Source organism: Zingiber officinale, chromosome 4B, assembly GCF_018446385.1.
Source record: "Zingiber officinale cultivar Zhangliang chromosome 4B, Zo_v1.1, whole genome shotgun sequence".
NCBI lineage: Eukaryota > Viridiplantae > Streptophyta > Magnoliopsida > Zingiberales > Zingiberaceae > Zingiber > Zingiber officinale.
The window spans coordinates 73,479,686-73,551,774 of NC_055993.1; the positions used below are offsets into that span (position 1 = coordinate 73,479,686).

Here is a 72,089-nt window from a genome sequence, read left to right on the forward strand (position 1 = left end):
TCTTGACTTCCTTGGAATTAATGCATGATTATGTTCTAGTTGAATACTAGTAATGACACATAATTCATCATTTTGAACTGTAATATTAATCTTTGCTTTGCAATCTATTTTGCTACAAGCTCTAGGATAAAAGGAATTTTTCACTCTAGGAACGGTCTTACCATTTTTAGAGCATCCGAATGAAAAATACTTTATCTGGCCATCATCTTCTTTTTTGGAACCCAACTTTAAAATACCAAAACCAAGACCTTGGGCATATGATTTGTAAAAATCACGGACTTCTTCTTCAGATGAAAAATACATCCCAACTTGTGGAGTATCAAGTGTATTTGAGCTTGACGAATCACCCAACACTTGCACATCACCCTCAATTAATAGTTCTTGCTCCATAACAATTTTACAACCTAAATTCAAATAAAATAGTTATTGGCAAACATAAATAAATAATAGCACAAAGAAATGTTTAAGAACATTATTAGGAAAAAAAAATTGAAATGAGAACTATGAGTCGGAATTGTAAAGAAATAACAAAGCATCAATCAAGGTACCCCTTTAAGCAGGATAATGAATCATGAAATTTAACTAAAACACAAGAGAAGATACAATGAGTGAATCCACTTCCTATACATTGGAAACTCTTTGCATAGGAAGAAATATTAAAGGTAATAGATTCTGCTATGTCTATTCATCCATGTTTGTTCATTAAAAATAGACAAGAAAGTTCATGAATTATTCAATCATCACCATTGTCGAGCATCATTGTTAAAGGTCAGGGAAGAGCTATAGTAGCTTTAAAAGAACTGTGGAAAATTAATAACTTCGAAAACAATATAAGGGAAGCAGATTTGCTTATGCAACCTACCTTACCTTCCCTCCGAAGGAACTACAAGGAAGAAAATAACCCTTACCTTCCCTCCGAACGAGATCCTCTCCACATCGACCAAGTTAGTGTGGCGTTAGTGTTGGATCGAGATGCGCTAGAGGGGGGCTGAATAACGCTCGCGGCTATTTTGTTCCATTATCAGAATCGTAAAACAATCGTCGAGTAATTAAAGCAGCGGAATAAAAATAAGCAAACACACAAGAACACAGTCGTTTACTTCGTTCGGAGCCTAGATCGACTCCTACTCGAAGGCCCGCGATCCTTGATCGCTTTCCGTGGGCAACAACAAAATTATCATGAATAAGTACAAGGAAATAAGTACAATTGAAATTAAAATAATACTGACAACATAATAATAATAAATGAAGCTTCGGGTCGTCAGCGACTGCAACAACACTTTAGAATCGACTCTTGAGCAACACACAGCAGAAGGAAAGCTTGTAAATTGTTGATTTGAAGTGCTGCTCAAACCCTGCTTTTAAACAGTGTTCAAGGCGCCCTAAACAAGCTCCAAGGCACCTTGAAGCTAAGTTCTATCCCGATCAGTTCGCTGCGATAAGTCTTTGATTGCTGCGACCTGAAGGCGCCTTCAACGCCCTTCAAGGCGCCTTCAGGCTTCTGTCCAAGGCGCCTTGGGTTCCTCCAAGGCGCCTCCAAGCTAGTTTCGTAGCCAGATCAGATTTTGCACCCGAGGCGCCTCCAAGCTCCATGGAGGCGCCTTGGACACTATTCATCTGAGGGTAATTGTGCACTTTGGTCCCTGTAAGATATGTTAATCACAAAAACACCCTGCAGCACAAAGTTAGCAAAAAACAACAGTATGAATATGATAAAGAATATTATGACAGTCTCCGGATTGTCTGGGTCTGACTTCGGATTTCCATCCGAAAATCCTAGGTCGACCCGACGCCTACTGTTCCCTCTACGGGGAACGCGTCCTCACCTACTCCACTCAGGAGATTTACCTGTTGCCAATGCGATCCTCCAGATCGACTGGACTTATGCTCCTCACTCGACGCTTCCGGACTTTCTGCTGGACATCCGTTTCCCGGCTAGTCCAGTCTTTCACCTAGTTCGCGACACCAGGACTTTCCACCTAGGGTTATCACCCCCTAGGACTTTTGCCTGAAGCCATCGACCTGCCAAGACTTTCCGCATAGGGTTACCACCCCCTATGACCTAGGGTTACCACCCCCTAGGGTTTTCCCCTTGCCTAACCGCAGCTAGGACTTTCCTGAAATACTCAAGCAGACTTGTCAGATCACAAAACACCTTAACTTTGAATCCTTTGTCATTATCAAAACACGAGTTCGATCGTCGGATGCTTCCCGCGCCAACAATCTCCCACTTTTTGATTATGGCAACTCAAATTCAAAGTTAAGTAAACAGATATCAAATAACAAATAGATGAAAACATTTAAAGCAAGCTTAGCAATTTTGCTAAAGTAATTTCTATGAATTTAAAGTATAGCACCAAGTTTAGGCTCCCCCTTAACTATTACTCCCCCTTTAATATTCATTATTTTAAATTTAAATTTTCTACTCTCATTTTTGAATTTGAATTTTACAATTATTTGAGTATTTGAATTTGCAATTTGCTGCAATTTGCTACTCTCCCCCTTTGCCATATATCAAAAAATAATCAAAAATAGTCATATGATTTTTAAAGAGGGACAACACTTAACATTATATAATTTTCATTTCTTACCTTTAGCTAAGTGAGAGGATGATGTTAGCTCTTTGGAAACCTAGTTAAAATTAGAAAACCACTAGAAGGTGGAACCTTTTGACAGTCTTTAACTAAGTTGAAAAAGGCTAGTAAAACTATATGTAGAGAAGCACTTGTTTAGAATTTGAAAACTTGTTAGTGAAATATTTGGAGCCAAGTGATTTTTAAGAACACATTTTTGTGGGCTAAGTTTTAAAATTTTGAAAATAAAGATTGGGCCTTAGCTAAGCTCTTTGCAAGTATTGTGTTTTGAAAACTATAGCTTAGGTTAAAAAGAACTTAGCTTAATTTTAAACAATATTAAATTTTAGGACAAGGAGGGAGTGAAGTAGCTAAAAATTTGGTTTAGGTTATTTATTCAAAGTCAGTTGGTCCTTAAGTCCAAGCATGAGTCAAGTTCAATAGGTTTCAAATTATCCAGTTTTACTGTAAGAGGTATCAGAGCCCTAAAGATCACACATGCTTAATCTAAAAATTGAGTATCCTTTTACCAATTGTCTAACCTTTAGCTACTTGTTGATTGCCTAGAGGGCAACAACTTTCTCTTGGTTAGTCAAGTTAAGTCAATTTGGTCCAAATAGATTTGACTAGAGCTGGAAAACTTGACTTGATTGATGTATATTACGTGTTTAACACCCAGACTCATATTGATGCACAGATATAAGCATTCTTGAGTCCAGGCTGTACCCTATGCATCTCACACCGTTCTATATCTTTCAAACACAATCAAGGTAGACCTAGGTTTTTGTGAGATGTTCTGGCTTGCATCTAAGGGGAGCATGATTTCTAGGGGGAAAACTTAGGCTAAGTTCAATTTTTGAAACTTCTAAGAAAAAGGGAATTTTGAAAACAATTTTTCCTAGAACTTTTAAAATAATATGTAAAAGCAAGATGATTAAGTAAAAACAAACACCTATTCTACCCAACACATTCCTATTTGACTTCTAAGTGCACTGAACTCAAGTTCAGGTAAGGGTTTTGTAAAAATGTCAGCTAGGTTTGATTTGGACTCAACATGGTTGAGTGCAATTTCACCCTTAGTGACGTGATCCCTTACAAAATGGTGTTTTACCTCTATGTGTTTAGTCCTAGAATGGTGAATAGGATTTTTGATCAGATTAATTGAGCTGATATTATCAATAAAGATTTTTGTATTTTTATATTCTAGTTGATAGTCTTTTAATGTATGCATCATCCACAACAGTTGAGATGCACACTCTCCTAGGGCTATGTATTCAGCTTCTGTAGTAGATAAAACAACACAATGTTACTTTCTGCTTGACCAACTTACTAGGCATTGACCTAGAATTTGGCAGCTACCACTTGTACTTTTTCTGTCTAATTTACACCCGGCATAGTCCGAATCAGAATAGCCAAAGAGGTCAAAGGTGCAAGTTCTAGGGTACCAAAGTCCTACATTTAAAGTGTCTTTAATGTACCTAAGTATTCTTTTAACGTATGTTAGGTGTGACTCTTTTGCACAGGATTGGTATCTTGCGCACATACCTACTGCAAATAATATATCAGGTCGACTTGCAGTTAGGTAAAGTAAGCTACCTATGATACTCCTATAGTACTTTGGAGCTACTGGTTTTCCTTCTGGGTTAGAGTTAATGTTGATGTTGGTTGCCATTGGAGTATTTATTATTTTTGAATTTTCCATGCAAAATTTTTTAATTAACTCATTAGCATATTTAGTTTGATAAATGTAGATTCCATCTTTGGTTTGTTTTATTTGTAAGCCTAAGAAAAAGTTGAGTTCCCCAACCATACTCATTTCAAATTCATTTTCCATTAATCTAACAAATTCTTTTACAAACTTCGAGTTAGTTGAGCCAAAAATTATATCGTCAACATAGATTTGGGCTAAAGATGTCTTTTTCTATAGTTTTTACAAATAGGGTTGGATCTATTTGTCCTTGGTTAAAGCATTTGGATATTAAATAATTAGATAATCTTTCATATCATGCCCTAGGGGCTTGTTTTAGTCCATATAAAGCCTTTTTTAGTTTAAATACATGGTTTGGGTAGTCTAAGTCTTCAAATCCTGGGGGTTGGCTTACATAGACCTCTTCTTTAATAAATCCATTTAAGAAGGCTGACTTGACATCCATTTGATATAATTTAAATCCTTTATGGGCTGCATAGGCTAGCAACATCCTAATGGATTCGAGTCTAGCTACTGGTGCATATGTTTCATCATAGTCCAAACCTTCAACTTGGCTAAATCCTTTGGCCACTAGTCTGACCTTATTTCTAACTATCTCACCCTGATCATCTAATTTGTTCCTAAAAACCCATTGGGTGTCAATTATGGACTTATCTATGGGTTTAGGTACAAGTTCCCAGACTTGGTTTCTTTTGAATTGTGCTAGCTCTTCCTGCATAGCAATGATCCAATCTGGGTCTGGTAGGGCTTCTTCTATGGTCTTAGGCTCAATCTTTGAAATAAGGGCAATCTGACTAAGATTTCTATAGGAGGATCTAGTTCTGACTCCTAGGTTTGGGTCACCCAAAATTTGGTCAGGTGGGTGAGAAGTATTTACTTTAGATGGTCTTATGTATGGGTCAGAAACTGGTTCTTCTGGTTTATTAAGGTTAGGTTGGATTTCATCATCTTCTATAGTTCTTGGATTAATGTCAATATGTTCATTTATATTAGGTAGGTTGTTTTCTTCATCAAAGATTACATTAGTTGTTTCTTCCACTTTTAAGGTATTTTGATTATATACTCTAAAGGCTTTACTGGTTGAGGAGTATCCTAAAAATATTCCTTGGTTAGACTTGGGTGTAAATTTTCCTAAGTAATTTTTAGTATTTAAAATGTGAACTTTACAACCAAATACTTTCAAATAGTTTAGGTTGTGAATTTTATGGTAGTAAAGTTCATAAGGTGTTTTATTGTGAGGTTTGTTAATTAAAATTCTGTTTTGAATATAATTTGTAGTATTTATTGCTTCAGTCCAAAATTGATGATTTAAATTATATTCGTTTAACATAGTTCTAGTGGCTTCTTGTAGTGTTCTATTTTTACGTTCTACTAGACCATTTTGTTGGGGGGGGGGGTTCTAGGATATGAAAATTCATGTTGGTATCCATTTATTTTACAAAATTGGGTAAACCTATGATTTTCAAATCCCCGTGATCACTTCTTATTCTTTTAATTTTAGTATCTTTTTCATTTTCCATTAATTTGCAAAAATTACTAAATATTTCATAGGTTTCATCTTTTGTTTTTAGGAATTTTACCCATGTGTGCCTAGAGTAGTCATCAATTATCACTAAGCAATATTGGTTCTTGCTTAGTGATTTGGCTCCATGTGAATCAAATAGGTCAAGGTGAAGGAGCTCAAGTAAGGAGTTAGTTCTTTCTAGGTTGGTTGACTTGTGGGTTGACTTGGTTTGTTTTCTTTAATGACATGCATCACAAATTGAGTTTTCAATAAATTTTAATTTGGGCAAACCTCTAACTAGACCATTTTGACTCATTTTTGAAATGAGTCTAGTGTGAGTGTAACCCAGTCTTCTGTGCCACAGTTGGGTTTCCTCTTGTTGTGTCAAGAGACACTTTATTGAGGATATTGATAGATCAATTGTGTAGATGTTATTATTCTTAAGTCCCTTAAGTCTAATTTTAGGGTTTTCGATGTTTTTAACTAGACACCCAGATTTATCAAAATTGACTAGATATCAACTGTCACACAATTGACTTATACTTAGTAAATTAAAGTTAAAATTTTCAACCAATAAAACATTTCGAATAATGAAATCGGAACTAAGTTCAATATTACCTTTTCCGATTACTTTAAGTTTACCGTCGTTGCCGAATGCAACCGATCCTAAATTCTTGTACTTGAGTTTAGTAAACTTCAACTTATCTCCAGTCATGTGTCTGGAGCATCCACTATCCAACATCCATTGATCCAATTCCTACACATGAAGTAGTTGAATTGGTTTCTTTTTAATGGATTTAAAGATAGCTTAATTGAAGTAGATTCCTTAGTTTTTCTATCTCACTCAATCTAAGTTAGCAAGCAATTAATCCTATGGTCATTTTGAAATTAAGTTTTAAAATAATTTTGAAATTAAGTTTTAAAATAATTTTGAAATTAAGTTTTAGAATCATTTTGAAATTTAGTTTTAAAATTATTTTGAAATTAAGTTTTAAAATCATTTTGAAATTAGGTTTTAAAATCATTTTGAAGTTTGAAATTAAGTTTTAGAATAATTTTGAAATTTAGTTTTAAAATAATTTTGAAATTAAGTTTTAGAATAATTTTGAAATTAAGTTTTAGAATAATTTTGAAATTAAGTTTTAAAATCATTTTGAAATTAAGTTTTAAAATAATTTTTAATCATTTTGAAATTAAGTTTTAAAATCATTTTGAAATTAAGTTTTAGAATCATTTTGAAATTTAGTTTTAAAATCATTTTGAAATTAAGTTTTAAAATAATTTTGAAATTAAGTTTTAAAATCATTTTGAAATTAAGTTTTAAAATAATTTTGAAATTAAGTTTTAAAATAATTTTAAGATAATTAATTTTGAAAATAATTTGAAGTTAATTAATTTTGAAATTAATTTTAAGTTAATTAATTTTGATTGGTTTAATTTAGTTGAATTAACTTGATTTAAGTTTAAGTCAATTTTAGTTTTAATTTCTTAGTTATCTCACCCGATCTAAATTTTCAATCAGGGAACCCTATAATTGTTGTGAGATGAATTGAGGTTCAATTTAAGGGTTTTGTTTAACTTTGTGTTAGATTCAGGTTTAGCTTTGGGTTCAACAAGTAAGCATTCTTTGGATAAACTTCTGGGCTATGGTGAGTCACAAGGAACTCATTAAAGTAACCATGCCTTCGAGGTTTCCAAATAGTCCTACCCATTGAACTTAATATTAAACCTTGTTCTAACTAGTTATGATCCATTTAAGGGTAGCTTCGGTCAGTTCCACTTGGCCAAATGCACCAGGTCGAAACCATATCTTCATAGACATGCGATGCCCAAGCTTCCCTAACGTACTATCATCCAAAAAACTTCACCAATACTGTGGGTCAAGTTAAACCTAGCCCATTTTAATCTAACCTTAATTACCCTGCCGGGTAATCTACTCTTGTTTTACCTATTTCGGGTAGATTAAGTTCGGTTACCCAGTCGGGTAGTTTAGTTAGAGGTGCCAGCTATTCTGGATCCTCCTTCTAAATTTTTATTTGATTTTGAATTTTGAATTTAATTTGAATTTTGAATTTTAAATTTAATTTGATTTTGAATTTTGAATTTTGAGTTTATAATTTTAATTTTGAATTTGATTTTGAATTTTGAATTTTGAATTTATAATTTAATTTCGAATTTGATTTTGAATTTTGAATTTATAATTTTAATTTCGTTTAATTTTAATGGTTTTTCTGTTAACTCCCCCTGGATCATAGCCTCGATATGACCTATCGAGGTAGTGTATTTGATCTTTCGGGACCCATTATTGACCAAGTCCAATTTGATTGACCAATTTGCACTTGGGGACCCATGCTTGGATTACCTTTCTATTTGGTTTGTTTATTAAGGATAAATAAGATTTATATTTGTTTTTAGTTTTATATCCTAGCCCAGTTCTATTGTAAACGGCTCTTTGTGTCCCAAGAATTAGGTTAAGATTCTTGGAACCTAAAGAAAACCGTTCTAAGGTATTTTTTAAATCCTTGACCTGATTTTTCAAACTTGAATTTTCTCCCTCAAGTTTTTGAACATGAGTAGAATTTTCAGTCTGAACTTGATCAGGTAAGGATTTAGAGTTAGTCACTTCTTTAAGGACAGCTACTTCCTTTAGAAGTGACTTAATCTTAAGGTTCGACTTAGCTAACTTGCATAATAAATAATTGACTAAATTATTAAGTGTAGGAATACTTACAGCGGAGTCTGGCCCTTCGGAAACGGATGCGGATCCGTGGCTTCGCTTGGACTCGGCCTCTGACTCGCTCTCGCTCTTGGATTCGACGATCTGGTCCCGGGCCATCAACGCGAGTAAACTCGTATGATCGAGTTCGTCATCGTCGTCCTCCGAAGAAGATTCATCTCACGTCGCCTTCAGGGCCTTCTTCCTTCTTTGCTTTTTCGCTTTCTTTTGGTTGGGGCAGTTGGCCTTGATGTGCCCTTTCTGGTTGCACCCGTAGCAGGTAACTTCAAATTTTACCTTAGAACTCGGTTGGGCCTCCTTGGATTGTACTGCCTTCTTCAGGTCTTTCTTGTTGAAGCCCTTCTTCTTCTTGTAGAGCTTCTTAACAAGGTTCACGAGTTCGCTGGTCAGTTCGTCTTCTTCATCTTTTGAGTTGGGTTTGTCTTCTGATTTCGGTTCAATTTTTCGTCGTAATCTTAGTTCCCGTGTTCGACTGGTACCTGCAACCAAAGCAACCCCCTTCTCGGTTGGCTGTGCATTAGTTTGCTCATGGAGTTCAAACTCAAAAATAATTCATCCAATTTTAAGCAAGACAAGTCCTTGGAGACTTTGTAGGCATCTACCATTGATGCACACAATGTACTCCTCAGAAATGAGTTTAGAGCATACCTTATGACGTCCCGATTCTCGACTTTCTGCCCGATCGCATGAAGAGAGTTGAGGATGTCTTGAATCCGAGCGTGGAGCGAACTCGCCGTCTCTCCTTCCTGCATTTTTAGATTATACAGTTTATTAAATAACAAGTCACGCTTACTTACCTTGGTTTTCGAGGTGCCCTCGTGGAGTTCGATCAGCTTTTCCCAAAGCTCCTTTGCTGATGAGAATGGACCAGCTCTGTTGAGCTCCTCCTTGGTCAGCCCACACTGGAGTATGCAGGTTGCTTTGACATCAGCTTCCACCTTCTTGATTGTGGTAGATTCTATAACGACCCGCCTTCTACTGACTAAGCTGTAAGGCCAGGGGTTACATTATGCTAATTATTCTTGTGCGAAAATCAACTGAATTAATTAAACTCTATGCTGTGTGCTATAAAATTCGATCTTTGTGTTCGGGATACATTACTGAAGTTATACATATGCTAAGGAAGGGATCTTAACTTTCTATTTGGTTGTAAATTGAAGTTAGGCACTTCTGGCTGAAATCAGACACTTTAATCGATCGGCTGATCGATTGGAGCTGGCTGATCGATCCACTGATCGACTCCACTCGCTACTGTGCGAGGAGTCAAGTCTGGATCGATCGGCTGATCGATCCAGCCTGGCCAATCGATCCGATGATCCATTCAGAGGCTCTTTGTTTGCAGGAATTAAATTCTCGATCGATCGACTGATCGATCCATGGCTGATCGATCAGCTGATCGACTCATCAGCTCCCTGTATGTGGTAGATCGCATCCCAATCGATCGGCTAATCGATCGAGGGCTACTCAATCGATCAGCTGATCGATTCCATAGTGTTCTGTATGCGGGGGCTTCATCCAATCGATTGGCTGATCGATCGAGGACTGCTCAATCGATCAACTGATCGATTGGGTTTCTGATTTCTGCAGAAATCTCACCCGAACTCATACAGGACCTTTCAGAAATAAACTAAGAGCATAATATCCCTACTAGGCATATCATTACACATGGTTAGGTATCTGAGATCATGAAAACCAACAATCTAAACATAACCTAGTGCATACCTTCATAATTCAAGACACTAACATTCTAGATGCAGAAAAGTAACAACATAAAGAAAATGCTAAGTTTTAGGATAGGCTAGTTCCCAAAAATCTTCATTCCAAGCTCCTCTTTCACACACATCTTGACGCATTGCCCTCCAGCCTCCGCTAATCCATCTTTCCTTTGCCTTTATCTGCAGTATAAGGAAAAATGAAACTATAAACTTGAGAGCTTAGTAAGAAACCGTCTACCTCACAAAAACATGCATTCGAAGAAATCATGTTTTCTTTTAAAAGATGCTATGCTAATATAAATGATGAGAATCATACCAGAATACTAAAACATGGTATATGAACATGTAAGTCATACTAACCAATACTAAACAAAAAGCTATCCATTGTATCAACAAGCTAACTAAATCGATACATAAGCTAAGCTAATTGTTATAACAATGAGAAAACTATACTGAAGCTAAGCTGTATTCACATATCTGGTTGTGAAGTTTGAAAACTATTTTCATAAGTAGATAAAAATACTAATCATGCTGCTGATGGGCTTGACAACTGTACTTGCTATGCGCGCATCCCTAACTAGACTCGGGGTTGCAAATCCCGATTCTAGTAGGGTTACTAGGTTATCTAAACCTAGGGAAGACTATGGGAGCCTAACCCAAGGACAACTGAAGTCCAGTACAGTGTCACTGATAAAGTAAAATACTGATTCGTAGCTAATATATCTTAACTTGCTCTTACTAGGTTATCTGAACCTAGAACTAGGTTATCTGAACCTAGAGGCGACTGTGGAAGCTCACCCATTGGACCATAGTCCCATATTACTGAAGCAAGGCTATATTTGCTAATTAAAATGCATCTAGGGTATTTAACTGAGCTATTAAAATTCTTACTATAGCATTTACCTATTCTAGGCATTTTATCGAGCACTTGGTGTGCTCTAATTCTGCATATGACTAAACTGAGAACATAAATGCAAACTAAGGGTATAAAACATACAATTAGCTACTTATACTGTAGGTGAGGGGTTACTTACATCCTGCGCTAGTTTTCTTACGAATCTGATCGCTAGTTTTCCGGAGAAGAAGGTCTTCTCGACGATCCTCTTACGTCTATGCTTTCCTCTCGCCGAGGGAAGCGTCCTTGTGTCGGAGTCATCGTCGGAACGTGCTCCTACGACCCTAGGGATGGAACCTTATGTCTCCTTGGGCTTGGCGTGAAGAGAGGGTGCGGGAGAGAGAGGTTCGGCGGTGAGGGTTTGAGGGTGAGGAGAAGTTGTCGTTAAAAATAAAATCTCCCACTTAAATTCCATATTTATATTAAGTGATAATTACACCCCAACTAAACCTTAAATATAATTGCTCTCCTTTCCTTTCAGCACACCCTTGCTGGGGCCACCTGGTTGCTAAAGTCATCTATAAGGCGTAGAGTTCGCTAGGTCTCGGGTTCGATTCCCGCTTAAGCTGTTTTATGTTTTCATTTATTTTTGCTACTTCGGCTATTCTAAAAATTCCAGAAAAATATTCTAAAATTCCAGAAAAATAATAGAATACTTCTAAAATTACTTTGAGAATTTTCGGGCATTACAGATTCCCATTTTTCGCAGGGTGTCGCCTTGCCGTCTTCGTCGGATGGGAGTAGTAGACCGGTCTTGATTATCATCCATGTATCGAATTGCGTCTTTAGGAAGGTTTCCATTCGCCCCTTCCAATATCCAAAGTCTTCTCCGGAGAAAAGTGGGGGACGGACAGTGCTGAAACCCTCTTGATGGGCCATTGAGAGAATATGCAAGAAAAAGAAAAATATGTCCCAAGACTACGTCTTGGATTAGTAGTGCGGGAGTAAAGTATAAAAAAGAACTAACTCGAGTGGTGTTGCACCAACTTCGAGCGAGATCGATACGACCGAAAAGAAACTGGAATATAGTAAGAATACTAATTTCAGTTGATTCTGAAAAATTAAAAAAACACCGCGAAAAATTGTGTGATTGGTAGTTGCACCAGATCAACGCTACCCCGCTCTGATACCAATTGTTGGATCGAGATGCGCTAGAGGGGGGTGAATTGTAACGACCCGCCTCCTACTAGCTAGGCTGCGAAGCCGATCGCTACATTATGCTGTGCTGGACTATTAATGCGGAATGAAAATTGGCTAATTTAAAATTTTACTGAACTAAATGCTGTAAAGTTTAACTTAGTGTTCTGGGTGTACCTAGGAGTTGTACACATGCTAGGGGAGGTGTTTACAACTGATAATAAACTTCGGATCGATCCACAGACCGATCTACTGATACTGGCACGGTAAGAAACTCCGGATCGTTCAACCGACCGATCCATAAACTACTGCAATCACATGCGGCTGCTGGATCGGTGCTGGCCGATCGGTGATCTGATTGGTCGATGAGACCGTCGGTGGCTTCTTGATCGGTCTGGCGACCGTCGGTGAATAACCCACCGGCGACTCGGCTCACGATCGATCCACGGATCGATCGGGAGCAACAACGCGAAGTCACGATCGGTCTGCCGATCGAGACTCTGATCGATCTGGCGGTGATCGGGGTTTCGATTCGTGTCGAGCCCCGATATCGACGATGCGTGCCAAAGTCATTACACAACACCATAAAAGCTGAGAGAAACATTCTACTAGGTAATGGCTAACATACTAAACATGATTAAGGCATAGAATACTAATTCATGGCATGTAAACATATGGAAACCAAAACTAACAAGGTTTTAAACTGTTCTCTTGCTAACTAACAGGAACATAAGATAACGCTTGCTATAAGTACTAATGCATACTGAACACGTTCTAATGCATAATAAAATAAAACTAGATCCCTAGGATCTTTATTCCAGTTCCTTCCACACACATCTTGATCTGCATTGACCTCCAGCCTCCACTGCTAGTCCATTTTCCTTTTACCTGTATCTGCAGTATAAGGAAAATAGTATCTGTAAGCTAAAAAGCTTAGTAAAAAACCATCTACCTCACTAAAACATGCATACGATGCAAATATGATTTTAAATCATGCTGTTTGAAAGGATATGCTAAGTATACTGAATAAACTAAACATGGCATGGCATATAAGCATACAATTGTAACGACCCAATTTTCCCTATTTCAAATTCTAAAAGTCCATAAAAATATTTGGAAATACTTTTAAAATATTCTAGAGATTTTTAGGAATTTTTAGAGTATTTTTACGTAATTTTTGGAGGTCGTTTAGTATGTTTACAAAAAGAAAGAACTTTTGACAAAAATTATTGAAAGCGAGGTTCGACCCCACGACCTCAGGTCGGACTGACCCAAGCAAAACTGGCCCAACCAGCTGAGCAACACGGTTTTGTTAACCTTATATGGTGAGAACTAAGTTTATAGCATAGTTAATGATTAGGGAATAAATTGGGAAAAAGTGCGCGGCTGAGGGATTGAAGCCGAGACCTTTGACTTGGTTAAAACTCGGTTGACCAGCTGTGCCAGCGAGTTTTATTAATTAAGGAAAGAATGGATTATATTTAAGTTGTAATTGATGACAGAAATATTAGGTTATAAAAGAGATAAGTTAAGAAGAGAAGAGAATTATTCCCGTGACCTAATCTCGCAATTCCTTTCTCTCTCGCGGCGTCGACTTCCTCTCGGGCGAAAACGCAGCCGCCGCTCGGGCTTCACCTCCGGCGGTCGAACAAGGACACTTTCGTGAGATCTTCTCGGATCCAAGCTTCTCTTGTCGAAGGGAGCACGCGGACACAAAAGGAACGCCGAGATTTGAAGCTAGCCGAAACCCTAAATTTGCTTTCCTTCGGTTGTAAGTCCAAGAACAGCGATGTGAGTTGCTTCTCACCTGCAGTAGGAGTAGTTCCTAGCTTCGATTTGTTTTCCTTGTTTTCGGATTGTGTTTGTACAGAATTTAGTTGTTAGGGATTTAGCCCTCTTTTCTTGCTTGTTTCAGAACATGTAGATAATCTGATCAGTTTCAAGTTTGATTTAGTTCTTCCTTGTCTACGGATCATGTTGTACAGAATTGGAGTTGATTAGGGATTTAGTTTCTTTTCTTGTTTCCGGATCATGTTTTACAATTCCTCAGTCTAGCTTGATCTCAGATTAGTGCCAAATCCAGATTAGTTTTAGATCAGCGTTAATTTTGAGCATGAACAGTTTTAATTCAAGTGTGCAGTTCGGATACCTTTTGTATCTCCATAAGCAAGAAACAACCACAAATTTCATACTAGTTTTAGATCTTTTGCAGATTTAATATGAGCAGTTTCTGGTGGTAGTAGTACAGATTTATTAAGAGCAGCTAAGTTTTTGGTTCTATTGTTATATAAGTGTTGATCGGATTATGTAGCCTTGGGAATTTTAGTTTTGTTGTTTAGGCAGTGAACATGAAAGGAGACGGATTTGTTTATCACAGTTTTAGATTTTGTTCTTTCTTTCTCCTCGCTGCAATGAAAAAGAACAACTAGTTGGAATAGCTATGTATAGCATTTTGTTTCCCTTATATTGCTTTCTTGCCATGGAACTATAGACAGCTCCCACTAGTAGGCATGTGCATGAGCAGATTCATTCAAGTGAGCATTTATATTCATTCAGTTCCTTTGCTATTTGGATTTAATAAATAACATGAATATATGCAGATTTAGATTATTAGTATATCTTGAGCATGCAATGATTAGTTTCTTTGCTATTACATAAGCATGAGTTTCTGTCTTTAAGAACTATAAGCAAGAAAGACTAAGGTCTAGACTTGATTTCAATTCCAGAAGATTGAATATCAAAAGCGCACACAAGGTGTTTGCTTAAATGCCAAGTAAGGGCAAGTATAAAGAAGTTATAGTTAAAAAGAAAGTATTTTACTTTTAAAGGGCATGTACCGGACACAAGGTCCAAGGGATGGGCTCCAAGATGCCCCTAGGCACAAGGCCTAGAAGTATCTTAGTAGTTTCAGGATTAGCTACCTCGATTCTTATTAAGAATGCGCGCTAAGTGGTACAATGCCGGGCCCAAAAGAAGTTTATTATTATTTTGAAGTATTAAAGTATAAGATTTGAAACAAATGCAACAAGCTTCAAATATGTTTAGATTTAGAAAGTTTAGTTTCTTGTTATTTGAAGCATGCAGTAGTAGTTTTATTTGTTTCTTACTATTAGATTATTCAGCATGTTTAGCTTTATTTGCTTTCAGCATGCAGTTATAGTTTTATTCCTTTATTGGTTTATGAGCATGATTAGCTATACATGTTTAGTATTTCAATTAGTATGATTCCTTTGCTATTTATGAGCATGAGTAGTTTTATATGTTAGCATTCAGTTTTAGCATGTTTTTATTTATATACATGCATATCGAGTTTTTGTGAGTAGATAGCGCTCACTAAGCTTTATGCTTATAGACTTCCTACTGCAGATAAAGGAAAGGAAAAGATTTAGCAAGGAAGGCGACAAGGTGGTGGTGATGAAGGTGTGTGATGGCTGGACTATGGGGAGATCAAGAGTTTGCTAAGGAATTGTTAAGACTTTTCTGTTTAGAGTTCTTTAGTTTTCTTTAAATGCTATTATGAGTCAAAATTATAATTAAGTTTATTCCGCATTTGTAGTTGAGTTCTATTGATGGAGTGATATTGTTGTTTGCTATTATTAGGGTAGTTTCCTTCTTTTATTTGTGATATTATACTGCGTGGTAGTGAAGATATATGTTCCAGCCGCCTGTGGCTGAGTATAGTTTGTTTGTATTGATGATTTGGTCACCGGTACAGGGGAGACTCTGCCGAAATTTTTCGGTAGGGATTCCTCGTGATTTTTAATTATACCGGTTAAGTGGAGTTAGTAGTTAAGTAACGGTCACTCTTAGAGAGTAGTAGTAGTAGTAGTAAGAAGGGTGGTCGTTACAACAATCATGGCATATCTAAAGCTGAACATGATATCAATCACATGGTATCAATGAAGAACTAAGCTGATACTAAAAACTGAGCTAAGCTAATACTGAGCTACTGCTAGAACTGTACTGAATTCACGAACTAATTTGTGAAAGGTTGAAAACCATATACATATAGTAAGTGAAAATACTAAACATGCTGCTGATGGGCCCTGACAACTGTACTTATTGTGCGCGCATCCCTAACTAGACCAGGGATTGCAAGTTCCAAATCTAGTAGGGTTTACTAGGTTAGCTAAACCTAGGGACGACTATGGGAGTCCAACCCAATGGATATCTAATCCAGTACAGCGCCACTGAAAAGTAAAATACTGAAATAGCTAATACTATTTTGCTGAATCTAGGTTATCTGAACCTAGAACTAGGTTGTCTGAACCTAGAGGCGACTGTGGGAGCCCACCAAATTGGACATCTAGTCTGGTAAAAGCTGAAATAAAAACTGATCATGCTAATTAACATGTTCTATGGCATTTAACTAAATGCCCACTGTATCATAAGGCTGTGCTAGGCATTTTGTCGAGCATTTGGCGCTCTCTAACTCTCCTCGCGATCAGGGAGACCACCTCTAGGCACCCAGCAGCGTCTAAACCCCTATCTACAGAAGATACACGTGCTCGGCCCATCTAGAGATGCTCACTAATCCCTAAATCTGTGAGAAGAGTTAAAATACACACTATATGCTGACAAAATTCAATAAAACTAATCTAATGCATAAAAGAAAACACGCGAGAGATACTTATACTGCAGGTGAGGGGTTTCTTACCTGGTACGCTAATTTCCTTACAATTCTATTCGCTAGAATTTCGGTGGAGACGACTTCTCGACGATCTTATCGCGTCTAAGCGTTCCCCTCGCGAAGGAGAGCGTCCTCGTGCCGGAGTTATCACCGGAAGATGTCCTTGGGGCCCTAGGGAGAGAACCCTAGGTCTTCCTTGTGGTTGGCGCCGAGAGAGGGAGGAGAGGGAGAGGTGGCATCGGTGAGGTTAGGGTGAAGGAGAAGTTGCCGAACCAACACAAAAATAAACCAAACCAACTTATGTTTTCCTATTTATATTAAGTGGGTATTTTGGCCCAACTCAATTATAAATATATTTGATTCTCCTTTCTCTCAACACGGCCCTGCTGGGTTCACCGGTTACTAAGGCTAACTAAAGGTTTAGCGGACCCGAGAGGTCCCGGGTTCGATTCCCGCTTAAGCCATTTTACTTTTCTAATAATTTTTGCTACTTCCGCTACTCGGAAAATTCCGAAAAAATATCTAATAATTCCAGAAATATCATAGAATATTCCTAAAATAGTTTTGAGAATTTTATAATCCCCCATACCTTATAAAAGTTCGTCCTCGAACTTAGAATAATCTGGGTACTTCTAGCTTCTTCTCCCAAGTTGCCTCTTCTGTGAGTGTGCCAAATGACTTTGACTAATGGTACTTCCTTGTTCATGATTTCTTAACCGCTCGGTCTATTATCCGAATAGCCGACTATCATAGCCGAGGTCTTCGCGGATCTGTACGGGCTCAATCACCTGGGTGGCATCGGGGTATGCTTCAAGATAGAGACATGAAATACGTTGTGGACGGTTGACATTTCATGGGTAGCTCTAGCTCATATGCTACCTTGCCCACTCTTCTGATAAGGTATGGTTCCACATATCTGGACTAAGTTGCCCTTCTTCCCAAAACGCATCATTCCCTTCATGGGAGCTACTCGAGGAACACCGTATCCCATCTGAAAACTCTAAGGGTCTGTGTCGTGTATCAGCTGATCTGTCTCTATCCTCTGGCGGATCTGCTGTGGTATCTGCTACTAGATCTGTCTGAAGTTCTAGTTCTTTCTGCTCACCACTCTCATACCAGCAGATTGAGATCTACACCTCCGCCCATAGAGAGCCTCGTGGTGCCATGCCGATAGTAGCCTGATAGTTGTTGTATGTAAATTCTGCTAAACTCGGATATTTGCACCAACTTCCCTTGAAGTCTAGGGCACACGCCGAGCATATCTTGAGTACCGATTTACTCGCTCTCGACCATGCGAGGATGGAATCTTGTCTTGAACTTTAACTTAGTGCCGTACACACTCCCGGAAGTGTGATGTGAATTTGCTGTCTCTATCCGAAATGATGGTTCGTGGGACTCCATATAGTCCGACGATCTCCGGAGATACAACCGAGCTAGCTTCTCCATGGAGTAGGATATCTTGATAGCTAAGAAGTGGACTGATTTAGTCAACCTGTCGACTATTACCCAGATGGCGTCAAACCCATTCGTGGTTCCGGGCGGTCCACTATGAAATCCATAGAGATATCCTCCCACTTCCATTCTGGAATCTGTATAGGCTGCAGAACTCCTCCTGATCGCCGATGTTCCGCCTTGACCCCTGACAGGTGAGAGATGCTAACATATCTGGCGATGTCTCGCTCCATCCCGGCCACCAAAACCGGTTCTTCAGGTCTTGATATACATTTGGTGGAACCGGATGCATCGCGTAAGGAGTCTTGTGAGCCTCATCTAAAATCATCCTCAGTAGCTCCTCGATCCGGAACACAAAGTTTGTCACCAAAATACAACACCCGCCATCGGACACTCGAATTCTCTACTTTGATTACGCTAGCCCTTGCTTGATTTTCTGAATTTCGGCCTGAGCTGAGTGAATATCACCAAGCAAGGTAGACTCTAAGGTCATAGTAGAGAGTTGTCCAACGATGAGTTCGAGACCGAAATCTACGATCTCCTTCTGTAGGGGCGGTGACATGGCTGTAAGAGATAATAAGGTAGCACTGGATTTTCTGCTAAGTGCGTCGGCTACCTTATTGGCTTTCCCTGGATGGTAGAGGATGTCTATATCGTAGTCTTTGACCAGCTCAAGCCATCTGCGCTGTCGCATGTTCAGATCCTTCTGAGTGAAGAAGTACTTCAGACTCTGATGATCTGTATACACTCTGCACTGAGCTCCATATAAATAATGTCTTCAAATTTTGAGAGTGAACACTACTGCTGCAAGCTCAAGGTCATTAGTAGGGTAATTCTTCTCATAATCCTTGAGTTGTCTGGAGGCATAGGCGATCACCTTGCCGTTTTGCATCAGTACTGCTCCTAGTCCCAACTTAGAGGCATCACTATAGATGTCAAAGCTGCTGGTGTTGTCTGGTAGAGCCAAAATGGGAGCACTGGTCAATCTCCTTTTTAGCTCGCTGAAGCTGTTCTCACAGTCCTCTGTCCACTGAAATTTCGTGTTCTTTCCGGTAAGAGTCACAATGGGAGGCTATCCGAGAAGTCCTCTGAAACTTTCCGTAATATCCTGCTAATCCCGAGCTCCCGATTTGGCGTTCTTAGGTCTCTTCCGGTTACTCGCTTCTATCTTGCTGGGATTTACCATAATACCATCCTTTGAGATGATGTGACCTGGGAAGGACACCGATCTAGCTAAAATTCACATTTCGTGAACTTGGCGTATATCTGGTTCTGTCAAGGGTCTGCAATACTAATTTCAGGTGCTGAGTGTTCTTCCCGAGTTCCCGAGTATATAAGAATGTCATCGATAAACACAATAACCAACTTATCTAAATACTCCTGAATACTCTTCATGAGATCCATGAATGTAGTGGAGCATTGGTCACGCTAAAGGGCATGACTACGAACTCGTAGTGTCCGTATATGGTTCCGAATGTCGCTTAGGTATATCCCCTTCTTTAACCTTTACCCGATGATAACTGATCCGAGATCTATCTTAGAGAACACTGCTGCTCCTTCACCTGGTCGAGCAGGTCATCGATTCGGGAAGGGATACCTGTTCTTGATCGTGACTTGGTTCAGTGATCTGTAGTCTATGCACAGTCGCATGCTTCCATCCTTCTTCTTCACGAACAATACAGGCGCTCCCCATGGTGAATGACTCGGGCGTATGAAACCCTTGTCAAGCAGCTCCTGTAGTTGCTCCTGAAGTTCCTTCAGTTCTGCTGGAGCCATGCGATAAGGCGCTTTGGAGATAGGATTTGTACCGGGAATGAGCTCTATCTCAAAGTCAATCTCCCTGTCTGGTGCTAAGCCTGGTAACTCTTCAGGGAAGACTGCTGGGTAGTCACATACGACTCGAACCTCTGCTAGTTGTTGGTTCTTGTCCTGGCTGGCGTTGACTACGTGTGCTAGGAATCCTGTACATCCTGAATCCAGTAGCTTCTGTGCTTTCATAGCTGAGAGAAACTTCTTGGCCTTTCTCTTTGGTTCTCCGCTGTATTCAAATTGCACTGCCGCTTCAGGTTGGAAGATGACTTTCTGTTTACGGCACTCTATGGTAGCACCATATTTGATCAAAAAGTCCATTCCAAGGATAACGTCATAGTCGGTCATTTCTAGCACTATCAGATCACAAAAGAGCTCTCTGTCTGCTATAATGACCGGCACTGCTCTGAGCCAGTGCGTGGATGCCATGATCTCTCCTGAAGGTAGTGCCGTCAAAAACTGACCACTGAGTACCTCTGGGGGTATTTCTAATTTTTCGGAGAACATCCTGGCTATATATGAATGGGTTGCCCCAGTATCAAATAGAACAGTAGCACTATACTGTAAAATGCTAATCTGACCTGTGACAATTGTCGAGGCATTGGCTACGTCCTCTCTGGTGAGTGAGTAGATCCTCGCATTCGCCGTAGCTGGAGGGACTTCTAATCTGCCCTGGCTAATAAGTGGACCTTCTAGAGCGGCCTGCATCTGATATAACTGAGCTGGCTGGCCTGCATACTGAATCTGATGTGGCTGAGGAAGACCGGTCTTGTTCGGGCACTGCTTGGCCATGTGCCCTTCTTGTCCACATTCAAAGCATCCTCGTGTGCCCTTGCGACAAACCCCTGGGTGGAATTTCCCACATGTAGCACACTTTGGATAACTGGGTCGCTTGCTAGATGGTCCTCCTTTTGGGTCACTCTCTGATTTGCGCTTGCTGTTGGAGTTCCCTTTCCAGTTAGAGCTGTGGCCTTGCTGTTTTTGAGTGTGAGAGTTTCCTTGGCCTTTGGACTCTGAGGAGACTTGCTTCTGCTGCTTTATGCTGTTCTGGTAATGCTCTGTGGTCAAGGCACTGCTCACTAACTCCTCTGTGGTTTGTGGCCTATGTATGCCACCAGCCACGTTCACTGCTATCTCTGGCCTCAGCATCTTGAGCATCAACCGGATTCGTTCCTTCTCTGTGCTGACTAGGCATAGACGAGCCAACCTGTTGAATTTCTTCACGGCTTCCTCAACTGAAAGGTTGCCTTGACGAAACTCAGTGAACTCGTCGTAGTGGCGGTTTGTAACCCGTATGTGAAAGAACTCCTCGAAGAATTCCTTCTCGAAGTCAGCCCATGACATCTGGTTCACTGGGCGCTTCGTTCTGATTCTTTCCCACCACATGCGTGCGTCTCCTGTCAGGCAGAAGGAGGCACACTTCACCTTCTCGTGTTCTGGCCAGTCCAGAAGCTCCATCGTGCTCTCCAGTGTTTTGAACCAGGCTTGTGCATCCCATGGTTCACTAGTGCCTGAGAAGTTCTCTGGCTTGACTCGCTGCCACTGGATCAGATAGGCTTCCTTTCTTGGCTCAGCTGCTGGGACTGCTGGTGCTGGTACTGGTGCTGGTGGAACCTCTAAGACTTCTGGAGTCGTCGGGTTCGGTTCCGGGGTGACAGTGGGGGTACTCTGCTGATTAGCCTTTAAGGTGACTATTTCCTGTCGCTGTTCAGCTAGCTGTTGTTGTAACTGAGCCACTAATGCTGTAAGGTCGGGAGGAGGCACTGAACTGTCTGCCTCTTGCTGGGGCTTAGTAGCTAGTGCCCTTCTAGCTTGGCGTCCTCGTGCCATTTCTAAAGACATGGAGGATAGGACATGCATAACTAATACAATTATAATTGTATAACTATTGCTATCATGTTATATACTATCACATACTAACATGCATCAATTATTTATAAACATGAGCTATAACAAGAAAGCAAGAAACATAAATAAAGCAGAGGTATTCTTACTTGGAAGCTGTAGGTTCAATGCTGATGTGTGTGTAGGAAGTATGGAACACTGCTCTGATACCACTCTGTAACGACCCGTCTCTTACTAGCTAGGCTGCGAAGCCGATCGCTACATTATGCTGTGCTAACTAATGCATGACATATTAAATCTAATTAAATTTGTACCAATTAAAGTTTAACTTAGTGTTCTGGGTGTACCTAGGAGTTGTACACATGCTAGGGGAGGTGTTTACAACTGATAATAAACTTCGGATCGATCCATAGACCGATCTACTAATACTGGCACGGTAGGAAACTCCGGATCGTTCAACCGACCGATCCATAAACTACATTGCAATCCTGTACGCTGCTGGATCGGTCTATCGACCGATCCAGCTAGTCCCTGATCGGTCTGCTGACCGATCAGTGAGCCATTTTTTTTTTTCGCGACCCAGCTCCTGATCGATCCACGGATCGATCAGGGAACAAACAGAAAGCTTCTGTTCGCAGAAACCAGGTCCCTGATCGGTCTGCTGACCGATCAGGGGTTTCTGATTTCGTATCAGGCCCCTGATATCAGCACTGATGCGTGCCAAAGTCATTACACAACACCATAAAAGCTGAGAGAAACATTCTACTAGGTAATGGCTAACATATTAAACATGATTAAGACATAGAATACTAATTCATGGCATGTAAACATATGGAAACCAAAACTAACAAGGTTTTAAACTGTTCTCTTGCTAACTAACAGGAACATAAGATAACGCTTGCTATAAGTACTAATGCATACTGAACACGTTCTAATGCATAATAAAATAAAACTAGATCCCTAGGATCTTTATTCCAGTTCCTTCCACACACATCTTGATCTGCATTGACCTCCAGCCTCCACTGCTAGTCCATTTTCGTTTTACCTGTATCTGCAGTATAAGGAAAATAGTATCTGTAAGCTAAAAAGCTTAGTAAGAAACCATCTACCTCACTAAAACATGCATACGATGCAAATATGATTTTAAATCATGCTGTTTGAAAGGATATGCTAAGTATACTGAATAAACTAAACATGGCATGTCATATAAGCATACAATCATGGCATATCTAAAGCTGAACATGATATCAATCACATGGTATCAATGAAGAACTAAGCTAATATTAAAAACTGAGCTAAGCTAATACTGAGCTACTGCTAGGACTGTACTGAATTCACGAACTAATTTGTGAAAGGTTGAAAACCATATACATATAATAAGTGAAAATACTAAACATGCTGCTGATGGGCCCTGACAACTGTACTTGCTGTGCGCGCATAGACCCGGGATTGCAAGTTCCGAATCTAGTAGGGTTTACTAGGTTAGCTAAACCTAGGGACGACTATGGGAGTCCAACCCAATGGATATCTAATCCAGTACAGCGCCACTGAAAAGTAAAATACTGAAATAGCTAATACTATTTTGTTGAATCTAGGTTATCTGAACCTAGAACTAGGTTGTATGAATCTAGAGGCGACTGTGGGAGCCCACCAAATTGGACATCTAGTCTGGTAAAAGCTGAAATAAAAACTGATCTTGCTAATTAACATGTTCTATGGCATTTAACTAAATGCCCACTGTATCATAAGGCTGTGCTAGGCATTTTGTCGAGCATTTGGCGCTCTCTAACTCTCCTCGCGATCAGGGAGACCACCTCTAGGCACCCAGCAGCGTCTAAACCCCTATCTACAGAGGATACACGTGCTCGGCCCATCTAGAGATGCTCACTAATCCCTAAATCTGTGAGAAGAGTTAAAATACACACTATATGCTGACAAAATTCAATAAAACTAATCTAATGCATAAAAGAAAACACGCGAGAGCTACTTATACTGCAGGTGAGAGGTTTCTTACCTGGTACGCTAATTTCCTTACAATTCTATTCGCTAGAATTTCGGTGGAGACGACTTCTCGACGATCTTCTCGCGTCTAAGCGTTCCCCTCGCGAAGGAGAGCGTCCTCGTGCCAGAGTTATCGCCGGAAGATGTCCTTGGGGCCCTAGGGAGAGAACCCTAGGTCTTCCTTGTGGTTGGCGCCGAGAGAGGGAGGAGAGGGAGAGGTGGCGTCGGTGAGGTTAGGGTGAAGGAGAAGTTGTCGAACCAACACAAAAATAAATCAAACCAACTTATGTTTTCCTATTTATATTAAGTGGGTATTTTGTCCCAACTCAATTATAAATATATTTGATTCTCCTTTCTCTCAGCACGGCCCTGCTGGGTTCTCCGGTTACTAAGGCTAACTAAAGGTTTAGCGGACCCGAGAGGTCCCGGGTTCGATTCCCGCTTAAGCCATTTTACTTTTCTAATAATTTTTGCTACTTCCGCTACTCGAAAAATTCCGGAAAAATATCTAATAATTCCAGAAAAATCATAGAATATTTCTAAAATAGTTTTGAGAATTTTCGGGTGTTACATGAATAGCGCTCGCGGCTATTCCGTTCGATTATCGGAATCGTAAAATAATCGTCGAGTAATTAAAGCAGCGGAATAAAAATAAGTAAACACACAAGAACACAGTCGTTTACTTCGTTCGGAGACTAGATCGACTCATACTTGAAGGCCCGCGATCCTTGATCGTTTTCCGTGGGCAACAACTAAAATATCATGAATAAGTACAAGGAAATAAGTACAACTGAAATTGAAATAATACTGACAACAGAATAATAATAAATGAAGCTTCGGGTCGTCGACGACTGCAACAGCACTTTAGAATCGACTCTTGAGCAGTACACAGCAGAAGGAAAGCTTGTAAACTATTGATTTGAAGTGCTGCTCGAACCCTGCTTTTAAACAGTGTTCAAGGCGCCCTAAACAAGCTCCAAGGCGCCTTGAAGCTGAGTTATATCCCAATCAGTTTGCTGCGATAAGCCTTTGACTGCTGCGACCTGAAGGCACCTTCAACGCCCTTCAAGGCGCCTTCAGGCTTCTGTCCAAGGCGCCTTGGGTTCCTCCAAGGGGCCTCTAAGCTGGTTTCGCAGCCAAATCAGATTTTGCACCCGAGGCGCCTCTAAGCTCCATGGAGGCGCCTCGGACACTATTTATCCGAGGGTAATTGTGCACTTTGGTCCCTGCAAGATATGTTAATCACAAAAACACCCTGCAGCACAAAGTTAGCAAAAAACAACAGTATGAATATCATAAAGAATATTATGACAGTCTCCGGATTGTTCGGGTCTGACTTCGGATTTCCATCCGAAAATCCTAGGTCGACCCAACGCCTACTATTCCCTCTACGGGGAACGCGTCCTCACCTACTACACTCAGGAGATTTACCTGTTGCTAGTGCGATCCTCCAGATCGACTGGACTTATGCTCAACACTCGACGCTTCCGGACTTTCTGCTGGACATCCGTTTCCCGGCTAGTCCAGTCTTTCACCTGGTTCGCGACACCAGGACTTTCCACCTAGGGTTACCGCCCCCTAGGACTTTTGCCTGAAGCCATCGACCTGCCAAGACTTTCCGCATAGGGTTACCACCCCCTATGACCTAGGGTTACCACCCCCTAGGGTTTTCCCTTTGCCTAACCGCAGCTAGGACTTTCCTGAAATACTCAAGCAGACTTGTCAGATCACAAAACACCTTAACTTTGAATCCTTTGCCATTATCAAAACACGAGTTCGATCATCGGATGCTTCCCGCACCAACAGTTAGGGCGTGGAGGAGCGGTGACAGTGGAGGAGAAGGGAGAGGCAGCGATTCCCGCGGCCGTGGGGCGAAGCCGAGCCGCGTCGCATCGCAGGTGGAGGAGAAAGGAGAAGCGATAGTGGAGGAGAAGGGAGAGGCAGCGATTCCTGCGGCCGTGAGGCGAAGCCGAGCCGCGTCGCGTCGCAGGTGGAGGAGAAAGGAGAAGCGACAGTGGAGGAGAAGGGAGAGGCAGCGATTCCCGCGCCCGTGGGGCGAAGCCGAGCCGCGTCGCGTCGCAGGTGGAGGAGAAAGGAGAAGCGACAGTGGAGGAGAAGAGAGAGGCAGCGATTCCCGCGGTCGTGGGGCGAAGTCGAGACGCGTCGCGTTGCAGGTGGAGGAGAAAGGAGAAGCGACGACAGTGGAGGAAGCGGCGATAGTGGAGGAGAAGGGAGAAGCAACGACAGTGGAGGGGAAGGGAGAAGCAGCGATTTAGGGCTTGGATGTTGACTCCGTTTTTTTTATTGTCTTTTTTTTTTCCACGTAAGAAGTGCTGAGTCATTCGCTGAGCATTTCGTGATCTGTATTAGCTGAGTATATCATTTCTCAAAAAATAATGCTCCTAGAGTATAACATAAATGGTGGGCGCATGATATTTTCTGACGAAAGGGTCAGAGGTCGATTCTCAGAAACTAACGACATGAGATTTATCCCATCATGTGTCTGACGTCTGTGTACATATATGCACCTCCCTTCATATCCATGAAACTGATATTAGGGTAGGAATGATAATGGGGCGGGGCGGGGACGAGTTTGCCATTCTCATCCCCGCCCCCGAATTTCATCCCCGTCCCTATTTCCATTTTTTCGGGTTCAGGGAATCCCCAAATCTGAACCATCGGGGATCAAATCCCCATCCCCGCTTTCATCCTCAAATTAATTTAATAATATTATTATTATACTATTAATATTAATATTAATATCAGTATTAATAATAATTTTATTATTAATATTTTAAAATGGTTCAATATTAATATTTTAAAAAATAATATCATTATATTAATAATATTATTATTATTATTATTTTCAGGACGGGTTCGGGGATGGGGACAATATCCCCATACCTACCCCGAACCCATCTCATCCCCGAAAAAAATCTCCGAATCCGTCCTTATCCCTGAATAAATCAGAGATCCTTGTCCCTATGTCGGATTTTTCTCACGGAGCTCTGAACCTGTGAGAAAAATTATTATCCCTATATTAAAGACCGTTAATACATCAGATCTATATATATATATTTTTTAAATAATACACCGTTCAACTGGCGGTTCAACAATTATTTTTAAACTTGATCCGGCCCTCTGTAACCGTGTTACCTGGTTATGGGTCTGGGTGTAGTCCGATTCTGACCAGACATGGGTCGGGTCTAGTTTGGAGGAGTCTTGTTGTGGGAACCGAATGACCGATGCAAGGTCGCGAAAAGAAAATCGTGTTTGTACGAATTTTGATGCAGGTCGTAACGTAAATGGGCAGACAAGGGAAAGTAACGAGCAGTCTTCTCCCCGTTTAATCTTTTTTTCCCCCTCTCGTCTCAAAGCTCATCGATGCTCTTTCTCTCGACCTTTGCCTGCCGTCCCAACTTCCTCGCCGTCTCCGATCGCAAAACGCTCTCCCGTCGACGCCGGAGGTCCCTTCGATTCCGTAGAAGGTAACGCATCCTTCTCCTCCTCTCCTTTTCCTCTTCCCTCTCTCTGAAGGCCTTCTCCTTTTCTAATTTTTATCCTCGCACAACCGCCCGCTGCGTACGCCACTGTCTCACTTCAGGCCTATGCGCTGGTGACGATTGTGATGTTTGTTGATTTGTCGGAATTGCAGATTTGCTCGGTAATAACCTCCTCATTAACCGCGGGATGATGATAGGGTTCGGAATTATAGAAGCAATTTTGGACTGAAAGGCAAGTAATCTCGATGAGAATAATTGTGAACGCTTTTTGAAGCGCGATTCTTCTTAATTTAGGTGTTAGGTTGTATATATTACAGTAGACGGTTTTGAACAAGGTATTATTATCACGACCCTTTTTTTTTTTCCTTTGATCTGATAAACTTTTGACACTGCACGATGAAATTTTATGTTGGCAATTCCAAAATGCTGCGTACCTCCTGATTTGTAGATAATTAAACCATGATTTTTGCAAAGATGATGTCAATTTGGTACCAGTTATTTTCTATGTAAAGAAAATATTCGTTCTTGAAATTGTATCCTTTCATCTTTGTTTTCTATACATGCTATATAATTCTTATGGTCATCCAATTTAAGCTACTTTTTATATTAGTGTTATTCTTGAGGAAAAAATACATGTCTTGACAGCTTATTGCAGATTTGGGATTTGAAACACTGTCCTTGCGGTAATTCTTTTTCTATGTTACTCGAACTCATGTGTGAGTATCCCACATGGTTGCGGAGTAAGTGTTTTACATGATTCATCAATAATATATAAATGTAGAGAGGGGGTTACCTCAGACTTTTTGAAAGGAGAAGACTTAATTTTTTCCTCAACACTGCCTCCTCCCCTCATATCTCTGCACTAATCATTGATGCATTCACGCAAGCCCCATCCATGTTTGTTTCTCAACTTTTTCTTCATGCAAGGTTTTTTTCACTAGTAATGTGCATTCGCTTGTGCACATTCGTCCATGTGCCACTATTTGTGCCATCGCATCTTCACATTTGTTCATGTGCCTTTGTGCACCTCCATGCCTCTTTGCCTCTACCCACGCATAGGCGTCTTTGCCTCTACTTGGATGCATTTGTCCACCGATCATTTCATCCAGCACATCTCCAATAGTGACCTCATCATTCATAGGGGTGGGAAAAAATATCGAAATTTTGGTATATCACACATACCGTACACTGAATCATGTCGATTTAACGGTATACCGAAAATTTTGGTATGGTATAATACCGTACTGAAATTTTTTGTATTTGTATCGGTATAACATTTATATCAAAATTTTCAACATACTGTACCGATACCGAAAATTTATATTAAACGGTATGGAATTTACGGTATCGGTATGATTTTTATGTATATCGAATATTTTGGTACAAAATACGGTATATGAAAAAAAATTCGGTAATTTCGGTATACCACTCCTAATCATTCGCACAAGGTCTTTTATGCAAATCCCAAATGACTTCAAGACACACTTCATTTGTGTTGTCGCTTCATCCTTTGCATGAGGTCCTCTGCACAAGTCTCACATGACGTGATTTCACATTAGAGCTGCTGGTCCCTCCTCTTTGTTAACTTCACCAAAGTATTCTCGTATGATTCTCTACATCATGTGCAACACCCATCTATTTGCCCTGCGGGAAGCTCGCTGGAGTCCTCCATTAAGCTGCCTGACCCAATTTGTTCTTCTTTGGAGCCTTCCTCTTAGGCATTGAAGCACATGACAAGGCCATCCTCTTAGGTGTTGAAACACATGATGATGCTGAATTCATTTGCTAGACTAAGACACAACATTGATTTTGTTCATTAGAGCATCAATCATACAGTGGAACCTCCACCCATCATTCATCGCCAACTAAGCCCTTGCATGTGTTTTATTAGGCATATCATCATTGTTGGTTGTGCCTTTGCTCATGTGTTATTCCACACATCATCATTGTCAACTAAGTCCCCTGTGTGTCCGTTATCCCGCACATCATGTTACCAGCAGATTGTGTTGCGCCATCCATAGGCATCATCTGGTGGACTCTTTAAGCCATATCAATTCTCTCTTTGTCTGCACCATTCCGTACCATGTTCATTACTCTCTCCATGTACGTTATCTGCAGAAATCTTAAACCAGATTAGTGCTTTCTCCACATGTCTTTTTTGTGAGTGCATCATTCTATGAACATCTCATTCTAGATCAATTTCCTCTTTAGTATATATTTCTTTGATCAAGGTACAAAGGAACAAGTTTTGTGAAATAAATGGACTACTTTTGGAACTCTTAATAAGGGTTTCATTTAATTTGATATCACAAATTAGATTTAGACTAGACCAACAAAAATCTAAGTTCTTATTTTCATTTGCCACTGTATGTAATTTAAGAGTAGATATGATTTTATGGAAGATAGCTTATTAGGGCATAATGATGGTACGATTCTTCTAGCTTATTAGGGCATAATGATGGTATGTGTTTTAGACATTGCATAACACATGCTATATGTAGTTGCATATGCAAAGTACTAAGTTGTGTAAGTCGAAACTATTTGGGGTGGACTAAAGATTCCGAATTCCTTTATTGAACTTGTTGGGATCTATAGGGGGTGTATTTGATATTCCATACCATAATAATACTCTATATTCCTAAGGTACTTTTGGCATACCATCTCAATACTCTATATTAAGTAGTGTGGTCTACCTAAGGTACTTCTGGTTGAGAAATAATTTTCCCTAATATGGTATTAGAGCCACTATAGCCTCTCTTCACAATCTGTCTCACCATGTGTTTTTCCTATGACGCATCTCTTCTATTGGCATCCCTTGTTTCCTTAGCGTGTCATTAGTGCCATGCCCTTATTTCTTTTGTGCACGCATGACTGCACCTTCTCTCTAGTTGTGGCCTTCTCTCTTGCTTGTTGCGACTTTGATGCATCAATGCAAAGGCAACGTTTGTCACACCCTTCGTGATTCAATAGTTGATACAACAAATTCTTTCGTTGCGGATTTAGGCCGACATTGGAAACATTGGTAACCCAATGCAAACATACCCTTGTCACTCCCTTTTCCTTGCCCATGACACTCATGTGGTTTGCGCTAGACCCTATTTGGTTCTCTTCATCTCTAAAGGTTGTGTATTGGCAGCCCCTTATTCAACCCACTATTGCCAATGATATCCTCTTTTACATTATCTATGATTTTGGTTGTGGCCTTTTGTAACTTTTTTTTTTGGACACATGTCAATTATGATAGAGAAATTGAATTGGAAAAAAGTTATCCTTCATGGTTGCAACTATTCATGTTTGGTTCATGGGTTAAGGAAAATTGGATTACCTCACTACATGAGCATTCCACCCACTTTGGCTATATATGAGAGTATTTTCTAATGTTATTATTTCTTGTTTTATACATGCTCGAGCACTATATATGAGAATATCTCTTGAGCTTCTGACATGATTGGTAGTCTATTCTAGTTACACTAGGGTAACACCATGATGACCTCCCATGTATGTCGCTTTTCGACTATCTCGATTGATCTCTAAGTAAAATTACCACTCGGATGTTTGAGACATGTAATGCTCATACCTCTATGTGGACTTCATACCTCCTCTATTTGATGTATATACGGTGTTGTAAATGACCGTAGGTGGTGGCGATATGGTCAATGATCTCCTCGGCCGCTTAGGCAATGCTTAGGCGGTTGATTTTTTTTTTTTTTTATTATTTTTTATTCAACAACAACAACCAAGCCTTTTCCCACTAGGTGGGGTCGGCTGTATGAATTCTTTTACGCCATTGAGCTCTATCTCCTATTATATCATCATCTATATTTAAATAAATTTTATCTTGTTTTATTGTTGTTAACCAAGCCTTTTTTGGTCTTCCTCTTCCTCGTTTGATATGCATGTTTATCATAGTTTCACATCGCCTAACTAGAGCATTTATTGGTCGTCTTAGTACATGTCCGTACCATCTTAAACGTGTCTCTCGGAGTTTTTCCTCAATAGATGCAACTCTGACTTTCTCTCTAATGCTCTCATTTCTTATTTTGTCCATCTTCGTATGCCCACACATCCACCTTAACATCCTCATCTCTGCAACTCTCATCTTCTGCTCGTGTCTAAACATAATTCAACATTTAGCTCCATATAACATACAGTCTAACTACCGTTTTATATAACTTATCTTTAAGTTTAAGAGGTACTTTACTATCATATAAAACACTCGACGCTCCCCTCCATTTCACCCATCCCGCTTGATTCTATGTAAGACATCTCTCTCAATCCTCTATCATTTCAGAAACGATCCTAAATATTTATATCGCGCGGTTCCAGGTAACTCGTCCTCTCCTATCTTAACAATTGTTTCATTACTTCTAATATCGCTAAACTTAAATTCCATATATTCTGTCTTTAATCTACTAAACCTTATGACCTGGTAAATTTCCTACAAGACCTTTCAAGATTAGTAACTCAGAAGTTGAAATATACTATTACAAACCTTATCGGGGTGGGAGGCGCCTCTGCCAATGATAGTGCTCTAGGATGTGCCTCTGTCGTTGAAGTAGCTCGAAGAGGGACGAGTCTTGTACCTCTGTCTTTAAAATAGCTTGAATAGGAATTACGCTAACACCTCTCTTTCTAAAATTCGCCATATAATTTCTCTTGGGACTCTATCATAAGTTTTCTCTAGGTCAAAACGAATATTAGGTATAAGTCTTGCTTCTATTCTCAATACTCTTCAATCAAATGTTTAAGAAGATGTATAGCTTCTGTTGTAAGCATGAATCCAAATTGATTTCAAATCACCTTGGTTTGTTTCCTTAACCATTTTTTATCACTTTTTCTCAAAGTTTCATAGTATCGCTCATCAGCTTAGTGTCTTTGATTCACACAATTTTATACGTCTTTTTGTTTTTATACAAGGCACTAAAGTATTTAATCACCACTGATCGAACATTTTTTTGATTTTCAATATCACGTTAAATAATTTTGTAAGCCATTCAATACCTGCTTCCCAAGACTTCCATACCTCTATCGAATATCATCTCGTCCAACGGCTTTTCCATCATCATCTCATTTAAAGTTTATTTTAAAAGTTGAATTCTACGATAATAATTAAAATTTCGATGCTTCTTCGACTTAATTAAATTACCCAATTTAAGTTGGTCTCCTAAACCTTCATTAAAAAGTTGATGAAAATACCTCTCTCACCGCTCCTTTATTTTCTCCTATTTCACTAATACCCTATTACATTCATCTTTAATACATTTTATTTGGTAAGATCTCTTGTTTTTTTTTCTCTCACTTTAGCTATTCTATAAATATCTCTTTCCCCTTCTTTTGTATTCAATTTTCGATATAACCGCTCAAAAGTTTCATTTTTAGCTTCACTCACTCTTTCTTGGCTATTTTATGTTTTTAAGTTTTTCTCATTCTTACAAGTATATAATACCTTATACGCTATTTGTTTTTCCTTCACTTTTTCATATACTTTCTCAATCCACCACCAAGAGTCTTTACTTGGCAGTGCACGCCCCTTTGACTCACTGAGCACACTCTTGGTTGTTATTTTCAATTTTGATACTATCTTATTCCATGTCCTATTTAAGTCGCCGTATATTTCTCCTAATACTTGTACTCCTACCCTCTCTTTAAATATAATTTGCTCCCATCCTTTAACTTCCACCACTTAATTCTAAGAGTCGTGCATATTTTCCTTCTATTGATATTATATTTGAAGCATATATCCAACACTACTTATTGATATTATGTTTGAGGCGTATATCTATCTCTACAAATCTATCTTCCCTATCCATAAGAAAGTCAATTCATGATTTATTATTCCCACTTTTGAATGTGACTAAGTGTTCTTCTCTTTTCTTAAAAAACGTATTAACTAATATAAGGTCATATGCTATCGCAAAATCTAATATAGTTTTCCCTTCCTCATTCCTCGTTCCAAACCTATAACTCCCATGTACTCTCTCATATTCCTCATTTTTCACTCCGACGTGCCCATTTAGATCACCTCCTATTAAAATCCTTTCATTTGGTGAAATATTTTGTAATATTTCATCTAAGTCCTTCCAAAACCTTGATTTGGTAGCTTCATCTAATCCTACTTGTGGTGCATATACGCTAATTATGTTCATAGTTTCTTTTGCCACTATTATCTTAAGGGCTATAATTCTATCGCCTTTTCTAACTACTCCTACAACTTCATCCTTTAACAAACTATCTACAATAATACCCACTCCATTTCTTGCTTTACTCTTTCCCGTGTACCATAGCTTAAAACCCGAGTTCTCTATCATCTTTGCCTTCTCACCTGTCCATTTTGTCTCTTGTACACACAAAATATTAATTTTTCTCCTAATCATCATATATACTACCTCCATTGATTTACCAGTGAGAGTTCCTATGTTCCATGTTCCAAATCTTAGATTATTAGTTTTCCTATCATATTTGTTCTTATCTAACCTATGGTGTGAGAACTCTTGCCTATTTAACACTACACCCAAGTTCTCATGGAGATGTAGCGGTCCTTGCTGAGACGTTACAGTCGGACCCTGTAACGCGAACTCTTGCATATTTATCACTACACCCGAGTTCTGGAGATGTAGCGGTCCTTGCCGAGACGTTACAGTCGGACCTTGCAACGCGTTCCTTCCGGGGAACAACCTAGCATTAGCACAATAGTTTAATGGATTCATTCATGAAATATTTGCCATAGTTTGACGCTGTCAGTTGATATTTTTTTTTTACTATTTTTTATACCTAATATTATAAATAGTCATTATTCTTTATGATGTCTATGCATAAATAAGCTACATACAATACAATACACTTTATATAAAATACAAATAAATATATAAATACAACTAACAAGATAATTAATAAAAATTCATCACCATCCAACTTAAAAAAGTAAAAAGGCAAAAAAAATAATAAATCAAAAAATAGGTAAAAGAGACATGTATGTTAGTGAATAAAAATAAAGGAAAGAAATGTATCTGGATCAAAGTCATGGTGCACATTCATCTTCTCTTATGCCACGGCTGTTATTTTTCTTCCAAAGTTTCTAGATATACTCTTATACTTTAACAATTCATCATTAGAAATGGTGGATTGCATGTCCTCGTCAGTGGGAAAAATTCTCTTAACACAATTCATGAACACATTCATAACATTGGTGTCATTTTATATGTTTGGATCTTTAAGTAAAAAACCGTATTCAACAAGTAAGCAGTATAATGCAAAGGACTATCAAGTCTACCTTTAGATTTCTCATCAATAATCTTCAAAATAGGGGTGACATTTTCTTCTTTTTTGAAACCCTTTCTAATTTCTTCCTTGGCTTGTTTAAGTGCATCCAATAAAAAGGTCATCATTGTCAACAAGGCATAGAACTTACACTAAAAGGGTGAAAACATTCAAAGCCAAAGAAACACCATTCTAAAAAGAGGTACTTGTTATCGTTGCATCCGCCGCTTTCCCCTTCACACTACTTAATTTTATTTTGCTCCACTCCTCGGATGTAAACATAAGTCTCAATTGATCTTTCTTAAGACTTTCAAAGGTTAAAAATAAAATGGCAAATCTAGTCACCCTAGTCCTTACAGTATCCCTCTTCTTGGTATATTTCCTCATAATAGCCAAAGTTCTATGATGTGCATAGATGAATATTGTTAAGATCTTTGCTTTCTCAAGCATTCCGCTAAACTTGGATAGCTTTCCAATTGCTTCAAGCATGAGGTTGATTGTATGTGTCGCACAAGAGGTCCAAAAAATTTAAGGTTGTGTAACCTTCAACAATTTCACCACCATCATATTATTTGTCGCATTGTCCATCACTACTTGAACATGTTGAGGGTCAATTTTATTGATATATTTTTCCATAAACTCTAAGATGTAAGCCCCTGTGACTCCATGGATTCTTCAATAGAACAAAAGAATGAAGTGTCTTATTTGCAAGTAATACATAAATTTATAATACTTCTCTTGCAAACTGTCCATGCATCGGTCATAATTGAACATCCATTTTTTATCCACTATTCTTCATGTTTTTTTAGAGATAATTTGATCCTCTTAATTGCTTGTTTCAAAATGGCTCTCTTAGAAGATTTTGACTTGGAGATTTGTAGTTTGGGTCAAAACAACCAATTGCCTCTATAAATTGTCTAAATGTAGATCTGCTACTTTAACGACCCTCCTAGTGCCAACCCCATGGATATGGAGGGAGGTACATGTAGGTACACAGATGTTAGGCGCATGGTGGGCTAAACCCTAGGTCGTCAGTTCCTGAGAATTGATCCCTGGCTATTACGCCAGAGATGGCATGCACCCACCATCTGTGCTACGCCCTGGGGGCCTCTACAAATTGTCTAATGCTTTGATTGTCAATTGCATGAAAAAAAATTCCCACCTCATAAATCGATCTTGCAAGGTACTCATGAACATCATTTGTAAACTTTAACTTCAATGCATCATTTATGTTTTGCTATCTTTCTTTTGTTCAATCGATTGCAAATGCCCACTTATCAATAGGCCCGAGTTACTTTGACTTCTTTTTAGAAGAATCTCCCTCCACTTACAATCATCATCCTCTACATCACACCTATATTTACTTCTGCCCATTTTTCTTTTAGTTCTTCTACCCTTTCTCGCTTCTTATTCTTGCTATTTTCAATATAAGCTCTTACACTTTTTTTTTGTCTTCATCGGATGCTTTAGGACATGCTTCAACTTGTCCTATAATACCCGCAATATGATGTTTCATCGGATAAACTCTTCCCTTAATAAGCTTCTTACACAATTTGCATGTGATCTAATCACTTTTTTCTTTGCAAAACACTCCATAATCCCAAATAATATTACTAGACTTTCGTTTCAATTCCACCTCTGATTGTTTCTCATTTTTCTCTATTAATCTTCAATAATTAAATAAAAGATAAAAAAAACTAGAACAAAAACTTACTAAAAACAGGATTTAAAATTTCAAACCGCGCTGAGGTTTCAATCCTGAACCGAAAAAATACAATTTCGGTAATTTATTGTGTCGTGCTGATATAGTCTAAGTATTTTTTAAATATAAAATACATTAATTAAAAAAATTAATTTAAATATTTAAAAATAATATATATATTAATGGGATAATTTTATTAGGCTTTAATTAAGTTTATTTAAATTATCCTAATCATAGATATGAGTTGATTAAAATTATTAACCTAATGTTATTTAATTAAACATTAATTTAAAAATTGAACTTCGGCCCTCTTACCACGCGCGACGAGTCTGACGCTTCGTCGGGACTGTGCGATGAGTTTGGAAGCATCAATGAGACTGCCCGAGCGATGCTTTTGGGTCGGTCATTGGGCTCGAGCAAAGCGTCTAGGCCCGTCGTTGGGCAACTTGGCTAGGCTCGTGTGATGCATCTGGACTCGTTGTCGGGCCTAAGTGACGTGTCTGGACGTGTGCGGCGAGTCGACACCAAAGGTGTGCAGGTGCCGGTTCGCGGGTGGAACGACTGTATCTAGCAAAACATGATTTAAAATTTTGAGCCGTATCGAGGTTCAGTCTCGGATCGGAATGATACAGTTTCGGTACTGTATCATGCTAATATAGTTTCGGTAATTTTTAAATATAAAATATGTTAACTAAAAATAAAAAATTTAATCTAAATATTTAAAAATAAAATAATATAATTGATATATATATATATATATATATATATTAAATTAATCAGATAATTTTATTAAATTTTAATTAAATATATTTAAATTATTCCAATTATACTTAGGAGTTTAAAATTATCCTGAAGTTATATAATTAAACACTAAGTTAAAAACCTAACTCCGATCCTCTAACCCCTGTTTCGGCACGTGCGACGAGTCTAGCTCGTTGTTGGGACCGTCGAGACCACGTGACACGTCCGAGCCCATTGTCGAACCTGGGGATGCTTCTGGGCCGTTGTCAGGCTTAGGCAAAACGTTTGAGCTTGCGCGAAGCGTCCTGACTCGTCGCCGACCTAGGCGACTTGTCGGCATTGGAGGCGTGCTTGTGTCGGTGCCAATCCACATACACAACGATTGTATTTAGCGAAATGGCTACGACTTGAGATTTCAATCCATGACTAGAAATATATAAAAGTTGTTGCAGTAGTAGCAGTAATGGTTGTAGGAGGTGAGTTGTGGTGACTTGGGTTGTGAAGTTATTTATGTTTTGAAAGGGGGTAGGGTTTTTTAACTTTTGTTGTCCCATCACCTCGCCTGCCATGTGTGTCACCTCACCTGCCGCCTCAACCGCTTCGGCTGCCCACCAGTCTCTCCTTATTTTTGACCGCTAAAGCACGACCTTGACCGCCATTTTGATCACTGTGTATATATATTGATGCTGGGAGCCTCAACAACAACTTCACCATCATTTGGCAATGTGATTGATCCATCTTCTTAGGCCATTGACTCATCTTTTGAAGGCCACGTGAGGGATGAGGAGGCCAACAAAGACCTATAAGCGGTTAATCTGAGAACTAAAATAGGTCTAACTGTTCCCGTATGACAGACTTAGACATGCCAAGGACACTTGCTATCCTCTCATTAAATTTCCACTAGTTACCAACATCATGCTGCACTTGTATCACTATGACTTCTTAGTTATGGTTTTTAGACTGCATTGTCATATCCTAATGAGGATTAGTGCTGGCTTCTTTAGCTTCAAGTGATTGCCAATGAATTATCGTAGACTGTTACCTCTCTTATTAATGGAGGTACCTCTTTTGCTTGCATAACCCATACTTTTGGATTATACTCTTAGATCTTAGTTTCAGAGGTCTGAGTATATTTTTCATACACACATCTTACATCTTGACCCTTTGTTTATTTTTCTCCCATGCTTAACTTGTCTAATATTTTTTTTTACATATCTGAGTTACCTTTGAGTTTACTATCTATTTATAAAATGCTTTATCATATCTGACTCCACATTTATATATATTCAGGATTTGTGGACAGGCAAGGTGATTGACGTCAAACACAAGTTATATGGATTGTATAAGCTGGATTCACCTACATCATCATCATCATTTTTGGTTACAACCTCTTCCCTACAAATTCATAGCCGTCTTGGTCATCTTGCTCCTTAATAAATAAAATTTATGGTTCTTAGTGTTTCAAGGATTTAAACTCTTGAATGTGAGTATTGTCAGGCGTCAAACACACTTTTGCATCTTTTTCTTTAATGTATTCTAATGTTTGGGGGTCTGAGTCATGTTAACTTTACTTTTGGTTTTAAGTACTTTGTAACCTTTATCTATTGACTATTCTAGAATGACATGCTATTTTCTAATGAAAGAACATTCGAAGTTCTTTATATTTTCTTCTTTCAGTGTTGAGATTTAGGATCAGTTTGAGATTTTTACTTCTGTACTAGGTTCTATCACAGTTGTTCAGTTGCACTTGTTTTGTCCACCTAGTATCTCTTGGTCGTGATAAATTCATATTATGGTCTATCAAATGTATCTTTCTTGGTTACTATCATTTATAAAAAGGTTATCAATGTTACTGTCCTTGGTCACGACACGCTTTTATCTCGGTTGGCGAAACCTTTTTTTAGTTAACTTCCTTTTTCACTTATTATAATTAGTCTCCCTATTCCTACACCACTAGAAGTTCATGAGGATCTTCTTGTTCCTACACTATTATCATATTCACTCCATTACTGCAGTCACTCCTTCCCACTTCTCGCAGTGCTTCCACCCACTACCCTCCCCTACAAGTGTATGATCGCCGTTGTCGACGTAATGATGCCCCGGCTTTTACCCTCAATTTTGTCATGCCTTAGTCAACTTGTTGCTTCCCAGATCTCCCTCTAGACTTAGACATTCCTATTGCTTTTCTTTCAAGAGTACCCAACAATGGTCTATGATACAATCTCTCAGTTTATATCTTGTACTTCATTATCACCTAAATACTCAACTTTTTTTGTTTCTTTATATCCATAGCTTATTCTTATAAATGTCCAAGAAGCCTCAAATCCCAAATGCAAGTAGACTATGCAAGTTATGGATGCATTCAACTTCTATGTACTGGGCACTTGTCCCTCTCCCTCTTGATACCCTCTCTTTGATAGCAAAGGTTACTTTAGTTCGATTATTCCTATCCCTAGTAGCTATTTTCTACTAATCACTTGATCATCTCGACACTAAAATTGCATTTCTTTATAGAAATTTGTCAAAGGAAGTATATATATAGCATTTTCTTGGGTTTGTTGCTTAGTAGGAAACTGTTAAGTGCGCAAACTAAAGAAATCACTATATAACTTAAAAAATCTCCGAGAGTTTAGTTTGGAAAGATCAACTGACGATCACGAGTGTGGCATATCATTCAATGTTTTATCTCGTCTCTTAGTTCAAGAAGGGTTTCATTTATATCATTGGTGATTACTCCATCATTAGAATTTTGCATAGTTGAAGACTTGTTTTCATTAACACTTCTAGGTGATCTTAAGAATTTCCTTAGCATAGAGGTGTCTCACTAGAGCAAGGTATGTCCATTGGATATGTTCAAGGAGATTGGCATACAAGGAACTAAACTAGTGTACACTCCCACGGATCCTAATGTTAGGTTAGTACCTAGGATAAATGGAGCCTCTAATTGACATAGAGAACTACAAAAGACTAGTGGGAAAATTGAACCATCAGATAGTCACATGATCTAGCTTTTTATTCAGTCACGTGATCAATCAATTTTTTGAGAACCCATACCATGACTTTTGGTTAGCAGCCGTAAAAATCCTATAATATCTCAAGAATGCTTTAGGGAAAGGTATCTTATTTCAATGTTCAAAATCCAAGTTGTACCACAGTTTCGGTCTTTGGCTGGAAAGATATTGTTTCAGTATCATGCTGATGTTTTGATGCATGATGCCGGTAATGGATTGGAGTTAAAGAAGGAAAGAGATGAAGTATAGGAAGGAGGCATTGTCTATGTTGAATATAGTTTTAAATCTCATACCATACAGGATAAACAGTTGAAACATATCATTCTGATAAATTACTAATAATGTATCCTTTGCTTCATCTCCTTCCTTGTTTAACCTCCAATATGCTACTAATACCATGCATTGAAGCATCAACATGATACTAGAACAACATCTTTATAGTCTAAGATCGAAACTACGGCACGAGTTGAGATTTTTAACTTTGGTGTCGAGTGGAATTGAGTTTCGATGATTTACCGGTAAATTTCAAACCATGCCCTATTTTGTGATAAGGTCACCTTCAAATCATTAACATAGACTCCGTAAACTTTTCTACAAATAAACGATGTACATGATCTACATCTGATTATTGTATCCTCTTAGGAGTTAATCATTTTTTTTAGAGAAGGAACAAATAGTGCTGGCAGGTCTAAAGTAGAACATAAGTTTATGACTTTAACTACCTGTGAGCTCATTTGGGTTAAGCATCTGCCGATCAGATATGCCCCTGCAAAACCAATGAAGCTTTACTGGGACAATCAAACTGCAACGTATATAACTTCAAAACCAATATTTCATGAGGACAAATCATATAGAAATTTTTTGATACTTCATTAAGGAGAAGATACAATCAAATAAGATTGCCACTTTTTTATTTATTCTAACGGTTCATTGACAAATTTGCTAATTAATTCATTAAGAGGGACACGTATGTAAATATGTAATTTATAGGAGTAAGTTTGTAAGATTCCTTATCAATAACATCTATATAATATAGTGGAGGACTATGTAGGGTTATTCTCTTTGTGAAATAATTCTTGCTAATAGAACCCTTTGCAAAATCACCAATTAAATCACTCTTTTACACATTAACTATAATTTTCTTTGATCTCCTTCAACCCCTGCACCTTCATTTCAGATTATTTCAATTGTCAAACTTTGTCGCCAATTATTCACCTTGATTAAGTCCATACCTTCATAACCTAATTTCTTTGATTTGATTCTTTATTGAAACTACACTTATTTTACATAATTTATGATTTTTTATTTTATTTTATCTTTCCTAGATAACTCCACACTTCCATCTTTAAATCTCAACGTATATAAAATTTTTATATGCTTTATTTTCTATTGCCCACTATTCTAATTAGTAAAAAAATGACATTTCGGAGCATTTTCTTATAAACTCTTCTTTTAACGGCATGTATATGACTTCAAAAGCTCCTTTCCATTTTATACAATCACTCTTTCTTCATTATGGAAGGGCAGCCTTGGCGCAGCGATAAAGTTGTTGCTTTATGGCCAAAAGGTCACGGGTTCGAATTCTGGAAACAACTTCTTGTAAAAAGCAGGGTAAGGTTGCGTACAATAGATCTTTCCCCGGGATCCCGCATAGCGGGAGCTTCATGTACCGGGCTGCCCACTCTTTCTTCATTATCATTTTAGTCGATGAGATACGTGAAAAAGTAAATGCTAAGCTTGAATTTTAGTAGGAGACACTAGAAATTAAAGGTTTTAGGCTTACTAAAGTAAAAATAGAATATATGAATTTAAATTTAGTAGTAGTAAATGTAATGAGATAATTGTTAGGATAGGAGATAACGAGTTATGTTAACCGAAAGTTGTAAGTATTTATGATCGCTTTTGCAATAGGAGGAAGGGGTTGATAAAAATATTTTGTATAGGATATAAGAAGGATGGTTGAAATGGAGAAAGATGTTTGATATTCTTTGTGATCATAATACACCTTTAAAACTATATTCTTTGTGATCATAAGACACCTATAAAACTTAAAGAGGTTTTACCAAATGACGATTATACTTGTTATATTATAGAGCTCAATTTTATCTATGAACCGAGCACACAGACGGAAGATGAGAGATGATGAATATGCACATACGAGAATGGATAGATAAAAAATGAAAACATTAGAGAGAAATCAAGAGTTATGTTTGTTGAGAGAAAATTGAGAGAGACACGTTTAAAATGGTATGAGCGACTTAGTTGATTAATAAATGCACCTCAGTTAGGCGATGTGAGAGCATGACAAATATGCACATTAATCGAGGAAGAGAGATGTTAAAGAAAATTTGGTTAGCAACGATAAAATATGATTAAATTTATTTGAATACAAATGAGAATATAGTAGGGGATTGATTTCAATAACGTAGGAGGAATCATATAACTGACTCCACTCAATGGAATAAGAGCTTAGTTGTTGTTATTGTTGTGCTCTTTCTTTATTATCCTTGTTGAATAATAGTTCTAGGGTATCTGAAGCTCTTACCAATAAGAATTTTATTCCCATCCATCTTATTTTCACAATTGTTGTCTTATTATTAGGATTATATTTTATACATTCAATTTTAGTTCTCGTTAACTTAACTCTTTTGAGGTTTTTCTCTATAATTTAAGATTCCAGTTTAGTCTAATATAGTTTCATCAAGTAGCATATTACATCTACAAATCACATACAATGAAAAGATTTATCCTAATTATGATTAGTGTGGTAGCTTTTAAGTTGACTCTTTAGTATCCTTCGATTATAGGAATATCACTTGTCATGTTATTGGTAGCTATAACATTAGTAATCATATTATCATGCATGCCTTTATTTCACTAGGATACTTATCATATTTTATTTTCATCTATAAAACTCACCATAACAATTGTCTACAGACTATCACAAACTTCTCGAAATGAATAAAAATGAAATGTAAATTCATTTTTTCTTTATATGTATCCATTACTTGTTTTATTAAATAAATATATTGATAGTTGATCTTCTCTAGGTAAAATAAAATTATTTTTGCAAAATTTCTGCTTTATTTCTTATTGTCCTCTCATTATTCCTTCCCAAAGTTTACTCCGTTAGCTTGATCTGCTTATAGTTTTTCTCTGTTTGTTTAGCATCCTCTTAATTCTGAAAATTTAGTTGAATAACTTAGTTAATCAAAATAAAGTTTGGTCTCCTTGATTCTTCCTTGCTTCATAGGATTGTCATTTGAACCGACACATGCTTCTACCTTCTCTTTGAAAACTTCTATAATCAGTTAGATATTTCAAAACATATGATTCTTAAACTTACCATATTTTCAGTCTTAAAATTAGATTGTATTTTAGACTTTCCCAAATAGTTTGGACAAACATGACTTGGTGACGAATGAAAATTAGATTGTCGATGAAGTGCTCGGAATAAGTTCATTATTTTTTTTTAAATCTTATTTTAATGACAATCACCAACAATTTTTTTTTTTGATATTCAGCTTTTATGCATCTACTATCAATAGGATGAATGATTTCTCCTAATTCTTAATTCCTAGATTGTCATAAAGCTTATCAAATGCTTTACACTTGCTACACTTTATCTTGTTTGCTTCAATTTGTATACCTATTCAACTTCTCCAATTTCTAGAAGTTTATTAATATTTAAAACATTTCTTCTTTAAATTAATAACTCATTATACTCGCACCATTACCATCTTGGTTTATTTATGTTGCATCTTTACCTTTGAACTTCCCAAGGATTGTTCTAATGACATTTCTAATGTTATTTGACATTGAGATCCACATGGCGTCAACATTATCAATTTTTCATTCCAATTTTTTTCTTCATTCTCTATGAAAAAGCTTAGATTATTGTTTTTAAAATTACACCATGTAAATAACTCCCTGTACATCTTTGGATCCTCCATGTGTTTCTTACATATTTATTAGAAAGAGATTAGAGAGCCGGTCACTCCAGGTTCAGTGTTATCTAGTTCATCATTTTTTAAAAAGAGATTAGAGAGACAAGGGAATAACTAAGTAGAGATGAGAGGAGACCCATAGGAGGTTAATGAGAAAAGGCTATAATGACTTATTTGGAAAAATGACAAATTCGAGAAAGATGCAGTTGATGCAAATTATCATTGCTATGTGCAATGATTGTTCGGCACTAATCTTGATGGGTTTTGGTTTAGAGAGCCGGTCGCCCGAGCTTATCATTACTAAGTGTGTTCAACTTTGTTCTTGGACCAGTCTGTCACCTATCACTGTCCATACATTGGCAAATATAGTCGGTGTAAATAATGCACCAAAAGAGAATGAAGGAGGAAGATTAAAATTTACTCTTTATTTATAGATAATTTAGATCTCAATACATAATAAAATAGAAGAAAGAGCAAGTAATATTCTAAATTAAGGAAATAGAATAAGGAAATATTCTAATCCTAATAATTACCTTCCTTAATTTATTTCAATAAAATAAAATCATGACATATCTAATCAAATCATACCTAATTTATCGACACTCCCCCATAAGTTGGTGCAAAAATGCCCATCATGTACAACTTGCTAACTAGTGTTTCAAAGAGTTGTCTTGAAAGACCCTTGGTCAATACATCTGCAACTTGTATTGTGGTTGGAACAAATGGAGTGCAAATTGTTCCATCTTTTAGCTTCTCTTTTATAAAGTGCTTATCAATTTCAATGTGTTTCATTCATCATGAGAACTGGATTATGAACAATACTGATTGCTGCGTTGTTATCACAATATAGTTTCATTGGAAGGTTTATTGGTCTCTTTAGTTTATCCAAAACTCTCTTTAGCCAAAGAATCTCACATACTCCTTGAGCCATTGCTCTACACTCAGCCTCTGCACTTACTTCTCCAAGTTACCATGTTGCCCTACACAAATGTGCAATATCTTGAAGTTTACCTTCGATCAGAAACAGAGCCTGCCCAATCTGCATCTGTATATACTTCATTGTCTCTTTTCTCATCCTTTTGGAGAAAAGTCCTTTTTCAGGTGTTCCTTTTAAATATCATAGGATTCAGTACATTGCACCCATATGTTCTTCGTATGGAGAATGCATGAATTGACTGATCATGCTCAAAAGCAATGTTTGGGCAAGTATGAGACAAGTAAATTAGTCTCCCAACAAGTCACTTGATATCTTACTTTACTGTAGTGCCATTTTTTATATCTCCTAGCTTTGCGTTCACTTCAATTGGAGTATTTGCTGTCCTGCACCCACTCATCCTAGTTTCCTTTAAGAAATCGAGAATATACTTTCTCTGAGACACCATAATATCTTTCCTTGATCTTGCTATCTCCATTCCAAGAAAGTAGTTAGCTGACCAAGTCTTTAATCTTGAATTCCTTGGCTAGGGTTACTTTCAATCTGCTCATCTCTTTTACATCATCTCTAGTCAAGATTACGTCTTCAACATACATGATCAGCATAGAGATCTTGTCTTTCTTAGATGTCTTTGTGAATAAAGTATGATCAGATTGTCCTTGAGTGTAGCCTTGACTTTTTACAAACTTTATGAACCTCTCAAACCATGCTCTGGGCGATTGCTTCAGTCTATAGAGAGATTTTGTTCAACTTACACACTTTTGATCCAAACTGATCCGAAAATCCTGGGTTCCCATGTAGACCTCTTCTTCTAAATCACCATTTAGAAACACATTCTTCACCTCTAATTGATTTAGTGGCCAATCGAGATTTGCAGCAATTGATAATAAGACTCGAAGATACAAAATTCAAAAGTGGGTGCTGTGTGCATGACTGAACTCCTTTCCTTAGGACAATAGGAAGATTTACTTGACTTGAGGAATTTAACTCAGACATACCTTGGGTTCTATTGTTAGGGATCTTTGAGTGATCATTGATAGTCTCATGATTTTGCCTTTGATCAGATTCTTGGCTGTGTAGATGGACAATGTCTTCTTCTCTTTGAGCCCGACCTTCCCTTATGTAAACAAGACTTATGAACCGATTGTTACTCTTTTATGTTATGTCATTGTTTTGAAATGGCACAAGTTTAGGTTCTTCCTCAAAATAACAGGTTAAGTCAGCCTCATTTAAACATTCATCTTCCCTATTATGCTCCCTCTGAAGATGAGAATCGTTGTAAGATTATCCCTAAAAAAATGTGACATCCATGGATAACTTTTTTTTTTTTTTGAAATTGGATCAAAATATTTGTATCCTCTTTGATTTGTAGGGTGCCTAACAAAGATGCATTTATAAGATTTTGAATCAAGTTTAGAACGTCTTGGGGCATGATTGTGAACGAAGACAATGCTACCAAAATTTTTTAGGGAAATATCTATGAAGAGCCGCGAGTTAGGGAAACAAATTGGAAAGGTTTTTATCAAAGTTTGAAAAGTCAATATTCTTGTTGGTAATCTATTTATTAAATAAGTAGCTGTTAGAATCGCACCACCTCAAAGATACTTTGGAACTTTAGTGTGAAAACTTAGAGCCCTTGCAATTTCGAGGAAATGCTTAATTTTTCTTTCTGCCACTCCATTTTGTTGAGTGTGAATACAGGAACTTTGATGAACAATTCCCTTCTCAACAAAAAAATTCCCTAGTAATTGATTGAAATATTCTTTCCCATTATCACTACGAAAATTTTTAATTTGTGCTTGAAATTATGTTTGAACCATATTATAAAAATTTTTGAACACATTTCCAACATCAGATTTATTTTTCAAAAGAAATACCCAAGGCATTCTAGTATGATTATCTATAAATGTGATAAATCACCATTTTTCAAACAATGTTACTATAGTAGAGGGATCCCAAACATCACTATGTATCAAAGTAAATGGTGCTATTTTTTATATGGTTGTAATGGAAACATTGAGCGATGATGTTTGACTAATTCACAAGATTCACATCTAAACAATGAAGGAATTTTATTTAAAAATAACTTAGGTAACAATTGTCTTAAATATTGAAAGTTTGGATGCCCTAAACGATAATGCCATAACATAATCACACTGTCATGGGAAGTAGAAATCTAGTTGAAACAGGTCTTGAGGTCTTGTTTGACGAAGGTTGATCCAACATTGAAGATGTAGAGACCATTGTCCTATCTAGCACCGTCAATCATCTTTTTTGAGGCTAAATCCTAAATTTCACAATGAGAGGAAAAAAAAGGTTAAGATCAAAGGTAAGTTTGCCGACGGATAATAGATTATATGATAGATGAGGCACATGCAAAACATTTTTAAGGATAAGGAAAGGAGAAACAACAGTTCTTTTCCCTGTGATAGTAGGAAAGGATCTATCAACAATTTTAACCTTTTTATTCCGTGCGCATGATGTATATGAAGAGAAAAATTGTGATATGCCTGTTATATGGTCGGTGACACCTGAATCTAATATCCAAGAACTATTTGAGTTTGTGCTGGTAATAGAAGCTATAGGGAATATATGTGTTTGAGTTAGAGAGCAAGAAGAGTTAGAATTTCCAATAGTGTGAGATTAAAGCATTTTATACCGATGCTCTATTTGATCTTTTGTGAAAGGAAGAGATTCAGAGGCTGATGATTGTTGTCTATAATCAATACCACTTGTTTGAAAGGGCCGAACACCACCATTAGTAGCTTTAAAGCGCCTAATTTCCTTTTATAATTTGTTGGTTTACCATGAATTTTCTAGCATGTCTTCACAGTGTGCCACGGCTTATGGCACCGTTCACATCAGAGTTTTGGCTTATCACCTTCAAAACTGGTCCTTTTGGTGACAAGGATAGATCCCTCACTCTTCATTATCTTTGGTTCTTCAATTCCTTTCAGCATCACTTGGCGTCGAGTTGTTGCCAAGTGACCAAAAAGGTCACGGGTTCGAATCCTAGAAACAGTCTCTTGCAAAAAGCAGGGTAAGACTGCGTACAATGGATCCTTTCTCGGGACCTCGCATGGCGGGAGCTTTGTGCACCGGGTTACCCTTTTTTATCTCTTGGCGTCGAGCTTCCTTTCGACAGACCTCTGGGAAAACTTCTCTAATGGCAAGCAAAGGTTTTCTCCCAAGTATTCGCCCCTGAACTTCATCAAGCTCCTTATTTAAACCTGCTAAAAACACAAACACCTTGCTTCTCTCTACCTTTTTTTTATATCGAATACTATCATTGGTGTTTTCCCATTGCTCTTTTTCAAATAAATCTAGTTTCTGTTATATAGTCATCATTTCATTGTAATAGGTAGTAACATCTCGGTTTCCTTGCTGCAATCGCCATATTTGAATATTTAATTTGAACAGTTGAGAATGATTCTCCATATCAGAGTAGGTTTCATGTACCACTTCCTATACATGACGGGTTGTTGGTAAGAAAATGAAAGGCTTGCCAATGATCTGATCTATCGAGTTAATAAGCTAAGCAGTTGCTAAAAATTTTTTCGAGCGCCATTGTTTGTATCTCGGATCATTCGAAGTTGGTGGCTTTATTTCTTCATTTAAATGTCCAAATGTCCCTATACCATCAATCACCAAGCGCATGGATTAAGCCCATACAAGGTAATTTATTCCATTTAATCTATGTATGGTGATTTGGAGAGAATCAGACAAGGAGATATTTGAATTTGGTTGGTTTCCTCCTAAGGATGGTGCGCTGTCGCCGGTTGCTGATCCAGACGATTTTGAGTTTGCGCCGACCATAGCAGCTTTTAAATTCATGACCGAGAACTAGGCTCTGATACCATGTAAATAATGCACCAAAAGAGAATGAAGGAGGAAGACTAAAATATACTTTTTATTCATACATAATTCAGATCTCAAAACATAGTTAAATAGAAGAAAGAGTATAATCTAATATTCTATAATAAGGGAATAGAATAAGGAAATATTCTAATCCTAATAATTACCAATAATTATCTTCTTAGATTTATTTCTATTAAACAAAATCATGACATAAAAAAAAAAGGGCAGCCTGGTGCACGAAGCTTCCGCTATGCAGGGTCCCGGGGAAGGATCCATTGTACGCAGTCTTACCTTGTTTTTTGCAAGAGTTTGTTTCCAGGATTCTATCAAACAAAATCATGACATATCTAATCAAATTTATCCACAAACTTACGATGGATAATGGATATCTAATTTCATAATGAAACCATCATCCCCTAACAAATATTTAGTTAGCTAGAGTGAACGATAAATAAAATGTTGTCAGCTTCATTATGCATTGTTTAGGTTTATAAGAGGAAAAGGCGTTCACAAAGAAAGTTGTAATATTTGAAAGTTGCGTCTGCTGTCTGTACATTGCAGCTATTACTAAACCCACATAACATGAAGATGTATTTCGGCTCACTACATTACTAATTTATTATTGTCATGTTCTAATGGGAAGCCAACAAATCCCATATGGAAGGGTCCTGGTGTCCAAGACAAAAAAATACATATTGCAATAAATACACACAAGAATTTCGTTTCCAAACAACCATATATACGTAAACATCTGAACAACTTTTGGAAGCATCAACACCACGGTGAAGACTTTATGCCCCATGGGTTGACGCATGTACATGCATGATTGTTTGCTCCAATAGGTTTCGAGGTCCATTCCTAGCAGGTGCAAAATGCCTTGTTCGGTGCTTAATCTCCCATGCAAAGGGTCATCGTGCTAGAGAAAAATGCCCCGTAATTTTCCTACTTGTATTTTACTGTGGCGTTGGCGATACTAGGCCGTTTGTGGTGAGTGATATCACTTTTTTACTTAACACCACAACGAAGACTTTATGCCAAAATAACATAAGAAACTAGACACTCGAAAAAAATTATAAAGACACACTTGCACATTGTACAAATTCCAATAGGTTGGTTCAGATTATTCTACAAGTGTTGTACCTAGAGTCGTCAATTTGAATTAGGTCCATCGGTCTGTCCTGCCAAATAATTTAAGAGGGTTGGGTTAGAATTTTATCAATCCATCGCCCGCGCTTCAGCTCACGATAGACTTGGGTTGGCTCACATATTGAGAAACACATGTAAGCCAAATTTTATGTCAATTTATTATCTTTCTTTATTATAATTTTGAAATAAAAATAGTATTTTTCATCAAATATGAGTACTTGTTCATGTCCATTTATATTTAAAATACTTGTTTCTGTATATATTTGATTGATGAAACCTTTCCGGAGTAAAACGTTGAAAATATAAAACTTTTTTTATTTTTTTAAAAAATTTTATGTGCCCGTGGGTTGGCCCGCCTAACCTGCAACACGCCTTGGATTGGGTTGGGTTGGGGATTTTCCAATCGCTAAGATGACTGGTCGACCCACCTCACCCTACCAAATGGCTAGCCTTTGATGTGCCGACCCGCCCCACCATGGGTTGACCTATGTTGTTAGAGGCGCGAGGCGCATCGAGGCGCAAAGGGGCTACTAGAGCTCGAGGCCCGAGGCCCGAGGCGCGCCCGAGGCGCGCGCCTCTTGAACATGAGGTTGATGACTACTAAATTATTGACACCACTCATATAATATGTCAAATATGATAATTATTAATATTCCACACACATCAATATCAAATATGACAAGCAAAGCAACACCATAATAAAATTAATAAAAGTTTCAAACATTCAAGTTTCAACTTTCTAATTTAAACTAACAAAGTTCATCAAAACAAGCGTAATAAGTCAAATTAATCATCAAGCTCAAGATCATCCTCATTGTATTCTTCTTCTTCTTTATCTTCATCTTCTTCAAATTCAATTTCTTCTTCTCCTTCTCTAAGTCTTAGAGATGAGTGTCTCATAGAGGAAGATGTATTTTCCTTCTCAACTTGCTTAGGCCTAGCATGTGAACTAGAGGTCATGGATGCAATATTTTTTCCTCTAGTACAATATTCAGGTTCTTCAGCTCCACTAGTCCTAGCAACGACATCCCATGTTAAGTCATCACCTTCAAAAACCAACTCATCTTCTTCATTATCACTTTCTCTATCTATTCTACCCATCAACCATTCATTACTATCATCAATATTTGTCAAAGAGATGGGGTCAATCTTATCACGTGCATGATATCGAACTTTTAAGGCACGATTATATTTCACAAATACCAAATCATTTAAGCGCTGCTGAGCTAGCCTATTCCTTTTTTTTGCTGTGAATCTACAAAATGCCAAAAATCACAATAAGTATAATAAAATAGCAAAAAATATTTTCTACTTATAAAAGTAACATACTAATAGTATTAAACATTTATATTTATTACATACCTGCTCAAATACACTCCAATTGCGCTCACAACCAGAAGCACTACAAGTGAGGCTAAGCACTTTAATAGCAAACTTTTGCAATTCTGGGGTATTTGCTCCATAGCATTCCCACCATTCTGTTGGAGATAATGCTCTTCTATGTCTAATTGTCACATTCCTCCCAAATAGCCCTTCTGCCTTTCGATATATAGAGAGCTGGGTAGTGATTTTATCTTGCTCGGCAGCGCTTGAAACCAATCTCTCCATAGTTTCAAACAAACCATTCACCACTTCTCCACAAATATTTGAATCTGTGTATGAATAAAAATATTTTGGATTCAAATAATGTCCTGCAACATGCAGAGGCCAATGAAGTTGACATTCCCATCTCACATCAATGATCTCAAACACTTCTTTGTATTTCTCTTCTTTCTCCTTAAAGGCCTTCATAATTGTTTCTTTTTCCCTATCCATAGCCTCATAAATATAGCCCATTGCAGGTTTTCTTTCACCATCGACCAGTCTCAGAACACGGACTAAAGGGCCATATATCTTTAAAATATGCACAATACTGCTCCAAAATCTAAGTGTCATGATGATTTTAACTACCTTCTTCCCCGCCGCTTCTTTTGCCCATTTACTCTTTGTCCAATCCTTTGAAATGAACATTTTTCTTAAATTTTGCTTCTATAGGTGCATCCTTTCAAGCGTGAGAAAAATAGTAGCAAATCTTGTGACACTCGCCCGACAAAGCTCTTTTTGTCTTGTGAATTGCCTCAACATATTTACCATGCCGGGGCGAACATAAATGTAAGCATTCACACTCATTGCCTTCTTCAATGTTGCTTTAAAATCAGGCAATTTCCTGATATCTTCTAAGATTAAGTCGACGCAGTGAGCAGCACAAGGAGTCCAATACAAGTGTGGCCTTTTTGCTTCTAATAATTTTCCTACAAAAGAAGTTAGAAAAATAGATAAGTTTAACATATATAAGAAAAAACATATTGATAAGAAAGAATTAAATAGATTCTTACCAGCAAGCACATTGTTACTTGCACTATCCGTAACAACTTGAACAACATTTACTTCTCCTACACGCTCCACAAATCGAGCAAGCAACTGAAATATTTTTTCTCCCGTCTTTGCATAATCAGAAGCATCAACTGATTCGATGAAAACTGAACCTTTAGGAGAATTCACTAAAAAATTAATCAATGTTCTCTGCCTTTTGTTTGCCCACCCATCTGCCATCAAACTACAACCATACTTGGCCCATTCTGTTTCACATGACTTAATGTAATCATTTGTCACACTATCAACAACCTTTTTTAGAAAAGTAACCCGCACCTCATGATAACTAGGTCCTTTTAGACCTATACCATATTGGCCAACCAAGTCCAACATTCTTTTGAATCTTGAATAGTTAACGACATTAAAAGGAATTGCCGCATCATACATCCACTCAGTTATGGCCATACAAGCTTTTTCCCTCAATTCTTTCTTGTTTGTCTCATTTATCGTAGTTTGTCTTTCTTTACCCTTTCTACTTTCAACATTTTTTTTTGTACATTAGGAGCAAAATACGTATCTATTGGACCTATTTGTCTGAGCCTTTTGCATATTCACTGATCTAGAACTTGTACTTGTACTTATAGGCGGCACAACTTTAGCTCCAATATCATCCATATCAATATCATCGCCAAGAGGGTCTACATCCTCAAAGTCCAATGTTGCAAGTTTAGAAAGATTACTTTTCTCCGTCTTTTTCTCCATGAAATTTTTAATTTCTTCATGTACATGAGACGGACATTTTTTGCAAGTCGTAGTATTTCGAAACCCCCCAACAAGATGTTTTGCACGATAGATACCCCTTTTGTAACTTTTTGACAAAAGTTACAAATTAAATCATTTTTATTATCCGGATTAACTCTTTGAAAATAATTCCATCCCGAATCTTTTGGTTTCTGAGCCGCTTGTCGCGAGTGCTTTTCGATTTACCTTGACGGTTAGTGAGAAATTTTTCAAGGGACGGGCCGGTCATCCCAGGTTCGGTTACCTTGTTCAATGTAGGAGTTACAATGAAACTTGGCCACGGGGAGCAATTAACCAAACATTTAAAGGTCAAATCCTAGCTACAGTGCTCAAAGGGGTGAACCCGGATTTTTTTTTTTTTTTTTTGGGGGGGGGGGGCACAATTCATATAAAATCACGAAAGTATAATTTATATCAACTAAAAGACGAGTAGAAAAATTAAAATATTACCATTAATTCAAATATGACTTACAATTGACCTTTACGGCCTTTCATTTTTTTGATAATAATTCATGATACAATCATTTGATAAGTTACTAAATATACCTTTTTCAATATACGCCACCAAAGACTCATTTAGCCATTGATCACCCTTAAATCAATTTTTCACCATCTTCATAGCTAAAAATACTCTCTACTATGGAAGTTGTAATCGGTAAAATCAAAGCCAATGTTGAAAGCTTGTAAACTAATAGATATGCTATGTCTCTTCTATTTTCTACCATCAGTTGAGTAATGTCACTTAATCCCTTCAAATTTGAAAACTTAATATCTGAGCTAACATCTATGATGAAAGTCTGAAGCTGAGAGTTCAAAAAGGTCAATATTAGAAAAATCTCTTGGATAGAATTTGGCTAATTGAATCAACTTTTGATTGCCAAAAGAAGCAAAAGAATTAGATGGATTTAAGCGTGCAACACAAAGTAACAATTCAGTGTTGGTCTCATTAAATCAGCTATTTAACTCTTCTAATTGCATATCAATGACAGTGTTGAATAATTCAACATGGTAGTAATGGAAATTTGTATCTCTTCAGTTCTGTGTTATGATCTTCCTTGAGCTACAAATGTATTATCCATATTGGGATCATGAATAAAATGTTTCTCACAAAAATTGGAAGTCACAACAAACAAAGAACTCCACCCGTTATCCCTCTTTGATTGAAGGCGTTGTTTAGATATATCAACTAATCTCATAGTATTCTCAATATCTTGATCTTTCCTCTGCAAAGCTTGTGATAATTCATTTGTTATTCCCAATAATGATTGCATCAAATGAAGAGTAATCACAAACTCAAAAGATTGTATTGCCTCTTGCAAATGAGATGCCTTAAACTTTGTATCCGAAAATAAGCTCTCTTCCACAACTACATCAAATACATTAACCACAAATGCAAATAATGTAATAAAACCATTTAGAGTTATGCAATGTGATTCCAACTTGTATCACCAGGACAACGAGAGATGTCTCTTGATTCAATCCCCGTCCACTAAAGATTTCTTCATTTTTTAGGCAAGCAATTATTCTAGCAACTTGTGACTCTCGCAAAGTATCTTGCTGCTTACATGAGGCTCCAGACACATTAACAATATCAGAATTTAAATTGAAAAGTCCGGCAACAAGTACATGCTTTCTCACTACTACCATCAGAGCTAATTGAAGTTGATGATCAAAACAATGAATGTAATGTGCAAACTCGTTCTCTTTCAAGATGAGAGTCTTAAGTCTATTCTACTCACTTTGTATATTGCTACCCCCATTATAACCTTGACCTTGCAACATCGAAATGCTCAAACCATGTGCCGAAAATAGATCATCAAGTGCTGCTTTTAGTGATTTTGCAGTAGTACTTCTTACATGTTTTAAGACACAAAAATCGCTCAACCACACATCCACTTTTATCCACAGATCTCAAAACAACAACCATTTGCTCTTTTATAGACACATCATGAGAGTCATCAATAAGAACTGAAAATAATCCATCACCAAGATCTCTAATTATAGCTTTAGTTGTTTCAAATCTTGCAGCCCGAACAATATCTTTTTGAATTTTTGGTGAAGTCAACTTCATATTCCTAGGGGCATTTTGAGGCACGACGCTCCTAGCTTCATTATTGTCGGCAAGAAATTGCAATAGCTCAACAAAAGTCCCTGATTGCTTGAATCTTCAGTTACAATGAAAAGCAACTCCTATTACTGACAGAGAATTCAGAATAGGTACATTTTGGTTGATATGTAAGAAAATATAGGTAAGCCACAATAAATATAGAGAACCAACAAGTCATTCACTAATTCAAAAGATAATAATAGCATAAATAATCAAATAGTAAAACTTGCTGTAAAGAATGCCTAGAAGCAACATTATCATTTCTGTTCCTTGACCCAATGTATGAATGATCCATAAGATGAAATGAATCAAGAACGACAAATGTTGACCTAAGTGTAACAACAAGGCACCTGCATGTAGGTCGTCTGTAGTCACAAGAGCTGCATAATTTGCTCACCCATGCTTGACAAACTACAATGACATAGGTCTATATATGGGTTGAAGCTTCAAATCATCACACCATGCCAAGAAGTACACTATGTGATTAATGAATCACAATGACATGTTAAGTGTACAGTTGGAATGCAAGAAGATATGTCCATATGCTGCGATATATGAAGAAAGAATCTTTCTGTTTGTATAATGGAGAAATAAGTAAATATGATGTCCATATGCTGCAACAAATGTTTATGAAAATGTAGTTGGATGCAGTAAACAAATAGCTGAATAGGCTTTAGATGCATCAAAAGAAATTATTGAGGATAAATGGGTATGGATAATTGATGAGATATTAGCTCTATAGCCATCAAAATAGGGTTTTACTCTAAATGAGTTAAATAAGTTCAGTTTAAACATTTTGTTTGGATTTTGAAGGATGTAATAGTCTGACAGACATCAGTTATTTCTTTCTGCTATCTAATTAAAATGACTTCTGGGTACATATCAGTAATTTTATTTTTACCTTGAATAATTGTTAATGATGAACTTACGTATTAATATATGCATAATACATTTATTGTCTCTGCTTGCAAACTGAATTATCTTAATATTGTTAATTTAAACATTTGTCTGTGACTCCATACAAGCCCCATGCACATTCTTTCTGCACCTTCCTGCCTGCTAGATGTTTTATATTTATTTAGCTGTAACTTAATTCTGTCTGTGAACTGTTTTCCAACATCTAATATTTGTTTCTTTTCCAGACTCTGGAGCTACTAAGAATGGTAGACACCAAAGCTATTGGTAAAAGATGGGAGGAAATGGAAACTGATGTCTTAGTGAAAATTTTCAAGGAGTTAAATATGATCCAACTTACTCCAGTTTCTTTGGTGTGCCGTTCTTGGCGTTTGGCTTGCTCAGATCCATTCATATGGAACACACTTGATCTAGGGCTTTTGGAATCCAACTTTATCCAGACAAGGGCATTGCCTTTTATTTGGGTAGATGAAAGATCTGATCGGAGGTTGACACGAATTTTGAGGATGGCCATGGCTCTTAGTTGTGGGAACATCACGACTATGATATTTCATTTCAATCTTTATATGAAGGATGAACATCTTAATTACATCTCAGAGAGGTAATTAATTATTATCTTTGCATTTTTATTCAAAGTAAAATGGTAAGGTTTCAACTAATACACTGGTGATCTCGTGTATTAAATCCTAATATAATTATTTTTGCATCTATGAATCTCTCAACATTCCATTGACCTATATAAATCCAACTACAGGCCTTGGATTATTCACTTTGTTGGCTATCCATCTGCAGTATCCCCCGTCTCATTGATTTGTGGCTCTGCCCCCTTACTACCCTTGCAAACACTTACACTTGGATACCCAATCTCTGGAATACTTCTAATTAACTTTGTCAATGAATTCTATGAATCTTTTGAGCCTACTTTAGGAGATCATTATCACTTTTTTCAGCATTCTGTAATAGTTGTAGAAGTTTGGATTAATTTCTCTTTGCCATGCTCTGATGGTCATACCACATATGTTCTTTGGTAGTGGTTTTATATCTATATTTATCTCCCTCCATATTCGTGGGGCAGGTATTAGAGGGATCGTTAAGATAGCGAATCTACCTTTAGTAGTGGTTTGTAGTCTTTTAATCAAAATTGACGAAAATCACCACGACACTAGTATACAGACACTACTTGGATTTACAGTGCTCCCAGAGCATAGCTGAGTTGGTTATCATATGGAAGATTTGCAGAATTGAGACAAGGGTCGAATCCCGGCAAAGACCGAGGAATTACCCTCATGTGATGGCTAGTTTCGGTTTCATGATTTACTCCCTTCCAATGGCGTGGAGCCGTCGTGGGGGGTTGTCAGGGTAATAGATTTCACCTTTTTGCAGAATTAGTTGGATTTACAGCACCCGTAACAGATTTAAGCTTTTTAATATATTTTGTGAACAGAATTGGTCATGCATAGTAGTTTATATATACCAATATCTCTTTTTCATCATGCGTAGTGAACTTTCTTGATTAATTCAATTTCTGAATTTTTTAAATCAGGTCTCCCCATGTTAGAAGATTAGTCATGCCAGCTTGGAACCGTATTACAAGAGTTGGATTAGTGCAAGCCATCCGGAGGTGGGAGGATCTGGAATCCCTGACAATGCCCAGCATTGGCCATCCTTCTTATATAATGGAGGAAATAAGTAGGAGCTGCAAAAACTTCTCACACCTTAAGGTGATGGGAACATTTGATGTCCACTTTGCCTCTTGCATTGCAATGCATCTCCCAAAGCTGAAAGTTCTCAGTCTGCGGTGCTCTATAGTCACGAAAGAAGCATTGTTGTTCATCTTAAATTGCATGGTGAATCTGGAGGTGCTCAACATCTCCCACTGCCTCTTACTTGAATCCCTCGTTTCAGGACGGAGACAGATTCGATCAGAACTAGACCAGACCATTTTTCAGAAGGCTTCGCACATGCGTGATTTCTTGTATTGCCAGAGCAGCTCTTGCATTGCGTGCAGGAGGATGATTGAAGATGAAGGTCTGATGAGATGGTACCGGTATGAGGCCTGGTTCTGGCGCCAAGATGAGGTGAGCTCTCTTGATCTGGGGGAGTATGGCAGGTTGTTTGATAAGAACTGTGTTGACAGATTGCTTTCTTCTGATATTAATTTTTGAGATTGTTTTTGTTTGTCAGAAGATTTTCAAATATCTGTATTACTGTTGTAATAAAACGAATAATATTGTGGTAGACACGTTTGTTGTGTCGTCCATCTTATGAAAAAAAGAAACACAATAACACCTTGTGCTGAAACAAGGTAATATTGTTTTCAATAAAACAATAATACCTTGTGATGTTGTTTCTTTTAAGCCACGATACATGTCATCGACCTTCTGTAGTAGGAATTTTTTGTCCATGCATTACACTATATAAGATAAACTATAATTTGACTTAATAAAAAAATTTCTATTCCTGAGAAGGGCAATTTTTCTTTCTGTGCAATTCTTCTTTTGATGGTTCCGATGATAAATTGTCCTGAGTAGCTATTACAGATTGATTAGTTTTTTTAAAATTTTTTTTATATCCTTTTGGGCCCCCTAAATATCTTTTTTTTATGCCTTTCGTATTGAGCCTCTTGCTTTGTTTTTTTTCATTCACTATTTTCATCACAAAATGAGCCAGCAAGTAGGAGTCTCAAAAATGAATCTGATCAGGCAATTTAAGTGTCGATTTAAAAAATATCAAATTTAGGTTGGGGATTTTTAAATTTTGGTTAAAGGATTTTCAGTCCGGAGTATTTTGAGCTGGGTTCATTCGAATTTAGAATTTAGAATTTAGTGAAATTTTTTAGGTTAAATTAAATTTTATTTTAAAATTAAAATATTTATATGGTTATCAATATTAATATTAATATAATAATGATGGAGTATTAATATAAAAAATATAATAATGATGGAGTATTAATATAAAAATAGAGAATTTAAAAAATTAGTAGAAAAAGGTAATTTTAAATCGGATGGGTCGAATTCAGATTTAGGGATTTTAGATTATATTTGAGTTTGTATTAAAATTTTTTATAATTTTCTTTTAAATTCAATTCAAATATGATTCAATTCAATCCATCTAAACTAACACCTCTACTAGCATGATTGCGGAGGCTTCGTCCTCTCGGGACGGTCTAGTGGCTAGCATATGAGGTATTATCATCATAAGATGTTCGAATCTCGGTAAAGTCAAGGTAATGTCTCCCTTACGTGCTAGTCATTATTTCAAAGGCTAGTAGCCGTCTGTGATTTACCTCCTTCGTGTTGGTCCTGGGATGAATTGGTGGAGACGCTGGGGGCGAGCGTATTCGCCTTTTGCCACCATGATTACGGAGACTTCGTCCCCTCGAGGCGGTGTAGTGGTTAAGGCATGAGATGTTGTCACATGAGGTATTGGGGTCGAAACTTGGCGTGTCCGAGCATGCCTTTCCCTCATGTCTTGCCACCTGTACTAATGACTAGTAACTACTTATGATTTACCTCCTTCATGTTAACCTAAAAATAGATTGACGAGAACACTAAAGGTGATCAAATCATCTAATTTTTTACCATATGATTGCGGTGGCTTCACTCACTTTCAATTTCACTCTTTGATTCGAATGAGGACAATTCTTCTTTCTCCTGCTTATTATTTATTTTTTTTACCTGTTTTTTCCCCTGCAATCGAAGTTAAACTTTTCTCTTTCCACATAATATTAGCTTGTTTATGTAATTTGAATTCCCAAAATAAGTTGTCTAATTTAACAATACATAAATCTACTTTTATGCATTTACCTACATAACCAAAATATAGTTTGGGAGAAAGATTTTAAGTCAAGTTTACGAGATTTTTATTCCTAATGTTTGAATTCGGATAATCGATTCTTCATCTTTTATCGTAAAATTAATGTAATTAATTGATTAATAAACCATGCTTTTTTTATTGACATAAGGTATGTCAATCGTTTATTACAAAAAATTTTCTATTAATTCGTCGAAACTAAGATTCAATCCTTAGATATCTAGAAATTGAAAAGACGTCTTACCATTGTACATATGACCAGGGGCAACAGATGATGATTTTATAATTTGAGAATTTCATGTACCTTTGTAAAATTCTATGACCTTAGTATATAATCAGGATGACAATGAATTAGATTTGGATCAAATTTTATATCCTCCATCCTTACCTTATTTATTATATTCATCTTCATCCCTATTTCTATCGAGTATTTAATTTTCATCTTCATTCTTATATATGTCAGAGGATGAGTATTCACACCATACCCAAATATCTTATTACTACCTATAATTATTTTTTTTTAATTTAAATTATTTGGATGTAGCTATTGATATTTACCAAATTTTTAAGAAAGTAATAAAAAAATTAAAGATAAAAATCAACAAACTAAACGTCATTAAAGAAATAATAAAATATTAAAACTAATTTATCCCAGCACTATTATCTTATAAAAATCAGATCAGCTATATATTAATACATTTCTTCATTTCATCCGACTATCACCATTTAATTAAGAACAAATTAAAATTAATATCAAATCCAAAAAAAAATTAATTCAATAAAACCCGCTTATACATCTTTGGATTTTGTTTGGAAATTAAGAAAAGAAATCTTCATTTAATATATAACCAACAAATAAATAATAATAATAATAATTAGATATTTGGATCGGGTATGGATATATGATTTTACTAGACCTGTTTCTATATTACTAATTATTTAATAGGATATGAGAAATCCTTCCATATCCTTTTCCATTCAGATTAGACGTCAAATATGAATTCAACCAAAATTGTCATGTCTTCTACACTTTTTAATTGATTCACTTTGCATTGGAGCGTTGATGTAGCCTTGACGTTGGCTTGTGACCTTCATTTTGGTGGTCTAATTTTTAGACATGATTTTGTTAGGACATGTAGAGAACTAGGAGGATGATTAACTGTTAGTTAGAGCCCTAGAGTCAATCATTTTGATGATTGTATGAACTCATGTATATCATATTCTTGTATATTAATAAATGCATTTGTTTGGCTATTATACTTATTTGTATTAGTGCCAAATAGACTAAGTATAATAGCGTCCTTGAGTAGAAGGTTCATACCTATATCAATCGATTAGTTGAATCGATAGTGAGATGATATAGGGAACACTACTCTAAATCATTCCTAGTCGAGTATTAACATTCAGGGACAATGTTAATGCAATAAGACTAGCATGTAGGTCAGTTCGATGACTTGATCTCACAAGTCATGGATATAGAGATATCAAGCTGACACATGGGTATACATTGGAGAATGTATACTGAATGACCCGCCATGAGAAAGTATCATGGATCGTTATATGAGTATCATATACTTTCTCATGTGGCTATTAGTATGACTATTAGTCCTTGGACCTGAAGTCACCATGGATCCCTACATAAGGAGTTATGTACTTTGGTTTCGTCAAACGTCACCCGTAACTGGGTGGACTATAAAGGCGATTACTGGGTATGTAACGAATTATGCAGAGGGATGTGAGTGATGTAGATGGGATCTAACCCTCCCATATGACGGGAGCAACATCGCTATTCTTGATAGAGTGAGACCACTAAGTGCAAGGTCATGCCCAAATGAGTCAACATTAGATGTTGAGCTCATTTGATCGAGTGAGTCTACTTGGAGTTCAAGATTTAGATTGATTAGAGGATGACACGGTCTATGCCTCACATTGATCAATCTAGATGTCTAGGATAGAAGGACAAGGTCATATATTTTGTGAGTCACAATTGGTAATCACAAGGTGATGTCGGATCTCGACATTCTTGTAACTTGGGTAGTAATGATGTGTTGCTAGATACCGCTCATTACTTATGCTCCTAAATGGGTTTAGGGCATTGCCAACGTTACAAGAACCTATAGGGTCACACACTAAGGACAATTAGATGGAGATTTGGTTCATATGATGAACCAAGAGGATTAGATTCATTTGATGAATCATATTGGATTAAGAGTAATCCAAATTGGGCTAATTAAGTTGGACTCAAGTTGATTCATGTATTTAATGAGTCTAATTTAGATTATGACTCATTACATCAACTTAATTTAATGAATTAGATTCATTATATTAAGTTGGCTTGAATCATATGGTTGGATTAGATCAACCATGAGAGAGATTTGATCAAGTTTGACTTGATTTGAGAGGAAGAGAAAAAGTCATGTTTGACTTGACTTTTTGCCACATCACTAGTGAGTTGGCAAGATGTGGACCAATAGGATTGCTCCGCATCATCAATGTGTGCCACCTCATGGAGGTTACAAGCCTCCATAGCATTTAATGTGGCCGACCCACATTAAATGAGGAGGTTACACTTGTTGCCATGTCATTTAGTGAGGTGGCAAGATGTGGACCAATAGTGTTGATCCACATCATCCTAGAGTGCCACCTCATGAGGGTTACAACTCTTAATGGTCTCCACATTAATTGGAATTAATGTGGGGAGTTACACCTCCAAGATGTGGCCGGCCACTCTAGTGGGGAATGAAAATATTCATTTTTCATTTAAGTGTGATTAAGTCATCTTCTTCCTCTAGAGCTCTCTCTTCTCCCTCTCCTCCTCTCTTGGCCGAACAAGACAAGGTGCTAGCACACCTTTGTTTGGTCTTCTCCATCAAGGATTGTTCGTGTGGATACTTCTAGAGGACCGTACACTTGACGGTCTAGAGATCCGGCACCTTGGACGAGCGGGAACGCGAAGGGCTTCGCTACAAGGGTAATGATCTTAACTTTAGTGTAGATCTAAAGTTTTTACAAACTCGTACAAGAAAAAGGTTTTTCGAAAAGTTTTGTTTACGAATCTTTGCACGAGATCCATGGCTTTGAGTGACTCGGGGTTTCCGCGACGCGAAAAAGCGATTTTCGCGGCCCGAAGAACCCAACATTAACTCCAATCGTTTTGTTGATGATTCGTTACAGTGAAAAACTTGAAGCAATGCTAACACCTTCATTACTTAATATCCACTTCCTTGAGATGACTAATCTAAGGGTCCACTCCTCACACTTATAGCTCCACTATGAATACCTCCTTCATGGAGACGGAGAAGCCTCATACAAGCACAAATACGAGAACACACCAAGAAGAGAAGAATAAAATACAAATGGAAATCGAAAGCAATTTTACAATACTTGAATCTTGCTTTACTTGTTTTTTTCTTGCTTAGAAATGCCTCTTGATGCTTGGAAAGTGCAACAATGCTTGTCTCCAAGAGCTCAAGAACTAGCATCCAAGAATTGTGCTTCAATCCTTAATGAATACCCTTTTCTAGGGTTCCTTTGATGCCTCTAATCGATTAAGCTTTTCCCCAATTGATTGTCACATCAACATTCAACCATTCACCTGCAGAACGATTCTTTTTCAAAGTTCGAATCGATTGGTGAGTCATATCAATCAATTTGGCAAAGCCTGAATCAATTACCCAATTGATTCATTTGGAAGCCAAGTTAGCAAAATAGGACATCCTTCGAACCCAGCTGACGAACCTCTGGATAAACAAGGAGAGAAGGTAGCTAACTCCAATCATGGATCAAAGAACTCATCACTCAGCTCAACAATCTTAGATAATCAGTAACGAAACGTGATTCTATTTGGTACACGCTCAACACTTTTCTGAGAACTATAAAATGATCATCCTTAGTAGATGCATACTACATCTTTAAGAACTTTGAGGTGAGTACACTAGAAAACTTGTTTTTGACTTTCAAACTTCACGAAACTCGATGTGTAGATCCCATAGAAATCGAGAAGTCGAATGAACAACCATGCCCTAAAGGCCCAGAAGGATGAACAAGACTCCAAAGGATTAATCAACGAAGATAATGTTGGATCGAGACACACATGAGAGAGAGGGGGTGAATCACGTGATTTTTTTTATAAAATTTTTATTTTCTTTTTTTAAGTTAAAAACAAAGTACATGTCGCAGAAATAAGGACAGAAAAGAAAAACGACAGGAACACAAACAGTTTTACTTGGTTTGGAGCCTTCGATGACTCATACTCCAAGACCCAGATCCCGAGGACCTATCGATAGATAATCCACTAAAACCTCTTCCGAAATTGTCAGAAGAGGGGGTCAAATATAAAAGAATTGGAAGAATGTAACAAGCTATATTTTCTGCTTGCAGTAATTAAGTATAGAAATTTAATTTTTGTTACCAAACACTTTTGTAGACAATCGGCTCGAGTTCGTTGTTTGGACGGGTTCTCGATGGCAATCGAGGGTAGCAGAGTCATAGTTGGGCAGCAGTAGGAAGTCGGAGCAGTCGGAAAGCCAATTAGACACGTAGAAGCTCGTATAGAAGTTATGTTTTGAAGCTTGGTCAAGACACACATTTAAAGGGTTTGGAAGGCGCCTATCCTGAGTTTGCTACTCCTTATCTACAATGAGGTTTGAATTTTATCCTTTGGAAGGAGCCTTCTATGAATAGTATGAAGGTGCCTTCCAACGCTTGAAGGCGCCTCGGGTACTGTTCACCCAAGACCTTTTTGCTCCTTCCGCACTGTAAGTTAGATTATTCTAACATGATAGTATTTAACCTGTAAAATAAAGTTAGCACAACAATAATAAGATTAATTTATGACTTAGACCCTGTTTTCCAAACTAGGATCTAGTTAGAGTCTCAATTTAGGTTTTCGAAATGGACCTAAATTGGACCGACGTCTACTATCTCCTTAACCCGGACGCTTCCTCACTTAGCCACTCTCCTTCAGTAACTTACTTTCACTTACTGAGTGTCAAGTTACTTTCTTGATGTCAATCTGACCCACCAAGTCTTCCTGTCAGAATCCCATATCCAGACTTCGTCATTCGGGAATCATACATCCCGATCTCCTACCGGAATCGCACATCCAGACTTCTCCACTAGAGAATCAAACATTCTGACTAGACTTCCTGTCTAGTGTCTGATCCTCTTGACCCGTCATGTTAGTCAACTTTGCACACTCGGTAACAAGGTTAGATCATGATAGCACCTAACTTAACTCACTTGTCATTCATCAAAATCTAAGTTAAACAGTTAGTATAAATTACATCAATAATCTCTCCTTTTTTGATGCAATGACAATGTGAATTAAAGTTAGGAAAAGATATTCAATAATAGAAAACATGATTCAAGAGAAAAAATTAAATAATTTTAATTTCTATTTTATTCTCTTGATCCTTTTTTGGGTTAAGATTTTCAAGTTTTAGTTTTAGTTTTCTTACTTTATCTTAACCACTACTCTCCCCCTTTGACATTCATTTAAAAAAAACATAGATAAATGTACCAAATTATGAAAAAAATGGGAATACACAAGTAAGCATCATAAAAACCCGCAGGTTTATTTGAGGGGGGAGTTAAGAAAATTTTTCAAAAGTATTTTGAAAGGAAATTTTAAAATTTTCAAAATTTTAAAAATTGAATTTGCAAAAATAAATCATTTTGCAAAGCTAAATTTTGTAAGAAAGCTACAAACTATTTTTCAAGCTAGATTTCAAAATACTTGTTGTTGAAAAGATAATTTGTTCAAAGCTCCTTTTAACAAAGAATTTATCTAAGTAAAATAGTTTTGGATGCACTGTCAAAAAGAATATATTTTTCAAAACACAAAAATAACCTTTGAAGAATTTTGAACATTTTCAAAGTGTTTTCGAAGCTATCTTTCAAAATAGTTTTCAAAATATGTTAATATAATTTTCAAAACACTTGCATTTTATAAAGTAGATAGTTTGAAAAAGTATAAGAATTTTTGTAAAGCAACTATCCTAAACGTATTTTTGAATGTATTTTGTGAAAAAAAAAATTAAAAGTAATTTTGAAAGTGTTTTTTGTACCAAGTATTAGGAAAAAAATAAAGTATTTTAAAATTTTTTTTAATTATCCTTCCTCTGAATCTGATATATTTTAAAAAAAATATTCATCTAAAAATTTAGTCTTAAATGTCTAATCGTTAGTTACTAACTAATTATCAGAAGATAGCAGTATTCACTTGGTTAGTCAAGTTAAGTAATGTATCCAATTAGTGTTTGACTAAAGTGGATTACTTAACCTGATCATTGTAATTTTAGTATTTTTCACCCAAACTTGTGTTGATGCACTAATATAAATATCTAAAGTCCAAGCAATTGGCCTATGTATCTCATGCCATTCTATGTTTTTGAATACACAATAAAGGTAGACTTAGTGTGTTTGTAAGATGCTCGATACCTAGATGTATAGAAACATACTTTCTATAGATCTGATCTAGTCTAAAGCCAAAATTAATTTTGAAATACTAAGGAAATTAGAATTTTTAGAAAATATAAGTAAAGAAAATTTTCTAGAATTTGCAAATCATTTGAAAATTATTTTAAAAATAGCAGTCCTAGTCTATTGTACGCATTCCTAATTTTCATCGTAGGTTGCTAAATTCGAGTTCTAATAATGGTTTAATAAATATGTTAGCTAAATTCAATTTTGACTCAACATAGTTGAATCAATATCGCCTTTGGTGACATGGTTTCTGATAACTAGTATTTTTGTGTATTATTTTGGTTCTTATTATTGTCATTTTTACCTTCTCACATACTTAATTTTATGGTTATATTACATTTTGTGAGGAGAATCTATTTTTGGACTTAATTATAAATTTCCTACAAATTGTAAAATTTAATTTCATATTTTTATGTGGTTTTGTAGGAAATTCAAAGAGCCGTGGATTAGAGTCAAGCCGGGTCGAATTTGGTTTGATTTGGAGGTCAAACGGAGGAGATCAAGCTGAATCAGTGTGAACTGTTGATCTAGATCAAGAGAGATCTTGCTCCTTCCTTCTGATCTAAGCATCCTACCCTTGATCCAGATCTAAAATGATATAAACCATTGGATCCAAGCAAGAAGGCAACTTGATCCAGACCACTCATCTCTTCATCAACAAAATCAAACGACTAGATCTTCATCCACCTCCTTCATCAAGATGGACGGCCCAGATCGCAAGGGAGAAAAGTTCCCTTGTTCACTCACGCGCATGAGACAGTGCTGCAACCTCTTCTATTCGCGACGTTTCTCTGCTCGCGGGCTAGGGCACGCGATTTCCCCCACCGGCCCTTTCTCTTCTTCTTCCTTCTCTCCGGTCAGCGACTCTTTCTTCTCTTCATTGCCGCCGCCCGACCATCCACAGCCCACACTTCCTCTTCTAGGTTTCAATCGGCGACGGTAGCAAACACTCGGCGGGGGCAGCAGGTTTCGGCAGCAGTTCCATCCAACTTCACCTCACCGGAGGGGTTCTCCAGTGAGATCCTTCACCTTCCGGCGTTCTTTCACTTCTTCCTACTGGGTATAGGCGTTGGAGGCAGAGGAATGACGGCGGTTCATTCCAACACAGCGCCTTCTCACAGCTGGCCAACTTCCATCCGAGGGGTTCTTCGGTGGAAGATTTGTTCATCTCATCATCGTTGTCGAAGAGTGCAGCCACCAGCAGATAGCTACTGTCCACCGATTTTGGGGTTCCGAGCCGGCCCCTTGTGTGACGGCGAGGGTAGTCGTTGGAATCGGTAGTTAAAGTGTGGATTGTGGTTTGGATAATTAGAGTTTTCTTGTTTAGTTAATTTAGTTTAATTTGGTTCATTGTTGATGCTTATTTGTATTGATGTTTTGTGGTTAAATGCTTGTATTAACTTGATTTTTAGGTTTAAATTGCATGTGCCATGCTTAATTAGCTTCATGCTTATAATGTGTTCGATGAATTGCTTCACCCAATACTTAGGTTTATTTTGATGCATTTTAGTTCGGTTAATTCTTGCTTTGTCCTGTGCGTTCAATTTCGTTAAGTTCTAGTTTTGATTGAATGCAATTATGATAGATTAGTTTAGGTTTTGTTTGATGCTTAGGTTTTGTTACATGCTAGTTTTGTTATGCTTTACTTCATGTTGTCCTCTTAATTTCTGCAATTGTAGTTAGGTTAGGTTTAGCTTTATTACTTGCATTGTCTTTCATTTATTAGATTAAGTTTCATTTAATGCTTGGTCATTTCAGTTCTTAGATTAATCATGTTGATGATTAACCCATAGCGTAAAATGACAATGCGTTATGGATTAATTGTTGACACCTAATTAGATTTCATTCCAGCATTAGATTAGTTTTGTACTTACTTTGCTTTTTATTTGTTAGATTTAGAATCAAAATCCAAAACCCCCATTTCCATATTAGAAATCCCAAAAATAGAAATAACATACGATTCTAAGTTTACCATCCTATCGTTACTTTTGTTGGCGAACGACCCAAGTCATTTCTATGCTACATTAGCGTAGGAGGGGTTTGATACTTCATTGTTTGATGCCCAATTCATGACAAAATTGGGTCAAAATCAGTTTCCTACAAAATGGTATTTAACCTCTATATGTTTGGTTCTTGAATGATGCACCGGTTTTTTGGTTAAGTTTATTGAACTTATGTTATCAATAAAGACTTTTGAATTTTTATAATTAAGTTAAAGTCTTGCAATATGTGCATCATCCATAATAATTGTGTTACACATTCACCTATAGCTATATATTCTGTTTTAGTTGTAGATAAAGCAATTCAATATTATTTTCTACTAAACCAGTTTACAAGTGATAGTTCAAGTAATTGACATCCATCACTTATACTTTTTCTAACTAATTTAGAGCTAGAATAGTTTGACTCAGAATATCCTAAAAGGTTAAAATTGGTTATCCTGGGGTACCACATTCCTATATTTTGGGTACCTTTTGTTGGATCGTAGACGTTCGATAGAGGGGGGGGGTGAATATCGATTACGAAAAATTCTTTCGAAAAGAGTTAAGCGCAGCGGAAAAAGTAAGCAATGCTAACACAGACCAATTTTACTTGGTTCGGAGCTTGTGTCGACTCCTACTCCAAGGCTCGCACTCGTTGAGTGCTTTCGGTGGGCAATCACTGGAAGTTCGAAAATTATTACAAACTAAGTACAGAAACTGCTAATGAAAATAAAAGCAATACCGACAAAAGAATAAATCGAAAAGGAAAAAGTGCATTGTCGGAGCTTCGTTAGCGTCGCAGGAGCGCAGAGCAGCAGAGCAAGCAGTAGAAGATCTTCTTGTCAGTTGTTCATTTGAGCTCCACCCGTGACCCTTCTTTTATATGAGGCTCAGGGCGCCCCGGATCCCTTCAGGACGCCCTGGTGAGATGTGGCAGATCCAACCAGCGAGCTCCAAATGGCGACGACGCGTTTAGGATAAAATTGCCTCCCGGGCGTCCGGACCATCTTTCTCCAGGGATTCCTTCTCCTGCAAGACAAGGTTAGTCCGAGGCAAATATATAATATGTTTCCTGCAAAACAAAGTGTTAGCACAGTTTTATAAATTCAATATCAAGAGTATGACTTAGATTCCGTCTTTCCGAGACCGGAATCTAGTCACGATCTCGACTTAGATATCCGAAATGGATCTAAGCCGAATCGACGCCTAATGTTCCCTTCCCGGGAACGCGTCCTCACAGTCACTCCCTTCCAGTGACTTACCTTTACTCACCTGCCAAACGTCCGGTCAGCCCTTCGACCCGTCTGGACTTCTCGCCAGCTATCCGGTCAGCCCGTCGACCTAGCTGGACTTCGTGCCAAATGTCTGGTCAGCCCTTCGACCCATTTGGACTTCTCGCCAAGCGTCTGGTCAGCCCGTCGACTCGCTTGGACTTCTCGCCAAGCGTCCGGTCAGCCCGTCGACCCGCTTGAACTTCGTCTTCACACTCGATCAGAGTGTTAGACAACGACAAACCTAACTTAACCTGATTTGTCATTCATCAAGACCTGAGTTAGACCGTTAGTGCTAACTGCACCAACAATCTCCCCCTTTTTGATGGAATGACAACCTGGTTAAGTTAGTGAAAAATATATACAAAAATCAAGCATGATTTTTGAGGTTTTTAAGGTTTTAAGTTAGTTTTTCAAATTTGCATTTAGTTTGCTCTAACTTAACCACCTTTCCCTCCCCCTTTGACATTCATCAAATAAAGACATAAGCAAGTAACCAATACAGGATTCAAGCAAAATAAAGGTTGTAAGAAAAATGTCAAGCTAATTTGGGAGAGTTTTTAAATTTCACTATATAATAACTTAACTTTTGTAACATAACTAAGTTTTTTTTTTTTTTGAAAAGTGGCTAATTGTAGCAAACTAACTTAGTAATGAGTTAGGACATTTTGAGATAATTTTTGCAAAATTAATTTTCAAAATGAATTTGCAAACTTAGAAAGAAGTTTTTCAATCAGAATTTTGAAAAGCTAATTTTCAGGTATAAGTGTATAAGTTTTAAATTTTAAGATCAAGTAAGTTTTAACTTTGAAACATTTTTTTTGAACATAAGTTTTCAAAATCAAAATTTCAAGGCTAAGTTTTCAAAACTAGATTTATCAAAAAAGATTTCAAACATAGGTTTTAATTTTGAAACACTTTTCAAACATGAAAAGATTTCAAAGCTGAGTATTTACTTTTCAAAACTAATTAAAACTAAGTTTGCAAAAGATTCAATTTTCAAAATCTTGGTTTATAAAATCTAATTGAAGAATTTAGTTTTATAAAAGTTAATTTTCAAAAATAGATTTATCAAATTAGATTTTTAAGGATCAGATTCATTTTTAAACATTTTTCAAAAACAATTTTCAAAATATTTTTAGTAAAGTAAAAATAAATATGAAAATAATTAATCCTCCCCCTAAACCTGACATTCAGAGTAGCTGTCTAACCAATTAGGTACTTACTAACTATCAGAAGATAGTAGCTTTCACTTGGTTAGTCAAGTTAAGTTCATTGTAATCAGTCAGTGTTTGACTAAACTGAATAACTTAGCTTGATCAATGTATGTTTTGTATTTAACACCCAGACTTATATCGATGCACTGACATAAACATCTTAAGTCCAGGCAATTGGCCTATACATCTCACTCCTTTCTATGTTTGTCAATCACAAGCAAGGTAAACCTAGGGTGTTGGTGAGATGCTTAAATACTAGTTTAGGGGAACATGATTTCTAAGGGGATTTTTCTAGTCTAAGGCTAAAATTGTTTTGAAATTCTAAAAGTAGGAAAGTTTTGAAAAAATAAAACACTTTGAACCTAAAATTTAAAACAGTCAGTTTTAAAACAGTTTTGAATGAAAAATTCTAGTCTATTAAATTAAAGCAAAATCAATCAAATCTGAAGTGATAATCAAAAGATCAAGATGTAGTACAAGATCTGTAATAGTGTCATAGCAAAGTTATATAACAAACATAACTACTGAGATGATGAAGGAGGTGGTCCGGAACCCAGGGAACGAAGTAGTGCCAACAGCTCAGTATGTCGGGTCCGATCATCCTCTCGTAGGTCTTGTCGCAGGTCGGAGATCTCTTGCCGCACATCTCGTCGTAAATCGGAGACCTCCTGCCGCACCTCTTGTCGTAGATCGGAGACCTCTCGCCGTATGTCTCGGTGAAACTCGGAGGACTCCTGCTGGAGGCTCGACATAGCTCTCTCTAGTTCGGATACTCGATCGGCCAGAGTGCGAGGAGCATGACGTGGTGCTCGAGCTGGTGCTGGGGCAGGAGCGGCCTCATTAGGAAACAGTGCAAGAAAAAACTCATCCTGCTCTGCCTCCTCCTGCTGGGCATCTGGGTTAGGCTGGTGCTGTGCCCCCCTCTGCCAAGTCATGATACCCTCACCATCTATATGAATACTAGCTAGGGAAAAGTTCCTAGCCCCTATAACGTCATACTCAGTCATATAGCGGATGTCACCTCTGGTGACATCAATGTC

At 37.4% G+C, this 72,089-nt stretch overlaps 1 protein-coding gene across 4 annotated transcripts; it reads left to right on the plus strand.

The window, feature by feature from the left end:
- Positions 1-27,331: 27,331 nt before the first annotated feature.
- LOC121975148 (F-box/LRR-repeat protein At3g48880-like) lies at positions 27,332-58,560 on the plus strand. Of its 4 annotated transcripts, none has more exons than XM_042526594.1 (5): positions 27,332-27,494; positions 27,611-27,741; positions 38,500-38,692; positions 56,508-56,881; positions 57,824-58,560. In XM_042526594.1, the coding sequence occupies exons 4-5, from the start codon at positions 56,526-56,528 to the stop codon at positions 58,443-58,445; spliced, it is 978 nt and encodes a 325-aa protein (XP_042382528.1). In that variant the 5' UTR covers positions 27,332-27,494; positions 27,611-27,741; positions 38,500-38,692; positions 56,508-56,525; the 3' UTR covers positions 58,446-58,560. The 4 variants fall into 4 exon arrangements, with proteins under 4 accessions (XP_042382528.1, XP_042382529.1, XP_042382526.1 ...); XM_042526595.1 differs by having other exon boundaries at positions 27,662-27,741; XM_042526592.1 differs by having other exon boundaries at positions 27,333-27,494; positions 38,500-38,589.
- The last annotated feature ends 13,529 nt before the right edge of the window (positions 58,561-72,089 follow it).

Excerpts from the sequence above, each read along its gene's own strand:
- LOC121975148 (XM_042526594.1), top strand. The coding sequence starts at position 56,526 with ATGGTAGACACCAAAGCTATTGGTAAAAGATGGGAGGAAATGGAAACT. Across the intron at positions 56,882-57,823 it reads CTTAATTACATCTCAGAGAG|GTCTCCCCATGTTAGAAGAT; the intron begins GTAATTAATTAT and ends TTTTTAAATCAG.